Genomic DNA, 56,959 nt, shown 5'->3' on the forward strand with positions numbered 1-56,959 from the left:
AGCATTTATCAAAACCTGAACCTCTTCTAGGCTCTTCTTTCATCTGGATCAAAGCTGTTTAAATTTCACGAAAATTATTGCTCAATTTATTCACAGCCAGCAGTTGAATCATATCTTTGAATACAATTTTGTAAAAAAAAAGAAAAAAAAGATATTTATTAAAAACTTCAAAAATGACATCAACAAAGTGAAACACATTCTGTCTTTGGTTATAAACCAATTTTAGTCACGACATGTTAAACATTTTTTTTTTTTTATTCAAATCAAAAAGAAAAAAAATATTCAGTGTGGGTGGTTGGTTGAAGACAAAGGTAAACATGTTCCTTTATTAGATTATAAACTGAAGGTAAACTAAAGGTGGGTGGATTTATTTTTTCAGAAGTAATGCTGGTGACATTTCAATGATTGGAACACAATCATAAGCATTCGAGAAATCCATACTTCCCACCATTGCATACTACTCATTAATTAACTTTCTTATTGATCTCTGTCCTCGCCACTTCAACTTATTTCCACTTCACACTTCAGCTTACAATTCAGTCAATTTAGTTCTGGTGAAACACATTGCAAGTGGAAGTGAATTTAACGTCATTATGTTCAGAATAATGTACGTTTTGGCAGTCCTATCTCCCGTCTGGAGATTTTAAATTCTTGTTTTCATTCAAGCTGTTGTTGATAATAGATTTTTCAGAAATGTAGGCTTTAGACTGAAGCTCAAGGACCCACCCAGCAGCAGGCTCAATAGGCTGGAGGACACTATGAATTCTTTGCAGAGCCGACACTGTCGCTGTTTTTTCACTTATGATCAGAGCTCGCTTTTCAAGGAAAAATGTTGAGTTCTATTAAAGCAGAAATCTGTGAAATGCATACACCTAGATTTCCAGGTAATCCTACGTGGATACAGTATGCAGAAATCTAACACTAAGGTTTTCACTTTTAAAACAATTAAAAAATCAGCAATCATGATTATGCAGTAGCTAAAAACAAACAAAACAAGTCTAATTATAGGCTATGATATTGTGATCTTTCCATGTGCCAACGTGACGATATGAGAGATCACACGAGCCATTAAAGCTCAAAAAACAATTCCCAACGTATGTTCCAAATGTATATAACACTAGAGAATAGTGTATATAGAGCTTTTCTAGGAACTCAAGGTCACTGTCTACAGCGCAGAATAAAAGCTCACGAATATATATATATATGAATAAGATAGTTAGGAGCCTGGGCTAGCTGGCTGGGCTGTGAAAAGCCAGTGAAAATAGGTGAGATTTAGATTGCTTGTTTCAACCATCTATCCATTACTTTTAGCTAATTATTTAAACCAGGGGTCTTCAACGTTTTTTAAGCCAAGGACCCCTTAACTGAAAGAGAGATGGAGCAGAGACACCCTATTACATACATTGTATAAAACAAAGTTGCATATTAAACTGGGCCTACAATAACTTGTAGGACAGCCTCAAGCCTTTATACATACGTTTTTTTTGCATAGAATACTAAGCTATTCAAATTGCCTAACAATTGTTGGCATGATTTTATGAATCATGTTTTAATGTTAAAACATACATGTGGCACACATCTGTGGATGGCCTTAGTCACTACCTTACCTATAGGCCAGTAAACAGTGGGGATTTATATTTGCTAATAATATGTTGGATTTATGTTAAGACTTTTTAAAATTTGAAAAAACTTACAATAATTTGGAGGGCCCCCCTGCATTAACTATGAGGATCCCTACTGTTTAGTCAGTAGGCCTACTTTTAGCTAACCACTTCAGCTACTCATGCAATACTTCAACTTAATTATTTCAACCGTTTAGCCATAACTTTTAGCTAATTACTTAAACGTCCATGCTCGCTTGCTAACTAGTGTTACAGCACTCTTACATAACCTCAACATGTAGTGTTCAGGTGTTAGAGCTGACATATTATGTTAATCAAATCATCATTTCTATTTATTTTTTCAAATTAGTTGAGTTGCTCCACAACCTTTCCACGTAACCCCTGCAAACAGCAGAAGTAGGCTAGCCCCTGGGGTACCTCTGGATGGCAATCACTGGCTTATAGCAGCAGAGCTCCCTTTACTGGCGATTGAGAGCACTGGTGTCAGTTAAAACCATGACACATAGTACTTTACCTCCATGTTAAAGGGTAAATCCTAAATCGGATCTGCTAGAATGGTCGACGTAGTTAGGTTTCGGCATGGGGAGAGGGGATTGGTTAGGGTTGGGTAAGAATACCAGGGTAAGCCAATCAGAGGCAGAATAAGGAACATCCTGTGACGTCGACGTAGCTAGCGCATCCGATCCAAGGGGGTAAGCAAGCCTCCACAAAGCGTACCTCCCATGGAGCCATTTTGATGCTAATAAGCCATCAGGTGCCGTTAGCATTCCATTGATTGCCATTCATTTTGGCGCCACTTTGACAGCGAATAACTTTACATCTGAAGCGTTTAAAGACTCTATTTGTCCATTGTTTATTTCTAAAGAAACATGACAATGTATAAAAGGCTCCATTACCTTGTATCTCACGTTATGGCTCCATCGCAGGCGTTTTTGTAAAAATAGGGTAACTTTTGTGTCATAACCACGCGACTTACTGTTGCACAATAGATAAATTACCGTACAGTACAGGAGAAGCTTGCAGGCAGTTTCGACTTACATTAGCTGTTTAAATTTAATTACTAATGTTAACTAGCATTTTAGTTAGCAATAATTAGCCTGTGCCTATGTTATCTCCTTACATATACCTACGCTCTCTGTCTCTGCAAGATTCGGAATGATTGAGATTTCTCTTGGCACAGCTACCAGAAGACTTTCAGACAACTTTCAGACACGTTGGTCACATCACATCTACGTTGGCAAGCTCAGTTTGCAACTGCGCAGTAACGCTCAGCCATCACCGGAAAAGTGCTTCTAATAGACTTCACTGGTCTCCTTGGGTCACATTGTCCATTTCTTTTAATATCTATGATCCGATCTAGCATCTACCATATCAAAGCCACAGAAAAAATTATGATGTTCCACAGTTACTCAGTTACACAGTTACTCAAATAGTTGAATTGGTCGGTGCAACACATGAAACCGACCAACTGTCCTTTAGACATTGTTCCTGCCAGGATAGTGAAGGAGGCTTTTAATAGCACCATTGGGTCAAGTCTTCTTACTTTTTTTAATTCCTGTCTTAGTTTAGGTTCTGTCCCAGGTGCTTTTAACATGCTGTGGTCAGGCCCCTACTTAAAAAGCCTCAGCTTGACCCCACAGTATTGTCCAATTTTAGACCAGTATCACATCTGCCTTTTCTGTCAAAGGTTTTGGAAAAAGTTGTTTTTATACAGTTACAAGCCTTTTTGCAACTGAACTGTGTGTTTGAAAAATTTCAATCTGGTTTTAGATCACGTCATAGCACTGAGTCTGCACTGCTTAGAGTGCACAATGATATTGCCTTGACTGTGGATGCCGGGAATCCGGCTGTTTTAGTGCTGTTGGACCTCACAGCGGCATTTGATACAATGGATCATGCAGTCCTCCTCTCTCGTCTTGATCAGTGTGTAGGCATCCGAGGCTCAGTACTTACATGGTTTAGATCCTATTTGACAAATAGAAGCTTCTCTGTCATGATTGGTGACTTATCCTCGTCAACTGCTCCTGTGGGGTACCCCAGGGTTCTATTCTTGGCCCCATCCTGTTTTCTTTACATATGTTGCCTTTAGGGCCTATTATAAGAAAACATAACTTTAGTCTTTTCATTGTTATGCAGATGATTTACAAATTTATTTGCCTATGAAACCGAATGACAGTGTTGCACTAGACTCCCTGCTTAGCTGTATTAATGATATTAAGTTGTGGCTTTCACAAAACTTTCTTCATTTGAATGAAGCTAAAACTGAGTGTATCGTCTTTAGCACTTCAGGTATGCCTAACAGTCCAGCTGTGAGTTTGGGAGCCCTGGCTTCATACCTTAAGCCAGCTGTCAAAAATCTGGGGGTTACTTTTGATTGCAACATGAAATTTGATAAGCAAATCAGCAATGTTGTTAGAATGAGCTTTTTCCAGCTTTGTCTCCTGGCTAAAGTTAAACCCTTCCTTAACAGGCATGATCTAGAAAAGGCTATTCATGCTTTCATAAGTTCAAGGTTGGATTATTGTAATGCTCTCTATGTTGGTCTGACCCAGACCTCCATCTCACGACTTCAACTTGTACAAAATGCTGCTGCTCGCTTTTTAACAAATACATCTAGATGCGCACACATCACTCCCGTTCTCTACACCCTACATTGGCTCCCTGTGCGTTATAGAATCGATTTTAAGATTTTATTGTTTGTTTTCAAGGCCTTAAATGGCCTGGCCCCGGAGTATCTGTCCGAGATCTTAACCTTGCGTGAGCACAACCGGTCCTTGCGGTCCTCAAATCAGCTGGTTTTAGAAGTCCCAAGGTCAAAGTACAAATGGTGGGGTGATCAGACTTTTGCAGTTGCTGCCCCGACACTCCGGAACAAGTTACCCCCTGAAATTCGGACGACTACAGATGTAGCGCTTTTTAGGTCTAAACTCAAAACTTATCTGTTTAGAAAGGCTTTTAATACATAGTAGTGGTGTGACAATTTCCCTCTCCTATTTATATGTAACCTTTTCAGATTTTATTGTTTCTATGTGTCATTCTTTTTATTGTATGATATGTTATATGATGTGTGTTTTAGTCTTGGTTTCTGATGTGAAGCACTTTGGATACCTTTTGGTTACTGTAAAGTGCTATATAAATAAATGTTGATTGATTGATTTGATTGTTGACCTATACAGGCCTAGTATTGTACTGAACTGAACGTAACAGCTTAAACTAGCAACAGACTGAACGTGCTACTCAACTGATGACAGTCCGAATCAGCGCTGGACGTTGTGGCCTGAATGCTGATTCTTTCACTTTTTTTTTCTTCCTGTTTTAACCTGTTCATAACCTGCTTTAATTTGGTCAGTTAATGCAGGCCTCTACAGTTCCATGAAATACATTCAATTAAAATAGATGTCATCTTTTACAGCGGGAAACAAAAACAAAGCTGAAATAACCAAAATAATAAAATCAATTTTCTTTTCTCTGCATTTTGGTAACCCCAATTGTTTCATTGTGTTTTGAGACTGCCATGGAGGATAAAGCAAGAAGACATTAAGGTTTATGATAAAGTTGGTACCATAATAAACAGAGAGAGAACATAGCAGCCCTAAACCCTTCTATATCTTCCTTCTACTGCTTGAAACATGTCCACACCGGAATGAGGAACCGCTCTCTTGCATTTTCTTAAAACATCTGTTCATGTTGCTTGCTAAATTAAAACGGATTCTTTCACTTTCTGATGTACGTACTCAGGGGTTAAAGTGGGCCAGAACGATCCAGAACAGCAACTCAAATTCAGCCGGCTGAGCACAAACCCAATACTGGGGGCCGGTGTTCGAACTATACCTTGGCCTTTGGGGGAGCCCACTTTTTTTTGCGACTTACAATGACTTACAAAGATACATTAACAGCTACAAGTGCATGCACTATACAGGATTTACCCTATTATACTTTATCGACAGGAATAGATAGGTAAAACAGCAAACAGCCACCCACAAATAGTCTATAAACAAAGCATCAGGCTGTCTTTGAGATTTCACATGAACAACGGTTAAAGACAAGTTACTCAGGCATAATTCCTCCGTTCAATTAGGCCTAAGCGATGCACCCCAAGCTTCCATCCTTAACAAACAGCCATGTATATGGGCTCTTCCAGTATCGCCACTGCTGGCTGTTCCAATTTAACGGGTAAGAGGAGCAAGAGGGGTTAGGATGGTGACCACCCTCTGACGAGCTGTTATCACCACCATCTTCAGCCAGAGAGGACATTATTTCTTCAGCTTTTTCTTGCGTTGTCACCCCGGCGGGAGGTGTGCTAACAGGGCTTGCAGCAGGTGAGTTGGTCGTGATATTAACATCACTGCTTTTACTTAGTAAAACCAAAATTAATTAAACTTCCTTGTTTTCTTTTTGCCATGGCTGTATGATGCTTACTGTAGAATGGATTTCAAGGACTTTGCATGCCGATTAATGACCGCCAACGTTTATATTTTTTTACGACTCTTTGCGTTAACATGTACTAAACATCACTTGAATTTGCACCGTAGCGCCGCCACGCATTGATGCTCATGACAAGAATAGCATGTATATATATCTTTATTGAAGTGAATTAGGTTTAAATCACCATCATTTTTGCAATTTTACACATAGTAATCCACGATGATCACATTACACAAAACTGAAATTGCACGTCAAAATGACACATTGTCAATATTTTTAGAGACCCCCCAAAATTTCACAAATCACGTTTTCAGGGGAGCCCATGTCTTATTAAGGGGAGCCGAACTCCCCCTAGCTCCCTCGTAGTTCGTACCCTGCTGGGGGGCGAAAGCAGGCTGGTAGCCGGCAGCAGCGCTGGGCATAACCAGAGCTGGCGCCACTGGCTGAATTTGAGTTGCTATAGTGGCTGAGGTCTGTGGGTCCCCACCGGTCTGATTCTGTGGGACACACTGTTTGACTTTCATGTAGCCTTTGTCATTATTTATTCGCTGAATCTGTTTCCATTGCACTTTGTCCCATTTTGCTTCTATCGAGGAGGCAACTTTTCCACCTCAAAAAAAACCTTTTTGCGATATTTCAGGACTTGGTCAACATTACGGTGTTTCCACTCAGGTTTTTTGTGTGCAAATTAAAAAATGCACTTTGTAGCTGGTCTCCAAACTACATTTTTCGTCACAATCATTTTGTTGTCACTTATAGACATTTATAATGACAATCTGGGCATGTCAGTGAAAAAAAAGCACTTTTAGTGGACGTACATTGATGTTCCTTCAGGGTTATATTGCAGCTTGGTTCACTGTTGCCAGTTACAGCGTTCTTGCTCAATACTGGTCCTATTTCCAAGATTCTTGTTGACATTAGTCGCTTAGACACATGGGGAAATAGGGTCCAGGTTAAAGAAATACCCCCTTTAATCCTCAAATCCCCCTTTAATATGGTTGTTGTTGACTGCTCTGCCAATAATAGAATGGTGACATTACTGCTTTATACAAGATTTGATTGGCTGTATCCATCTACGTAGACATAACTATGTAATGCAAAACTAGGGGGCGCCATGGTGAAACCAAAAATTTCTTTTCCTACTTATTTCAGATTCTTTTCTCAAAGAAGAACACAGGAAAAGTCATCTACAGAGCAGATATGTATGCTGTAGAAGACAAAAAAAGCTATTTATACTCAAAATCTGGAAATAGGGTTGATAAGAGCGATGAGTGAACCAAAACAGTAACTTCATGGTCCACTACGAGTGAACACTTTAACATAACACATATTCACTCAATACTGAATATACATAAGTAAATACTGAAATACTCAATAAGATGCTAGTTTTACTTTTCTAGCACATTTTAAAATGAGGGCAGCTTGTGGATGTTTTGTAGAAATTCTTTGAATGCCAAAAAGGTGATAAAGCTGCTTGCTGTAAAGTCCCAAACTTTACTGTGGATACTGTGGCAGCATGTGCAATTTCCTGTATTTAGGATGGAGTTAGCTCAGGCTTACATAAAGTCGTAGCCTCAGAGCCTTTAATCTGGATTTGTTCACACCTTAAAGTCAAACATCTTTGTTGAGTAGATTGCAGGCAGCATAGTTGGAAGCATACTCTGTAGGAGCACAAAAACTAGTTTTGTCCAGTGTTTCCCTTCTCAGGTATTGATAATATGTAAGTTAAGAGTGTCCCAACTATAGTGACAGTCATACTGCATGGAGGAAACACCATTATAAACTCAACAACTCCTCAACATTTTGGACCATCTCCATGCGGCATTCTTTTTGGCTCCTGAGCCTCCAGCCACCTGCACAACTTATAATAAAACTGTCACAAATGAATGAAAGTCGGGAGAAGGAGAGAGTGGGGGGAAGGGGGGTGGTGAGGGGGTTAACACAGATGTCCAAATAAAGTGTGAATGATTCATTTTGCCAAGATTAGTGGCATTCTCCAGCAGAAACTTTCCCATGGCAAAGGAACTCCGCTGCTTTCATTACTGACCCGTGGATTGTCATCATAAATTGATTTTCTCTCTGAGAGACAAATTTAATTGCATATGAAATACAACAGAAAGAACAAGAACGTGTCTGTTTCTCCATTTTCTTCCACAGCTCCCATTCCCTCCCTTCTCTTTGTTGTCCCCTTTTTGTCAATTTCCCATGTCTCTCACATCTAAGTGATCCAGAGTGTTCAAACTTAAATTAAGATCTCTGGCAAGATAAACAGTTAAAACCAGTTCCCATAGTTACGGCTCACACAGCGTGGTGATTGCATTATAATCCGACAGCAATCAACTCTAAATGAAACAGGGATGATAAGGGTGCTATTTTCTCTCTCTCTCTATGTGTGTGTGTCTGTGTGTGTGTGTGTGTGTGTGTGTGTGTGTGTGTGTGTCTGTGTGTGTGCGCACATTCATGCATACATGCGTGAATGTAGCTTATTTCTTTCCTTTGTTCGACTTAGATTTTTATTACCTTCCAATCAGGTCAGCTCCAAAGCAGAGGCTTTTTGGACAAACATGTGGCCATGATGTGAGTAGAATGAGATTAGAGACACTAAAGCAAAGGCCTCAGTGAAGGTCCTGCTGCTGTTGTGGAAAATTCAGTGTCCCCTGATAACTCGGAAAATGCTTCATTTGACACAAAGTATGAAAGTGAGTTTGCCCTTCAGCTGTAAGCAGTGTCTTATCCCACAACCCATTTGCTTAACACAATTTAAAAAAATATATATCCACATGATGTCAAAATAGACCTGCTAACATTACTGTTTCACGAAAACCCAATAACTAGACATGCCCGGATTATCCATAAGGGCACTTAGGCCAGTGCCCAGGGGCACCAGCCATTCACAAACTGTGGGGGGGCACCATATGACACAAGCTTTAACAATATTTTCCGTAAATTGTTATATTATTCACTTGAAATTGTTGAAAGACCATACATTACTCGTTAATGAACACTAATTTCACAATAATAATAATAATAAATTATAAATAAATCAATATTACATGACCACTATCACTCCCCTCCCCAATCTGTCAGAGTTGAGTTGGTCAACAAGTACGTGCAAATGTATCATTTGGAGGGGGGGGGGGGCTAACAATAATCAAAAGTGGCCAGTTTAACCCACCAAAATTTTTATCATAATGATGAATGTAAAATATTACGTATTATAAAAAAGTGATAAGTGGTTGGCTTTCTTGATTCAATGTAATTGGCAAGCAAAGAAAAAACTTTTCACACAAACCCCCCCACCTCTGGGTGAGACTTGGTTGCGCCCAACCCTTCTCGTGTTTTTCAAGCCCACAGTTTTATTCAGTATGTAGCGAAGTGTAAAAGACCGGTCCACAGTCTGCGCTTGTTTTCCTAGAACTCGTATTTCTTTCAGAGGACTTTGTGCAATAAATCCATATTCTTAGATCTAATATTGATAGTCTTTTGTCCATATCTTATTCATTTTCGGTCCTTTTATTGTCGTTAGCTGTGATGCTAAAGCAGTTTTAGCTTTCCCATGATGCTTTTGAAAGTTTTTGACCAATCAGTTGAGTTGCTTTCAGGGCACGTGAAATAAAGTTGGAAAAATACATATTTGACCGACCCACAAGGGGGCCTTTGAGGAATAGTGCCCGGGGGCACCACATTGTCTTAATATGGGCCTGTAACTAGATGTCCAAAATACAGCCCCCTTATTCATTTAAATGGCCACTTCATTGTTGCAGCGGCAGTACCAACGCACGGGGCCTCAGCAAAATAATACAGGGTCGTCTGGCAAAAAGTAGAACCTGGGTCAATGAAATGCAACATTATCCAGCAAGGCATCCCCAACATGTAGACCTGTAAGGAAAAATAACATTGTTTTATACTAGTTATACTTACAGCCATAGGCGTAAATTGCAGGGGGGTCGGGGGGTCAGGACCTACCCCATCTGGGGTTGCCCCCCCTCAAAATATCATTAAAGCCACGCTGTGTATTGTAAATAATATATACTTAAAATAATTGTGTAAGTCGTAGAACATTACAAACGCAAACAGGACAAAAAAATGCATTGCCTCACAGTGGTTTGGTCCCCTGCCTGCTTTCTCCCTTTACATTAATGTACACAAAAGTCCGGTGGGACTGTCGGAGAGAACAAATTGCGTCAGTAAGTAGGCTGGCAAGGCTGTTATTCACTTTAAACATCGGATGAAGTTATTATTTTCTCTAATACAGATGATGCTGAGTAATTAATAAATTAGTCATGACAAAAAATCATATATTTTTCCACAACTCTGCAAGCTATGTTAGTAATTATAATGTTTCTTAGCTTGGTAGCTTGTTGGATAGTTAGCTAGTTAGCTAGCTTGCTATTTCCACCCACTTGCTTTCATGCTACACTGGTTATAGAAAATGAGCCAAACAAAGTTGTCACTCATCTGGCAAAAGCGCAGTGCTTTTCTATGCTGTAACAAGAGCTTGCCAGCCTACTTACTGAGTTCCATAACTACACATATCCTGTACAAGTACAGCTTTAGCTGTATTATTTGTGTCCCCTTCAATAATTGCGCTTAGCAAATTTTATGTTAGAAGAAATTTAGGCCCCTGCCTACAGTACAAGAATATACTTCTGATGTCACAAATGCAGGAAATGTTATACTTACATTTCCTTTGTATATAGTACCTGTAAAAACTAATACTGTTAATGTTTGTCTATGGTTACAAATAGCTATTCAAGTCTTTTAGTGTTTACCGCAACCAGGGCTTTAAATTGACACCCACCAACCCCCCAAATGCAGATAAAAATGTACTTTGGCAGGTTACATTGTAAACTTACTAGCCAATTTGGCTGGTGATGAATGAAGCGAACAACACTGCGTTTGTTTGAACGGCAGGCTGCAGAAAACAAGTCAGTGTTTCCAGATTGGTCTGTTTTCTGCCATGAAATTTGGTGTGTGTGTTTGGCTTGGAAAACATAATCTTTATCTGGCAACAGTGGTTGTAGTACTAATCCTACATTTCCCATGAACACTATGTCCTGGCATTTCATATTACCGTTGGCTAGGTGATTGCGTGCGCAGAATCAATTACGCTGTAACAGCGTAGATGAATGGAACGGCACGAAACAAAGCAGAGGAGCTGAAATTAAAGTAAAGTTAGGAAAAACTAAATTTGGCTCTTCACTCCACACCTTGGTGCAAGCAGGCATGTATGACGATGTGGAAATAGCAAACAAGTGCAAATAAATTGCCAACTGCCTGCTGGAGGTTGCGCTGCGAACACGTGTTTGCTGCTGCTATTTTTGCACCAATTTTTTTTTATTCTTTATCGTTTGTTAGGTTGAGGGTGAAAACATAATGGTTAAGTTTAGTGAATGAATGTGTTGGGCTCACAGTCATAATCTTTGTAAGGTGAACATAGGTTGTTCTATAGGCGTTTCAGGCATTTGAACAAACAATCAATTCTGTAATTGTTCTAAAGAAAAATAAGGCCCGTTATGTCATTGCTCACAAACCAAGACTTCTGAAGAGGCATCTAAAATATTTTCCAAAAACTGTTTAAGGAAAATAGGAGCAATACTTTGTTTATAAATGTTCATGCATGCAGTAGAGACAGCAGCAATTTATTGTAAATTAATAGTTTTCAAATTGTTGTGCGGTAAGCCCGAGCACAACACTTTGACTGCTACTAGTTTGCATTCGTTCTTGGTCCGTAATCTTCACAAATCCTGAACTCAACCAACTCGTGAACCACCATCCTGTGCCACTCACCACCATCAGTTTCTCACGGCCTCGCACTAAACAGAGAGGCTTTCCTGTTCATTCTTCCACGTCTGAGACTTGGTGTCTCGGTGGGAAGAATGCTGCTCATCTGAGATGTCTGCAGGTTGTCAGAGCAAGAGGGAGAGGAGCGAGGGTAAGGCGAACCCCGAGTCAGCCCCAAGACAAACAAGAAAGGCATCTGTGAGTAGAAGCCATCATCAGTCATCCTAAAGAAATTATCCCCTCTGCCGTGTGCCACTGATCAACAAGGAGCGGTGTGCTCAGACCATGGCCTCCTCGCAAAAAGACAAAACCCTCTTTCATTATTGGCTTGTTTCAATCTACATTAAAGGTAGCAGATATCGCTTCTTACCACTTCTTTCATTTGAAGTTTTAGATGAATCAATAAGGATGGACCAGGTTGATTTGGCACAGTGCCTCACTCACTGAAAGAAAAATGAGTAAGAAGGTGAAGTTGAAGGAATGAAGGAACAACAACATCTCCCACACTATCGTATTGTTTAACAGCCGCTGTATGCACACTGTAAATAAAAAAAGGGAAAGAGCAGTCATTCAGTAAAGTGGGGTTAGAGCCAAATGAAATATGCTCCCAATTATGGCAATGGGTGTAAGGAGCTAATAAAGTGAATGTCCCTACAAGACACTGAACCCTAATGGATCCCAACTAATTTGCTTTGACTGATGAATTTCCCTCTCCAGTTGTGTGGGGTTGAATAATTATGAAATTTATCACAAGACACTGGAACTCATTAAGGATTCACGACATTTCATTAAAGCAATGTTGTTAGAGGCAGCACATGGTGTTCTGTTTGTGTTTGTATGTGTGCGCATGCAGAGAGTCTGAGATAGTGTGTAGAAGTAATTATCCAACGATTAAAGCACTTAAAGGAAGGGCTGTGTTTTGCTTCTCTGTCGTTTAGTTTCTGAATTCCATCATTCCACCATCGCTGAGATGTTTTCTGGCACTGTTGTGCACATTAATTACTGTCAAGAACTGTTGAAAATGTGCACCATGATCCGGCAAAAATCTACAAAATCCATTACATTTATTTGAAAATGTCACAACTTTATGGATTCATTATATAGCTTTAAAGGAAAAGTTGGCTTTTGGAGCCCATATCCTGTACAGACATGAGCTTAAAGTACAGTTCATTTGGGGGGGAGAAAAGTCCATTCTTGTTTAGAATGGTATCAAATGAGAAAAGCTGTGTGCGTTTTTAAACAAGTGTAAAGCTGTGACAGTGAATTCTAAGGCTACATCTACACTACCAAGTTGTGGTTCAAAAACTATACGTTTTTGAACCACAACGTCCAAGTTTCCGAGACCCTAAAATGGAGACGTTTGGAAACACTGCTGCCCCCGTTTTGGTTTGAAAACTCTGGGGTTTCTTTACAGTCTGAAACGGCACAAACGGAGACCTATGGAAACACGATGCTTACAATGTCAGTTTTATCGGTTAGTTAGGCTTACATACCTTTCAGTAACAGTTCCACATGATCGTCGGTCCAAGCAAATAATTACTTTTCGCCATTGTTGTTCTTTCACCAAAGTATTTTCTGTTTTTTTCAATCGCAGAGCAACGTTAGACAATCTGCTTCCTGTTTACACTGGCACGCGCATGCCCAGTGTATGCAAATGTGATCACGTGATATCTGTTGTCAGACGTGTTAATATGGACGGAGATTAGTTCTGCTACTGGAGCTATAACTCTTGTGTGGACAGAGATCATTTTTGTCTCAAAATGCTGCTTAAAAAATTAAAACGTAGTAGTGTAGATGTAGCCTAAAAATGCCACCCAATATACTCCATGTATAGCATTAATGACCAGTCTTTTCAAAGGCATTGTTATGCCCATTGGATACTACAAATCTTGTATTTTGCTTCACTATCTACTTACATCTTTCTTGGCAAAGTACAGCCTTCCAGCTCAGTCTTGTTGCACCAATGGACATGTCCGAAAATCACCCCCAAAAGCAGTCCTGTTCCATACTGCAATGACGTGCTATATAAAGACATGTGGTAAAGGAATATTTCAACATTTTAGGAAATACACTCATTTGCTTTTTTTCAGAGAGTGAGTAATGAAGATAATGTCAATATCATATCTGTGTGTTAAGTATGGAGTGGAGATGGGACATGGATAACCATGCATATAAAGATGAGGCAGATATGAGTGACAGCTTTTATGTTACACTTATTTAATCCATTTTAATATAAAACATATTGATTATAGTAGCTTTACAAATACATATATTGCTTGTCAAGAAATATCTGCAGCCCGTAACTCCCCTAAAATCACAAATTCTAATTGTTACATTTATATTCATGTGCAGGTTTAACGACTGAAATACAGTGTTTAAGTAACACAGCTTTGGAGATGTTTTGAGGTATATATTTGAACTTTGGACATAGCCAGGCAAGCTGTTTCCCCCTGTTTCCAGTCTTTATACTAAACTGGGTTAAATATGTTCTTACTTCAGTTCTGTATTCAACACGCAGATAAGAACTTAATATCAATCATCTCATCTCACGCTCTATGCATATTTCCCCAAATGTTAAACAATACCTTTAAGGCAAATACATGTTACTTACTTGCTCTGTGCTGACTCATTTGTCTTGTGTGCATGTGACTTGTGTCTCAAATACAGGGAACCATACGCTGTTCTATCAAAACGACTTCATCTCTTGATCTTCAGACCACCGTATTGGTCCTGACACATTTTTTCAGTATTGCCTGGAGCTTGTCAAATCATCAGCACAGGCTTTAAAGAAAGCCACTGCCATACAGGTTGTATGTATTGAGTTGTTGATTTCTATTTACTGAAGCTTACTTGTTCTCCGTTTAATTACAAACGATAAATGAACAAGATCAATACCACCAAATAAATGAAGTGGGACATATTTTGAGAGGGGAGTATTGAGCAAAACAATGATGGCTTCATTGTTTTGTGACCCAAGTCGAGGTGGAACCACATGGGGAAAGTGGAAGGAGTACAGAGAACATACCACAAGAGAAAGCAACACAGCCATGAGCTCAGATTGAAGGGTTTGATGTGCTTATATTCATGCCATTTTAACAACACATCACATCACACTGGAGTGTACTGATTGACTATGTAATTAACTGAATGTGGTCTTACAGCATCCCACAAATGCACCAGAAACTTTCTTTTTTGATTGTTTGCAAACTTACCACAAGACTTTCATATAACAACTGACATATTTAAGGAGATGAATTGATGCCTAATCCCAATGTTGCAGAATGATTTCAATAGTTTGACATTTTGGGGAATTTGCTTGTACGCTTTATGACCAAGTGGCCAAGAGTTAGATGAGAAGATTGATATTACTCTTCATGTCTGTACGGTAAAATTCAAGCTACGGACAGCAGATAGCCAGCTTAGTTTAGCATAAACACTGGAAACAGGAATGTTCCTCTCTTTATGCTAAGATAAGCTAACTGCCAGTTAGTTTTAGCTTCTAACACGTCCTCATACCTAAATGACAGAATAGGTCGATTGCCAATGACTCCCAAACAGGGCATGAAGTTAACTTTTTTGATTTTTAAATCCACCTGCCACAGTGACTTTTTACAAGCCAGTCTTTTTTTTTTTGCCTCATGAAAGGTGAAAAACAGGAATTACTGTGTCTCTATGATCCTATCCTGTCCTATTGATAGTAGCCTACTCGTGGACATTGCGCCGTCATCACGTGCTGCAGTAGGGGGGCCCGCCTTGATAATCCTGCATAGGGGCACGGTGTTGGCTCATTACGCTACTGCATATAAGAGATGAGATGACTGACAAATCAGGAGTAGCCTACGCGCACCACAACAACAATAAAACACTGGTGAATGCGCACCATAACACATGAGTTGTTGCAAAAAAGTTGCAATTTTTTTATATAGTTCTTAAAAATAAAAAAATAAATAAAAAGGAAACTTGTTTTGGGTAGAATAATAATTATTACTATTAATAAATTACTCTGGGCTGAGATTTCCTAGGAACTTTACCAAAAAGGCTCAGGATGCTGCAAATGTTGGTATAATATGAAAACGGCTGGTGGATTTAAGACACAAAAAAATAATTTATTGAATGAATCAAATATGAACATATGTGTCATTGTCAGTGGCTTGTTGATCTTTACATTGTTAGTTAATTTCCTATCCTGGCCTGGGACACACATTCATACGGTTTAATAAAGTACTTATTGGACTTTAACTTATCATTGCACTTACAATAACGAGCGTAGCTGTCCTCAATTTAGGTCATCCTGTACATCTCATCTGCGTTTTTTCCTGCATCCACCGTGTGTGATTGTCCCGCCCGCTGCAGACAGCCGACAGTTTAAAACAGCAGCCGCTGTCTTTAGAGTTAAAAATTGTTACAGCATACATTGATGTTAAAATGTATACAGGTTGGCAGGATGGTCTGAAATGTCTTTCGCTGTATGTTTTGTTGGTAAATGTGAGATGTTCGAGTCACACACACGTCTCGTCTTCATATCAGAAACTAGGAAATTAATTTTACCCGTTCTCACTCCCGCTTGGTCAGTGGCTGCACGTGGGACTGCTGGGATTGTGTCAGTAATGAAAATGCGATAGGGGGGCCCCGGCTGTCAATCAATGTCTTCCAGTGATGCGGGCCCCTGATTGGACCAGGCCCGTAAGCAAACGTGTACCCTGCCTACCAATAGTTACGCGTCTGAATCACTCAGTTCTCATTGGCTACCTGCCAATGTGGCAGGTAGATTGACAGTGTTACCCGCCAATTGCAAAATTCACCCGCATTTGGCGGGTGGTCGGGTGTTAATTCCATGCCCTGCTCCCAAAACAACATAGGCCTATTATATGACAGATGTATTTAATGCAGTGATAAGTGACCGTAACACGTGACCACACAGACAGTTTTAATCACATGAGCATTGTATAGCGGTCACAGTTTTAAACACGTAGTTAACACTGTGAAACGGAACTTGTCCAATCTGAGTTTTCTGAGAGTTTCTGAGAGTTTTTCTCTCTCTTTCTGTCAACTTTTGAATGTACACGTTCCACCAAAACAAGTTCCTTCCTCAGGCTATTTTGCAGCGGCACCGTGGCTCTGTCCGGTGCTTAGTGCCGTCCAAGACGATTGTGATTGGTTTAAAAAAAATGCCAATTAACCAGAGCACGTTTTTCTCCCAACCCGGAATGCTGTGTGGACTAGCCAGACCCTCCGCCGCAGCGCTGTGGAGGAAGGTCTGGCAATGGGAGACTAGGGTTAGGAAAACATCAGGGATTGGCTTAAAATGAGTTTCATAAAAACCACTAAAATGAGGACATAACTACGTCACAGACTTAGGTCCATAAATTTAAAAAGGTACCCATTGACTTTTGGTTTCACACAGGACACGAACCCCAGTCTCCTGAGTGAAGGTCCTGTGTTTTATTGACACATCCACCACCAGAGTTTGGTGCTCTTATACTTTGTCACCTTACTTCCTTGTTTTCTTCCGCGATAATTACTACGCCCACTAGAGCTTGCAGCCTAACAACAAACATAAATATGGGTTGTTATAAGCTGCTTGCACAATTGACCTGTATGGTCGTTTTCTGGGTGTTAACGGTCAGTTAGCTTCATATTTAGCATACAGACATGAGAGTGGTATTGAACTTCTCATCTAAAGAAGTGTATTTTCCAAAAATGTCGAACTATTCCTAATGTATTTTCAGGGAAGTAGCCAGTTACTCATTTAGAAGATTTCATTTGGGTATCTTTCTGCCGAGTCCGCCATCCTCCATTCCGTCATGGAATGGGCCCTGTCTATCTGTAGATAATCTGAACTCTAATCTTCCGTCATCAGTTGGCTCAGCTAACTGAATATCATTCTCTCTAAAAGATAGCACACACACTCTTGCAGTAAAGCGAGTGCGATGCTATTTCACAAACTAGGAGACAAGGCCACAGTAACTGTGGTAAACAATGCAATGTGATCGTACGCAATGAGTGTGAGAGAAAGTTATGGTGACCTGCCTGTTGTTTAGTTAGAAGATTGCCCGTGGTGTGTAAACTTGCAGATTGAAACCGGCCCTCTTTGTGGCTCAGTGTCATGTTAATAGAATATAACACAGAGTGAATCCCAATCTGAAGTCACCATGTTGAATGTGGCTTTCTTGCTTTTTCCCACAGGGCAAGCAGCTTCATTATGAAGCACTGTGGTCTTTTCATCTCGGTGAGATCACCCCTGTGGGGAGTATCAACACAGCCAGCCACGTCTGATGCTCTCTTGTCCTTGTTTAAACACTGAAATAGTATTGAGCCACATTGTTGTGTGCGGCTGTTTTTTTTTAATCTAGTGTGCTTCATAATGCAGCTGCTTGGAAACTGCCACAGGACTGAAAGATCTCAGCGGAGAAAGGAGATGATCAATTTCTGAGGGACCCTCCCCCCCCCCCTTTTTTTCTCCTCATCTCCAAACCCTCTCCCGCACACAGCTCCCTGACCCCTCCTCCTCCTCCTCCTCCTTCTCCTCCTCCTCTCTTCAACTAGCCATAATTATTTTGCAAAAGAGCTCCAGAAAAAGAACACACAGAGTAATTTCTCTTGCCCAGTTATGAAAAGCTCATTAATATAGGCCCTGGAACAAACAAAGCTTTTCCTGTGAGGCCCCCTTTTCAAATCCATTTCATATTTTCCCTCTGTTTTAATCATTTATATCAATTAATCATTCCTTGGTGGAAAAGATATTCTTCGCCCATCTTCTGTGGTTTTTTGTTCTAGCAAGTGAGAGGCTTGATGAGGATGTCAAGAGAATGTGGCTCAAACCAAGGTGGAGTAGCATTGGCTTTGCCAAAGGGAAATCAGCTTGATGCAGCACACTCTCTTTGGAGCTGCAGGAATAATTAAACAATTAAAGTAAAGAAAAAGATCATCCTTATACATCTGCCAGGGGCATCTTATAATGAAGCTGTTTTGTCATGTAAAACCGGTCAACCCGGTGAATCTCAAATGACTTTCCTCTGAGGCAACTTTTCTCCAATAGCAACACTTTTTTTTAGTTAAACTGCAAGACAACGCTTGTTTTTACAGAACAATTTACGGTTGCTACACTGCAGAACTTCAGCTTTTCTTTTGGTAAAAGCTGAGTAAAAAAGAGGAGGAATTACCTTCTCTTTCGACATCATGTTAGCAAACATGTCAGCACCACATTATTTGTATTAGGTATTGCAATTGCTTCCAGTTTATCTTGTCTTTGAAACTTGAACTGTTGAATTAAGGATCTCAGCCAAATCGAGGTCTTGCAGATTAGCCTTAATAGGTGTTGAAACCAATGACCTGAGGCTTAATGGGGTTGTAAACGACAGCAGGCCTTGCGATTATTTTCAGTGACAGACGATGGCGCCACTACGCAGCTATTAGGCCTTGCTATTTCCCAGAGGTTGGAGTCACCCTCAGTAAACTAAGTAGTTATTGAATGTCAACTAATTAAACTCAGACGTGAGATGAATGCAGCTTACTGGATGCTGCCATTGAAGCTAGTATTTAGAAAAATGTTAAGTCTATATGAAACCAGTCAAAAAGGAGATCCATAAGTTTTATTATAAATATTCAGCTATCACAGCCCATTACTCCATTTATGAACATGTATACGATTAGAGAAGAAGAGAATTACCTAATTTATTGTTGAAACTAATTAAACTGAACACACGCTCCTATTTCCGGTTTTATTGGTGTATTGAAGTCTCTTCTCTCCCTGTCATTGTTTTCAAGCGTGTACATTTGACACTCGTCTCTTCGCCGTTTCTTTCGCACCTCTCCGGTTCATCTCTACCATTCACCTCTACTTCGTTTCCATCCATCTCTGCGTGTCCAAGTCAATCTCACCTCCCCCTGATTGGCTGGATTTGTTATTCCTGCTAAATGAACTGCGCGCCGATTGGCTGCGGCGGCGCCTTCGTCACGCGGCCGAAAGGGTTTTTTACTGGAGGTTTCTTCCTGTCAGCGACACATGTAGAACAAGCAGCTAACGGGACCCAGAGAGCAGACCGGAGGACAGTCAATCATAGCCTCTGTACCAGCCTCGTTATTTCTTTTCCCTTTCTTTTGCCAAAACACGCACTTCTCGGTCTGAGGACATCACAGCACGCATAGACCTGTAATTACGCCTTGCAATGGACTCCTTTTGTTCCAGCGAAAAAAAGAACATTAAAGCAGCAACAGCAAAACGGGAACCATCCAGTGGAAATACTATCTGATAACTCCATTTGCTCGGCACTCCGCTTGTTGCCAGTGAACATCCGAGCTCAAGTCCTCATTGAGGTTCGCTGTCGCGCGGAGCTGGAGGCCGACCGCGCGCGATAGTGTATCGCTTTTTACCTGTACTTTTTGGGACTGTTATAGCCTGCCTGTTTACCTGCATACCCTGCAAGTCATTAACTTTACAACCATTACTCTTAAACGAGACAAACGAGGTGGGTGTTCGTTGATATTACAGCTGTGTTGCATGGCTAAAATTTCTGTTTTATTATTTGTATTTATAGCTAACGGTACGCTTTACACTGGAAACTAGCCCCTCGTCGGTTCTACTCGTGTCTTTCTGTCATGAATGCTAGCGGTGATATTTGATAGCCTGTGTTATTCTTGCGGCATTATCCTCCTCTTTAGCCCCTATTCACGCATTTACCCCGCAATGTGATGCTACATTTTTTTTATTTTCCATTAAAAAGCTGCAGCCTTTTAGCACATGGCTGCCTGATATGTTTTTCCTCTCCCTCTCGCTCTCGCTCTCTCTCTCTCTCTCTCTCTCTCTCTCTCTCTCTCTCTCTCTCTCTCTATCTCTCTCTCTCTATCTATCTCTCTCTCTCGCTCTCTCTCTTTCCATGACTTGGTCTCTGCGCCCAAATTGCCTGCCCGTGTAATTACTTGAGTTAGCCCATTTAAGTTAAAAGCCACCCCCCTCCTCTTCACCTTCCCCTCCTGCCCCCTCCATCTCTCAGCGGAAAAAAAGAAACTCCTCTCTGAATGAAACTTGACGATGGTCCGTCTTGTTTATCCAGGGAGTCACTTTCAGGTCGGCTTTTTGATTCATCCCCATTTAGATTTAATCAGCACTAAGGTACGCTGCGGTTTGTCCCTAAGAGCCATCGCTAATGGGCTTACTGAATGCTTTTCTGTGTGCACCCCCCCACTCCCCTCTCCCCAACTCTAATTAGCCTACCTGCCTTTCAACAAAGATTTGGCTTTATCCAGGCATGTAGTCTGCCTGACCAAATTGGAGAGGATTACATTTGAAAGAACCCACATTCATTTTGTGGGTGAAACAAATGCCTGCGTTGCATTCGATTAGAACACTTAGAATCATTGCTGGTGGATTGTGGTATATCCGGGCTATGTGTCCTATTAAGGTGCTGTTAAATATTGGTTTTTAGTTGCAGGACAGATCATCTTCAGCCCTCAGGTCAAAGGCCTGCAAGCATCAAGTGTTGGTAAACACAGAGCCAGCAAGGCAAAGTGTTTCACATGTCAGTTTGAAGCCAATTCTGATTCAGCCTATTCATACAGTATCCTTTTGTGTTTTGCCATAAACACCACCTCCCAGCTATTCACTGCAATAGAGTGAGAGAAATTGTGTGGTGAAGTATTGTGCTGTTTAGAATTCAGCTCAACAAAAGCCCATGCTGCATAATTGTTCCTTTTGTCTCCTGGGGTTAACAGTTAACAGACATTTATCATGAGAGGTCCAATGAAGCAACAGCACGGGGATGAGACAGATCAAGGGCAGATTAGTTCACTAAATGACCCGTAGCTCTGTTGTAGCAGAACAGGACTCTGAACGGTTGCCTTTATGAGATCCGCTATTGTGTTTTGATACGATTTTGACGTTCAAAGACCACGCTGATGGAACAAGATGTTAAAAGGGCTGGAATTTTCAATGTGATAATTGATAAATTGACATGTGGCCTGTGGCATACATGATCCAATACCCTGTTGTATGGTATAGGGATCCAACATAGCCCTGTGTGTGACCCATCCCAGGTCCTGACCCAGTTGTATACAAAATAATACTTGCCTGGTAAAAGTGTGAACAGCAACTTTTCTGGGTGTGACAACAAGCAGACTGTTAATATCATCTCTTCTCTGTGTTTTGTTTGTTTTCAGGGACAATGGTGAATCCCGGAGGCAGCAGCCAGCCACCACCCGTGGGCGCAGGTTCTCTGTCCTGGAAGCGGTGTGCAGGGTGCGGGGGCAAAATCGCAGACCGTTTCCTCCTTTACACCATGGACAGCTACTGGCACAGCCGATGCCTCAAGTGCTCCTGCTGCCAGGCCCAGCTGGGCGAAATCGGCACGTCGTGCTACACAAAAAGCGGCATGATTCTCTGTAGAAACGACTATATCAGGTGAGAAAATACATGCATTATTTTAGATTAGCACTCATTTTCAGGAGATTATCATCGGCCGTCATTACCACAGATTATCTGAAGCAATTGCTGTTACAGTTGGGTATAAGTAAGATAATAAATGTCACGTCTTATGTGATTTTTTATTTTTATTTTTTTCCCCAAGAGACTTGTGTTTCTCAGAAACCAGATAAAATCACTTTTTAAAAGTCCTGGAAGATATTAAGAAACACTATTAAATCAAGTTATAAACAAACAAAAATGGGGCTAGTCACGCAATGATCAGCAAGCTTGGGTGTGTTTCTTCAGAGCATGTGTCTCAAATTGTACTAACGTCATCAGTGTTCATTAAAGTGTCCTGGTTGAAGTCTCCCTGGTTTACCCTGAAAGCGGTCAAACACGCTGGCATGTTGACTAAGCAACAAAGCAAAAGAGTTGCTCTGCAGACCATCTGCATGTCTGTCCTGTTTGCTGTTCATGGTTAACTGAAGGACAGAAAATTGGTCTTGTCAGATTTATGTTTGCTCTGCGAGACATATGTACAGTGTTCGTGTTGGGCACAGATTATCGTTTTATTTGTAGGTCTTTTTTTTTTATTTATTTATTTTTTTAATATGTATAACAGAAAAGCCCCATTTAATTAGCAAAGAGAGCCTTTTTAAATATTCTAGTAGGTGTGCCAGACACCCAAGCAGAGCTTATTGATGACACTCTCATTCTGGTAATGTAGAGCAGTCTGATGTGACAGCACAAGGCACAGTTTACTGGAAGTTCACATACTTTCTGGAATCACCCTGGGGCTCAAGAATGGTATTGATTTTTAACCCAATAATTAATTGTTTTGACTATTATTCTTAACACTTCAGGTCATTTTTATATCAATGCAAAACATGTTTTTTTTTTTTTTTTTTTTTTTTTTTATTAGAGTCTTTCTGTTTTCATCTGTTAAAACACATGGAAATCCATGCATCCGAGTTTGTTTCTTTTGCATTAATAATCTAAAAGATGGAATTGCACTACAGTCAACATTGAACATGCAACACTGCTGTTGAATCGGCACGGATAATTCAAAATCTAAAGCGTGCCTGTGCGCTCTCACACCCACCTCATAAAAAGGATGAGGAAGTCAATGGGGTACTTCATTCATAATGGGACTATAACGTAATTAAAATTGGAACGGGGGGGAAAACGTGGATACACCTTTCCCACTTGTAATGAGAGCATGCTTGGTGGAAGAGCTAAACACGCATATTATGGAACCACGAGATCTCTGTGGAGATGAAGATAGGAGCGGCAGAGGAAAAAAAAAAACATCTGACAGTGAGTCTACACAATTAAATGCTTTAATTATAGTCCCCCTCCATTTCCTTTAGTCCTGATGGGTTTTATCTAATGAGATCTGGTCCCTGGCTTGTATCCGCTCACAATGACGTGTCCGAAATGAATGAGAGCCACACGGCAAACAAAACATTTAATTAACCAAATTGGCTTTTGAGAGAGAGCAAGAGAGAAAGACAGATAGAGAAGAGGGATTATTACGAAGGCCATTTGCCGCTGTTCTCTCCCCCCCCCCCCCCACACTCATCTTAAAGGGGCAGACTCATTTTTTTGTGATAGACTGCCATGCTGCCCATATCGCATAAGTTTATAGCTCCAAACTTATATTAATACAGCTAATAAGAAAATGCTCATCTGATTGATCAGGATTCGAAACGCATGGCATCACAGCCATAATGGGATGTATGCCTGGCCTGGGATGATATCCATCTCCCATCAATCAAGTAGGAATATTCACAAACGCATCACAAGACAGGCACCATCTCTCCTTTTTCATGCAAGCGGTGCCACCGAAAAGCTTTAATGTCAAACTTTTAAGCCAAAGTTGCGTTTGCTGCGGGGATAATGTTGTTTTAAGCTGGAGGTGATATTATTTCTGTGGGCTGCTAGTAGAGGGAGAATTAATTTACTTGTGGCTGCTGGATTCAGGGAGAATGCTGTCCCCTTTAATTGAATAAGCCTAGGTAATTAAATGGCACTTTTCCAATAGAACGTGTGAGGTAAATCTAATAGTTGGTTATTTAATATCACTTTGAAGTCTGCCCACTCAAGCACTATGACAGCACAAGAGAATGTGAACTATTAGGCCAGGAAAAAAACCCGGGATCTCAGAAATTAATTAAATCGCATGCAATTTAGGGGAAACGTTTATCTTGATTTGTCATAACAGAATTAATTCAAGGCCTTCAATTCACTTGGGGCCAGATCTGTTACTCTGAATTAACCAAGTGTAATTTGGCTGATCCACTACCACCACCACCCACCCTCCACCCCCCCCCACACACACACACACACACACACACACACACACACACACACACACACACACACACGCACATGCTCACACGTCCCCATCCCCCTGTTCCCAAAACACATGCACATACACAACACAGATCCACACACACCCTCTCTCATCCTAGCAATCTTCCCATCCCACCCCACCCCACCCCCGGCCCCTCCACCCTTTTCTCTAATGCAGCTCTTGCCATTATGCAAAGCCCCGCTTCTGTATCAATATGGCCTAGTGCTTTTAAGGTGCTTTGGCTGCTGATGTAGAGAGGCATTTTTAATGGACTGTGTTGCAGAAATCATTGTTGTGGGGGTAATTTTACCCTACTCAAAGGCCTTGGTGAATGAGGTCTGCATTTACCAGACAGCCTAGCTGCACGCCATGCTATATTTCACCTGGCAGTCAGTGCTGAAATGAAATCCAATAGTCATTGCCTATATAGATAGACAACAGACAGCTCAGAATGTGTTTTATTTTGTTTTGTATGTTATTTAATTTAATCAAATACGTTGGTCGTAGCAAAGCCAGATCCATGGAGGAAGAAAACAGATAAATCAAGATTAAGCCATCTGCCAAAAAAACATAGTAAGAGCCACCGATCTTTTTATTTAGCAAGGGAAAAAGCTGAAACCAGATGTGTCACTGCAATTAAACAGTCCCTTGGCCTTAATTATACTGACCTGGGCTGTCTACTTCACCTCAGCGCTGTAGGTCACTGGCAGAGGAGGCCATTAGAGCCCAAGTTCAAACCGATATAGCAGCTTAATTTAGCACCTAAAGGCTCTGGCTCCTTAAATCAAATACTATCAAAAGCTATCCCCTGATAAATTAATTATCCTGCTATGAGTTCCACACTGTGGTGAAATATAAAAAGGCTGTGTTGAAAGCGTCCTGTGGTCTTTGTTTTTCGACACCCCTCAAAAGCTTTCTCATGGACGAAACTCCTTGAGGAATAAATGCAACATGAACACGGAAGAACATATTTTTCCGTTTGAGCAAAGTTTGAATTTTTGAGCGGGCTTTGAAATGCGCGAAAGTGTGGTTTTTGCTTTTCCACAGATTGCCTGAGCACAAGAGTCTTAAAGCAACACGCCTATATGTTCATTTCCACTATCATGTTTGTCCCAGTGAAAGCAGAGAATTGGCAGTGTTGGGACGACAGTCTCCAGTTAATTAGTTTCTGAAATTGAGTTTTGATGGAGCCTTTCCAAACGATGCTAAGACAAAATTTGCTTCTGCCTAGGCTGTCTTATTGAAAGCCATTTCTGTGTCCCTTTGCAGAGAGCTCTGGCTTGTTTGTTCGTCAACATATCTAACAACTGCTTAGGTTATTGTTGGGATGGTAGAAGCATTTATTCCCTCGCTCCGTCTCGGCGTGAATTTGTTAAATACTTTTCGGAAAATTGTCCTCAAGAATGTCTGAACAGAAAAAAAGAAAGGAAAAAATAATGTTACTCTTACAACGCTTTTTTTTTTTTAAAGCCAAACAACTTTATCTGATGCACACATGCACACCAATGTTAACCACTCCCCCGTATCCCTTTCTCTTTCCATCCCTCTCTCCCCTTCTCTCCGGAGCATGTCAGATGCCGTGGTCTTATTTGATTGCTTAGGAAAAGTGCAGTGATAGAGCAAACACCCGGTGAGATATGATGACAAATGGGTCCAGATCCCAGTAAATTACTTTCTGCTCAAATCGAAATTTCATTCAGTTTGCTGCTCACCGAGATGAAGTAATCTAAATTGTGGACTCAGAAGGAAGATAGAAGGGAAGCTGGAGCAAGCATTTCATTATCAAAAGGCAGAGGGAGAGAGAGAGAGAGAGAGAGAGGGAGAGAGAGAGAAGGTTAGGGACGAAAGAGATGAGCAGAAGCAAATCTAAGTGTTGACACCATGATTGAAAAGGTTAACCCATGCACATTATATATCAACCCGAGTAGCTACTGGTTTCTAATGGAAACACGGCACTGACAGAGCATTCACAGGAGTCCTGATGGCAAAAGCAGTACGTCTCCACCTGCCTGTACAATCAAATCCTCTTAGGTCCTGATTGCTTATGTTCCAGGTTATTATTAGGTTGCAAAAAAAAAAAAAAGTGCACCAGAAGTAATATGCAGTTTCAGTGCTAGATAGATGCTTGTGGAGAGTGTACAGAGTGCTCGAGGATTCATTTCTCCGTCAATGTTGTGATGATATTCTATTTATTCATTCTGTTACTCTCCTCCTCTCTATTTTTCCTCCTACATGCTTTCCCTTTTTAAGTCAGAAATGGACCGGGGGGGAGTATAGTGAACTTTGCACTGAACAACTTCATTCAGTCACATCCTCAGTAGACACAAGTGGGGCGGGGCTAGAAGGGGGGGTGCCCCCCCCCTCCCCCCCGAAATATGATTGCTGTCAATCTGACAATTGTGATTTCCATTGGATCAGAGTACTGTCTAGTTGGCTGCCTGTTCTGCCAATCTTCCCAGCCCTTGTCACATGACCAATTCATGTTTCCATGATGACTATCCAAAATTCTGATACCATGGAACTAGCACTGGAATTGGTTTTTAATAAAAGTGGCAGACTGATATATAGATATAGGGAATATGTACTGTATTCAGATATACATTTTAATTTCAAATGAAAACAAGTGAAATGAATAATGAAAGTGATGTTTATTTAGCATAGTTACATTGTGCTGTTCTATCCTATTCAATATTTCCAAGCAGATTTTCTATGCTGTATTCTGATAAAATGCCCTCCCCCCACCACCACCACCCCATTCCACCCTGACTGATTATTGGTCCCACTCTGTGCCACCCCACTTAAAAAATCCTGGAATCGCCCCTGAAGTGTGGATGCCACAGTCCATTATACGAGGCTAAAGCTATGAAGATTCCTACAGGGGTTCCATAGTAACACTTGCTCTTGTCCTTCTTCTTCCTCCCTTTTTCTCAGATTATTTGGAAACAGTGGAGCTTGCAGCGCTTGTGGTCAGTCCATTCCAGCCAGTGAACTGGTGATGAGGGCACAGGGCAATGTGTACCACCTCAAGGTAAACTCCTGTTTCCTCTATGAAAGCTTTGAACTTGATAACGTAAGAATGCTACGCACTAAGATTAAAGTAGAGCTGGGCCATATGGAGAAAATTAAATATTTTTGACCAAATGCACCGATGTCGATATTGGGGCGATATTGTAGGGTTGACTATCGGTGCTTTCTCAAAATATAAACACAATATGAAATTTGATAAATAATCAATGTGCATATAGTGGATAAAGGCAAATAATAGAACAGCTACAACAGTCTGGTAAGCTCAAAAAAAGTACATCACTTTGTGATGCAGCCTTTAAAACAAGTAAAAGATATCATGATATCCAAAATGAAAGCCGACATCTAGCCTCATATATCGATATATTGCCCAGCCTTAGATTAAGGCAGTTGTACTGAATTGAATATATCACACAATCATTTTCTAGCGTGTTTGTATCAATATGTCTTTTGTGGTCAGTAAATGTTGACAAGCTTGTTGTCTTGGAATTTGAAGATAGTAGCACAAAAAAAAAAAAAAAAGAAATATAATAATAATAACTTGTATTAATATAGAGCCTTTCAAGAAACCCAAGGACACTGTTGTAGGCTGTGGTAAACAGGTGGTGTTTCAGGAGTTTTTTAAACATGTCCAGGGATGTAGCATTTTGGATTTCTGCAGGGAGGGTGTTCCAGAGGGATGGGGCTGCAACACTAAAGACTCCAAATGTACAGAGTCTAGTATACATAGAGGTGCTGTCTATGGAGAGCAGTGCTGATGATAGTTTAAAGCAATTATTAATGACAAAAAAAATTCCCAGTCCCAGTGTTTAAAATAAGGACCGAAAAGTTTAGTTTCTAAACCGTAATCATTGTACTTGTACTAATCATTTATTTGCTGAAGGGCTAAAACAATTAGTTGATTAACCAGTCGACAGAACGTCAACAGAAATGTAATCGCCGTCTACTGTATTTTGATATTTGATTCATAGTTAAAGTCCCCTTCTTTTTTTTTTTAAGCAGAAATACCAAACATTCTTTCGCTCCAGCTTCTCGATTGTAAAAGCTGCTCTTCTTTGTCTTCTATGTGATCGTAAATGAAATAGCTTTGGTTTGGGACTGTGGGTCGGACAAAACAAGACATCCGATAACATTAACTTGGTCTTAAGGCAATTGTGATTGGCATTTTATTTAATTATTTTTCTGACAGTTTATAGACCAAACCATTAATCAATTAGTCAAAGCAATTAGGAAAGCCCTACATTGCTGTTCATTAGTCATACCCCGATTTTCACTGCTAACCGCCGCTGACACCTGCGCACACAGTTGTGCAGAAGTGCACATATGTCTGCGTTCACAAGCTCCGAGGTGTTATTCATAATAGGATGGAGCACTGCCTCGTAGTCCTCGGGCCTGGTTGTGAACGGTAGCGCTGCACCATATAAAATATGCGATAAGGTTGTTGGATATCGCGATAACGATATCACGATAACAATATCACGATAACAATATCACGATAACGATATCACGATAACGATATCACTCGCAATAAATGAACAGATGTTAAAGTGGACTCAGTTCTGCTGCTTTCAGTATTCTGCTAAAATGCAACGAATTGCTTGTGGAATTTAAAACAAATTTCCAACATTTTGTTTAACATTGAATTGAATATAAAAAGCGGCACAAAAACAGAACAGTCAGTTTTTTCTATTTCATCGAAACACAAGAAATATCGGAGTGTCCTTTCGCGATAGGGTTATTGCGCCAGTTCATTTCGCGAATTCGCGCTGCACGATAAGAGAAAAATATGCGATAACGTTGTTGAATATCGCGATATTTTGCGATAAATAAACCGATTTTATTAAAATGTTCTCAGTTCTGCATCGCTGCTGCTTTCAGTATTCTGCTAAAATATGACAAATTGTTTGTTGAATTTTTGAAAACAAATGAAAGGAAATCATTTGCCAGCTTTCTTTCAGTGAACAAACTGAACACTGAATATAAAAGTGCCAGTTAAAAAAAAAAGTGACAGTTATATTTTGAAGTGCAGTTTTCTGCTCTTTTTCTCTCAACTAACACAAAAAACACTGAGTGTGTATTCCCATATGTCGCAGCCTTTCGCGGTGTGTGTATATTGCGTCTGTTGATATCGCGCTGGCGATTAAAGAAACGATAAATTGTGTAGCCCTAGTTAACGGCCGTCTGTGTGTCTCTTCCCCCCCCCCGCAGTGTTTCACTTGTTCCACCTGCCGGAACCGGCTCGTCCCCGGGGATCGGTTTCACTACATCAACGGCAGCCTGTTCTGCGAACACGACAGACCCACAGCACTCATCAACGGCCATTTGAGTTCACTGCAGACGAACCCACTACTGCCCGACCAGAAGGTAAGATCCCTCTCTCTGCACCAGTGACGCATGGCGGGGGCTGTCTGTCGGTTGATGATGACGGAGAGCGCTCCGGACTTCTTTGTGGTCTCATTTTCCAAGCATTAAAAAACGGAGAGAAGGCTGACCGCTTTCAAAGTACGAGTCCGTAACAGCTTGTCATCAGTCAGCTGGAGTCATTAGCAGGAGAAAGGAAAACATCTGTAATTTTCCCGGCGACATTTGTCACTCCGTTTACATTCGCGCCGTCGATTCGACTTCACCGCGAGGCACGCAGCAGATACTAAATCTTACAGAGCAGAGATGAATTTTATTTGTAGACAGCAGATGGATTTTTTTCCCCATCATTCTTGTTGGAAGGACACGCACTCAGAAAATCTGTATTAACCGCCGGCACAAAACGTGAATTCTTTTGTACTGCTGTCCTCCATACTCTTGTTTGTTATGAGCCGATACATATTTGACTCATCTTGAATTTATTTGCTGTCCCAAGCCAGACTTCCAACCGTGCTGAAAATGTGACGCACGCTGCCTTTAATACCGAGTGTTTTAAACCCCCCCCCAAAAAAAAAACAAAAAAAACAGCATTTGACTACTGCATCAACAAGACTGGGATTACCTGGACTAAGTTATTACTCCCAAGGCCAAAAATATGTATCCAAGGGCCCGAGGGCTGAACACAGACAGCAAGCTGCAGCAGCCAGTACATCATGGAAGCTGTCATCATGGCTCCCCCCCCGATTTGATCTTGATGCCTCCAGTGAAAGCAAAACAGAGGGCCTAATCATATACGAAGGATAACTTCATTCTTCAGGATAGCTTCATTCTGCCCCCGCAGGAGATATAATCATTTTTGCCTCACAACAAGGAGCTTTATTGATACCTTGTCTGCGCACACAGCACACCGAGAGATATGGGGTGCGGGGGGTGTTTGGAGTGTGTCAGAGTCTGACTGAAAGAGGAATTATATTGTTGGGAGCATGCATTTCACCTTGAGTGGTTTTGTGAGTAGAGAAGAGAGGTAGAACTCCATTAAGCCCCCCCCCTCGCCTGCCTCCACGTCACAGGCCTTTTAAGGGCTTGTCACTTCTACAAATCAGCTCTTAGAGCTCTTAGAGCTCCTCACATTTGAATTGAAAGCCGTTGCATTATCTAGCTTAATTTTAAATGTCTGTTTAAGTCCTTACACACCCACCCCTCCCCCCAATGTCTCTTGTAGCATGCCCGGTGTAGTAAATATAAGGCCTCATTGTTTATTTATGCGCTAACATCAATTGTAGTGAAAAACTGCTGAATTATTGATGCTAAAATGCAATCTGAATATTGGTCCCGGTGCTTTAATTATAGCAGAGAGAGAGAATTATTAAATAAACAAGAGACGCATCGCTCAGCGGGAACGGTTTCAGGATGCTTTTGTTATCTCGGTGGGTGAAATAAAGGAGAATTAGCCCGCCGCTGAAAGCACGCTATCACACACACACATAGAGCTGCAAAGATGAATCGATTAATCGATTAGTTGCCAACTCTCAAATTAATCCCCAACTATTTTGATAATCGATTAGTCGGTTTGAGTAATTTTTTAAGACAAAAGTAAGAATTGATTTCAGCTTCTTAAATGTGAATAATTTTTTTCTCTCCTCTGTGACAGTAAACTGAATATCTTTGAGTTGTGGACAAAACAAGACATTTGAGGACGTCATCTTGGGCTTTTGAGAAACACTGATCCACATTTTTCACAATTTTCGGACATTTTACAACTAATTGATTAATCGCGAAAAAAAAATCAACAGATTAATCGACTATGAGAATAATCGTTAGTTGCAGCCCTACACACACATTCTCCTTTCTTTTTTTAGTGTAGACAGCCCTCAAATGACAGACGTACAGTAGAATTTACAGCTCTAAAAATCAATATAGCGCATGTATCCCTAACAGCAGCACACAGATTGAATATGAAAACACAGGCTGGTTGGAAAATGAAGCAGTTACCGTTCATACGGAAAACACAGGGGTTATCTGCTGACCGTTGTTTTGATGACGTGCCACGTGTTGTTGTTTTTTTGCCGTGACATAATTGGTGTTGTCGGCGTTCAGCGGCGTAGGACATTTGATGCTCATTTATTAAGCTTTTCTTCCTAGCTCCTTTCCTAATCTCTTTGTTCAGAACAGACAAATTACCTCTTTCATACGGAGCTGCTTTGACCCAGGGGAGCGAGACCCTCCCAGCGTCAGTCACTTTAATTAGCCCCCAAGTAGGAGTTTGCAATTACTAATAGACTGAAGCCCTCCTAGTGATTTGAGGGATGAAGGGAAAAGTAAATCGCCCCTCAGAATCAAAAAGAAGAAAAAGGAAAGAAGAAAAGATTATTTATTTATTTTTTTCTGTTTCACAGGACTGAACACCTCCTGCAGTTATGTTGGAGCGTGGTTCTAATTATACCAAAGAGAATCGCTTCATGGATGCACTTTTAAGTTAATGCAAAGTAAATGGGACAGCAGATGTTTTTCAAAGCCTGGCTGATCAATAAATCAAACCGTAGAGCTGGTGGAAAGTTGATTTATCAGGATGGCAATTTGTGAAGTGATATTGTCAATGATGGCCCAAAGTTTTTAAAAATCTTTTTTTGTATCTCTCACTATTCAGGTGTGTTAGACGGGGAGCCATGCAGGAAGCAGGATGTGTGCCTTCATTTTAGCCCTTACTCATTGTCACCCAAGACAGCGTGGATCAGCAGCACCCCAGGCCCTTTGCCCCCAAAGGAACCCTCTACCCATCTTACCAGTTACCTGACCTTTATTTCTGCTAACCCATACCCAGAAACGCTCAGCCTTTAACCTTGGCTTTTCCCCAAATATGGGCGGATACTTGCACTTAATGCACCTGTTACGGGATGCTGAGGACTCCATTAACCCTTGGAATAGAGAAAAGGGACCGATCACAATCCAAGGGGACTCTTGAGGAAGACAAAATTAAGTAACACACAAGAGGATGTTGTGACTGAAGTGAGGGGAAGAGAAAAAAAGACTAATGATGTTAAAGAGATGCAGGCTTTTCAACTGCATATTTGGTTTCAAGACATTTTTAGGGGGAAAAACCTGGGACTTTTAGATTTTTTTCCTCTCTTCCTTTTCTATCCTCATTTCCCAACAACATGGTGTTTCCACTTTATATATTTTAAGTGTTGTCGAAGGGGAATGTTTTTCTTTTTCTTTTCTTTGATGGTATATATATAGAAAAAGATGGAGTTTAAAAAAAGAAAAAAAAAGAAATCTGTGGCTTTTTGTGGAAAAGAACTCATGAACACTCTCTTGGTGTATTTGTAAAACTACCATGTATGTACAGTATGCATGTAAATGTCGTTGTCGAGGCGTGGCTACAGTACATCTGAATCCTCCGCCCTCCAGTCCTCACTCCTCCCCTCTCCAAACCTAAACCCATGGCAAACGGAAAGAAACTTGCTCATATTTAGTAATGTAGAGACCATCATCAACATATAAATGCTGAATGAAAGAGAAATTTATTTGTGATATTTTCCGAGACATTTGCTCCAGTATGGTGTATTTAATTAATAAAAATATTGAAGATTTAAAAAAAAAGAAGAAAAAAAAGAAAGCCTCCTTAAATTCATTGTAAAGCCTCAGAATATGTTCTCCATTACAATTTACCAAACTTAGGTTTTATAGATTGAGAACTCTACTTCACACACGTAGCACTGTGACGTAATGTTGCGAGTCCCTTGTTTTTACCAATGAAGCATCATTATATCATCAGTGTTTATATCTGAATTACATGATTACTACAAGTTCAATTCCTCAAGTGCTCAGGAATTTCTCTTACTTGCAAAAGCCCGACATCAACGCCTGACTTGTCTGCTTTACCATTGATAATCCTCTATTGAAGATCCTGCAGCGTTGCCATTCGATTTCCAGCCTAGCAATCATCAAGGTGCATAATGAGCATCTATCGGAAAATGGATAAACATGTATCCTCTCTTTCTGTTCAAATGACCGTTTGCTATTCATCACTCTAATACCTGACAGAAATGGAGGAAAATGTCCCTTTTGAAGATTCAATTACTGCAGAGAGGGAGAGCGGTGTTTCTCTTTGGCAGGCACAAATTGAATGGGCTATTTGCAGAACAAATTGGTGTTTGAAGTCCTTGCAAGACCTAATAGGTCTGAAGGAGGAACCCGGTAATGGCTGATGCGCTTATCTGTGGAGTCTGGGCCCCTCATGAGCCCGCCACTGTGGCTGAAACAATGCTGCTGTATCGGATAAGACTTGCATGCAAAAATCAGCTCCAATAGAAGAGGAAATAGACCTAAAGAGTTAACAGACCTTTGTGTTTTAAAAATGGGATTTAAATGCTAGGAAACCATCTCCTGAATTAGAACCCTTAACACGGTGATTCCTAACTGTTTGAACATGAGTCGTGTTTTCACGGTTTGTCAGTGTTGGAGGATGCTGAAGTTGTGTTATGAATTACTGTGGAACATATGAGTCAACATACAACAGGTCCCAGGCAGGCCTTTTTCATTGAAGGCATTTCAAAAAAGCACAGGTGTAAATAAGAAAATGAATGATGGCTGAATCCCATTTAGCTGCTTCAGTTTTCAGAGTCCTGGTATTGTTCATGCTGGCTCACTGCCACACTGCCATGGCTAACTGGGACACTTGAATACAACAGAGCCATAGTTACAGAGCCATAGTTAATGTTATTAGTAGTCTCGCTTTGCCAGACCTTCCTCCACAGTGCTGCGGAGGAGGGTCTGGCTAGTCCGCACAGCATTCCGGGATGGAAGAAAAACATGCTCTGGTTTATTGATATTCCTTTAAACCAATCACTGTCGTCATGGGCGGTGCTAAGCTCCGAACGGAGCCGCTGCAAAATAGTTTGTTACCGCCTTTGACTCTTTTCCTGCTTCCAACGTTAGCTACATGATTGCTGGATATAAGCCAGACACTATCGTATTAAGTTGCTGTGAGCTGTAGTCTACAGTCACCACTTCTAAACAGAGGCAGAACGTAACGTAATCTCAGAGCTGAACCGCGCAGAGGCAGCACTTTTCATCAGACTCGCCCTGGGTCGGGTTAATTAAGTCTACTGCTAACTTACAACACTAATAACGTTACCGTCGCCAAAATACCCCGGCGAAACAAATCCATACTTTACCGTTGACCGTCAAGCCACTAAACCAGTATGGAAATTAACACCTCTGCTGAAGTGTTTAATTCGTACACACACACCAACAAACAAACAAACAGTCCAGTTCTGGTGGTTGGTTAACGCAGATATGTGCTGATTAGCTCTCATAACGGGCCAAGTGGGTTAGCGCACTGCCATGAGTCCATGACGCTAATGTCTGAATACTCCACATTTAAATTGTGATATTTTGTGATTAATTTCTGAATCTGCCCCGTTCTCTGTCAGGTAAATACAGTAGTACAATGTCTTCCTCTGATGTAGAGGTACACTGTAGGTCAGTAGTAAGCTATACAGTGGATTTGCATTTTAAGTGGTTTGGGGGCCATCTGTAAGTCATTTTGGGGTACAATTTGGTTTTGGAGAATTCTACAAGCAGCAATACCACAGGCCAAGCAATCGGCCCATTCCAAACAGGCCCATTTTCAACGGGCGCTGCACTAGTACATTAAGCGAAAGACCCTTAAAGGTGCAGTAGGTAAGACTTATAAAACTAACTTTCTGTCATATTTGCTGAAACTGACCCTACGTTCGAGTAGAATTACATGAAGCAGGTAATAAAAAAAAAAGTCCTGGATCTTTGCAATCCTTCCTACAGCACCTTTAACAGTGTGTCCGGGGCCCCTAGGGGGTCCTAACAGTTACTGCTTTTTCAGTATAGAAAAATACTTTGCACATCTACATGAAACAGGTGCGTCGGAGGGGGATAAGTAAGTCAAAAGCTGCAAAGAAACTCCTGCACACTGTCTAACTGGCAAAAAATAAGTTTATTGGTAGGCAGCGTTTCGGTACTAGACCATTATCAGGCAAAATGAATGAAGGGAGTTTCTTTGCAACTTTTGAAAGTTTTTTTCAAAAATGTAAATGTCAACATGAATCAAACATATTATTAGCAAATATAAATCAGCCTTTTTTGTGAAATAAAAACACACATTGTTCATAGGCTTACTGGCCTACAGGTAAGGAATTCACTAAGTTAACTTCATTTTATAGAATATGTAGTAGGGGGTCCCTGCTCCGTCTCTTTCTCAGATAAGGGGTCCTTGGCTTAAAAAATGTTGAAGAACCCTGCATTAAGCTATTCAAATAAGATCAATAAATAGTAAAACAGGGACCAGAGGAATAGTACAAGACCTCAGTGTTCTAAATCAGAAGGGGGGGTTCATCTTCAACAGGGGGTCCAGGACCCCTAGGGGGTCCTCAGAGTTACTGCAGGGGGGCTACCAAATTCTTGTTTATTTTTCAAAGACTAAAGTGTCATAACATGAATCCAACATATTATTAGAAAATTTAAATCAGCCTATTAGTGAAAAAACAATAAAAAGAAATTTAGGCTTACTGTCCCATAGGTAAGATTGTCTCTAGTCTATGTGCTCGACGTTCCACTTCCGGGATTTTTCCGTTGCAGACGGAAATATTGCAGGATTTCACTCTTTTAGGCCGGATATCTGTTGCCTTGGGCTTTCTTTGTGTTGGCATTTTAAACTCCGGTGGATTTCTGAGGACTATGGTTAACTGCTCCTCAGATCTCTGCAGGGTAAATCCAGACAGCTAGCTAGACTATCTGTCTGTCTGAGTTTTCTGTTGCACGACCAAAACAAGTTTTGAATGTACACACATTCCACCAAAACTAGTTCCTTCCTGAGGCTATTTTCCTTATGACGACTGTGATTGGTTTAAAGAAATGCCAATAAACCAGAGCACGTTTTTCTCCCATCCCGGAATGATGTGTGGACTAGCCAGACCCTCCTCCGCAGCGCTGTGGAGGAAGGTCTGGCAAAGCAAGACTAGGTTGTCTCTAAGAGTCTATGGTATCCACAGGTACAGTTCACCTTAATAATTGACAGTGCCACATGTATGTTTAGTATCAAAACGTGATTTATAAAATCATGCCAACAACTATTATTTTATTAGCTTAGTATTCTATGCACTAAAATGTTATGTATAAAAGCTTTAGGAGGCCCACACGTTATTGTTGCCCAGTTTAATATACATCCTAATTTTATACAATATATGTAATATGGGGTCCCTGATCCATCTCTCTCAGTTAAAGGGTCTTTGCCTTAAAAAAAAACCATTGAAGAACCCTGTTCTAAAGGGTTCATACAGTACAAAGAAAGCATTTTGGACATGTTGCCAAAGAGCTTTCTAACTTGTTGGATTAACTTTTCAAGCTCATGTTTGGACAAGAGTCTCCCTACTAGCAATGTTTTTAGATGATAAAAGGCTGATGCTGGAACTGATTGAAATAACTACTGATATTTAGATCTGAGTCCAAGACAACACCTGGCCCCACTCACAGTCATTACAGATGAAGCGTTAAAGGTTAACTACCATTTTTTTCATCCTGGACCCTATTTTCCTATGTTTTTGTGTCTAAGTGGCTGATGGGAAGAACAATGTTTGAAATTGGTCCAGTATTAAGCAAGATCGCTGCACTCAACAGCAGCGAAACAAGCTACAATGTAAGTTAATAGGGCAATTGTCCAGCTTGTATTTACCTTCACAAAAGTGCTCGTTTTGCCACTGACAGGCTTAGATTAATATTCTAAGTGTCTGAAAACATTATGGAAAGGATTTCTAAGGAGGTCGACCTTTCTGTTAAACATAAAAACATCCACGAACTTGCGTTCGCTTAACCCACCAGACTCCATGTAAATAAAAAAACAGTCATTTTAGCATCGTAAAATACACTTCATTCAAAGTCGACAGAAACAAAATAAAACAATGAAAAGCCATTTTGGGTCGTCTTTCCACTTTTCCAACCATCACGACTCTAGTTTTGGTTGAAATAAACACATAGTTTACTGATTTACATGTGAAAATATGTTGGCTCAATACACGCTAAAAGTATTGCTTTTTTTAAATGGAGTCTGGTGGGTTTAGGGCTAGCGACTTCAGATCTGTTTCTGGTAACAGAAAGGTCTCAAAGAGGTTTTAAAGCTATATCTCTGAAGGGATCCTGTCCATAATGTTGTCAGACACTTAGAATAATAATCTGAGCATGTTAGTGGCAAAACAAGCACTTTTGTGAAGGTAAATACAAGCTGGACAATTGCCCTATTAACATTTCAGCTTGTTTCGCCACTGCCGACTGCAGCGATCTTGCTTAATACTGGACCAATGTCAAAGATTGTTCCCATCAGTCACTTAGACACAAATACATAGTAAAATAGGGTCCAGGTTGAAAAAAACAGTAGCTACCCTTTAAGGTGTGCAGAAAGGCCAAATTTAGCACCTCAGCAAACAGTGGTACCAACATAAAGAAAACAAGTTTAGGATAGGAGTTTGAATCATAAATGCACCCTACATGTATACCTAAATACCCTACATGTGGTTGGGAAACAGTGTTAAAGTGAACTTCAAAACATCTCTCTTGGAACTGAATGTCATTGGAAATGCACAAAAGCCATATTGTCAGATTTACAAAAAAAAAAAAAAAAATCAAACAATCTCAAGGGATAATTCTGCTGACATTTAAATGGAGCTTTGGCTGGAGATTCTATAAACCACTTAAAACAGGAATTTTGGTGGCAATAGCTATGTAAACATCATCAAAATGTAGTCAGCATTAATACTTAGAGGACTGTGAAATGCTTCAAAACATCATCCTCATTTAGCTTAACTGCTGATTTGATTTAAGGTCTTTTAGGATGATTTGAGTATGAATTATGAAACATGTTACAGTTGTCATGATGCTTGGGAGGCGATGACCAGAGAACCAGACCAATGCATTCCACTTTCACCTGCTTATTAAATGACTCTCAGGCCAAAGAAGGCCTTTGAGTATCAGATTTAAAAATAAATAAATTATCCTTTAAGTTGATTTTGGGTTTGATTTTGCTTTTAAGTGTAATCCACATCATAACGACACTATTTCGTGCTACGCTAACGTTGGCCTTTTCCATTATGAAATCCGCTTGGTTCCATTAAGCTGTTTACTCACACACACACACACACACACACACACACACGTACGCACACACACGCACACACACACACACGTACACACACACACACACACACACACACATATCCATGCACACATAAACACACAGACGCATACGCAGATAAATATACGTAAGCTCTACACATGTGACGCACACACATTTCATACGTCTCCCTTTTCAACTTACTGAACAAGTCAAATAGGTCAGTTCCAGACTCACTGAAATTATTAAAAAACACAATTTAAATATAATCCATATGTGAGAGTTTGCTTTGATGTGGCAAACCACAGTGAGGACTAATGGATCTCACCCACAACAATGATGCACACTTAAATGGCATGTCTGCCTGAGGGAAATCACTTTGCCTCAACTCCAGCTCCTTCTTGCTCTCACTGGGGAGTCTGTTGATGCACCACAACTGGGTTACTTATGATTAGTCATCTTGTGTTGATTTCTAATTAGTTTATGTCTTCATTCTGCCGCATGTTTTTTTTATTTATCTCAGTGTGATTGGGAGATTTTTTTATGGAAGGCTCTGCAATGCAAGGAATTTTATTAAGAAATTTGCCAAATTTGTTTTCTCTGGGTTTTTTTGTATCAGAAATCATATGCATAACACCTTGCCGATGCTTTGTGATAATCACTTCAACACATTTTAATACATTTATTCATTGGACAACGTAAAGGGTTCAATAGTCTCGCACTGCCAGACTGGCTAGGGTCTGGCTAGTCCACACATCATTCCGGGATGGGAGAAAAACGTGCTCTGGTTTATTGGCATTTCTTTAAACCAATCACATCGTCTTGGGTTTTTCCAAAATAGCCTTGGGAAGGAACTTGTTTTGGTGGAACGTGTACGTTTAAAAGTTGTTTTAGTTGTGCAACAGACAACTCAGATTGGACAGATAGTCTAGCTAACTGTCTGGATTTACCATGCAGAGATCTGAGGAGCAGTTAACCATAGTCCTCAGAAATCCACCAGAGTTTAGAATGCCAACACAAAGAAAGCCCAAGGTAACGGACATCCAGCCTAAAAGCGTGACATCCGGCGGAATTTCCGGCAGCAACGAAGTGGAACATCGTGGATATAGACTAGGCTACACCACACATACATTCTGGGATAGGAGAAAAAAGGCTCTGTGTTGTTTGCATTTCTTTAAACCAATCACAATCGTCTTGTGCGATACTAAGCTCCGGACGCAGCGACGGTGGCTCTGCAAAATCGTCTCAGGAAGGAACTTGTTTTGGTGGAACATTTGCACCCTGCAAAAGAAAACACCACATAAAATGTTAAATAAAGTTAACTGTTCACACAATACAGTAACATTAGCTATTTAAATTAGCTGAATACATGGTTAAACATCATTTGCTCTTTCCAGTGTATCGTCATGTGTACCTCGTCCATAGCAAATCCCTACCAATCAGTCCCAAAATGCCCCAGTTAGAGAATAAATGCGGTAAACATATTCTTTGTCAATCTTTATAATCATTCCCCGAAAGAACCAAGCAGGCCTGCCTTGTTGCATGGTCCAAACTTTCTTTAAAACTTCAGCGTGTAGCTTGCTAGCTCGAAGTTTGTTGTTGTTTCCCGAAGCGAACAGAGTTTGAGAACGGCAAAACACAGAGAGCAGAAGGTCATGGACATCCGCCGTTTGAGTCACGTGTGAGATGACAGGAAAATATTCTGGAAATGTACTTCCGTTGATCCAGACTAGGGTTTAATGACCTTGGAACAGGCTGTGTTTTTTTTAATCTAAAACTCCTTTCTTTATTCGTGTAACACAGGCCGCAGTGCTTCAAACTTCACAAGCTGAACCAAAATCCTCTATTAAATATTCAGCCATTACATACTATCATAAGCCCCCTCCGTTCAAAAACTATTTACATACAGAAACAAATCTCATAGTGGAACAGCAGCTTGGCTGTGATGTGTGAAATGTGATGGTGAAATACAAAAATATTACAAATAATTCCAAAAGACTATAATTATTAATCAGTAATGTTATACACTTTGTGATACTCTGGACACTATCTAGCTATGAATTGCATGAAACAACATGAAGGTAAATCTGTATGAAAGAACTGTGCTGAATACTTCAGAGAAAACACATCAAATGTTGTTTGCTTCAATGGCCAGTTTTGAATGAAAAGAACAGGGGCACAGATATTGATAGTTTCCATCCACAAGGGAGTAACATTTGTAAGTAATGACAAAATAATGTTGGGCTCGGGGCGTTAATACAGAGGTTTGTGACGGGAATAAGATTGATATTCTTTGAGTCTTCAACAAAATTTAGAACATGCATAAAAAAGGTGACATAAAGCAAAAAGGCTGCTGACTGTGATTAAGATGAATGTTAATATGCTGTTTAAAAAATGTTAGTTGGCATTCAAGTGAGCTTGGTTGTACGTGTGAGTCGTAGCTAACGTAGGAACATAGTTTCTATGTAACGTTAGCTTAGACCTCACAATGCCATGTGTTTCTCACTCCCGCTAACTTATTGTTCATAAGACGTGACATGAGTGACACATGCGGGTAGGCCAAGGCGAGAAGAGTGTGATTAGCTAGCGTTAGCCAACATATTTATAAAAAAAAGTCACATTCGAATAGTAATTTCAGCATTCGAATAGTATTGATTACAATGCTGCAGCCTTACAGGGTTAACTGTTCATTTAATTTCATGGTTCCTAAGCTAAAATAAATACATGCTGTTTTAGGCATTTCCTGTCATTCTTAAATAGAACTTCCTCTATACCATTAGTCAAGTTTCACTTCTTAATTTGTTCCATAATTTGCTCCTTCATCCATCTGTTTTCTTGGCCAGTCTTGATCAGATTTTGCCAAAACCTGTGAAAATTATGCATCTCACCCTTGCGTTCCAGCATTTCTGTAATTACACTGATTAGGTCCAAGGGGTTTTGTCTGTTCCTTTGTTCGTTTGTTTCTCATAAACCATTTATCAGATTTTGACAAAACCTGGGCAAGTGATGCATCTCATCACCACACTCCACAGTTTTCCCAGATTATAACGAGTGTAGGTCAAAATATAACGATACAAAGATATTTACTACCGATTGGCCAGAGTCAGGAAGTTCTCATTTTCACTGTTTCCATGTTCAGTAATTTAAATAGTTGACGACTTCTTTCTCTAAAATATCAAACATGTAGTTTTTTTTTTTTTTGAAGTCATGTCTAGATCATCTGTAGATGTTGGTACATGAGCATGGTATTCAGTAGCCAGAGTCCAAGCTTTCAATGAAACCTGAAGCCCCTTTAAAACACCATAATGGTGTGAAATGTGGTTCATAATTGTCTCGTTTCAGCCCACCGTGGAATCAGCAAACAACTTAAAATAGTGCCTGGGCCGGGGTGCTCAGTTACTTAGCAGGGTGTTCAATAACACAAAGAGGGACATGCAAATATTGGTAAGGCAATTATTGGCAGTCATGTTTGGCCTAAAGTAGCAGGTAACTCTATCCTCTCCATTATGTATGCTGTGAACTGTGGTGCAAGGAGCACTGTTAAAGCTTTGCTTTTTACTGTTAAAAGGCCTACCTTCTGAAGAAAAAGAGGCTCACTTTACGCTCAGATGTCCTTCGCAGTGGAAATGCACTCTTAATGCAACGAGAGAAACAAAGCACCTCCTGCTCTCAGGATTCTTATCTTCTTAAAGCCACATTTACTCAAAGTGGAAGTTGTTAACATGCAGTGCCGTTTTTTGAAAAAAAAAAAAAAAAAACAGCAAATAAATGAATCTTTCCACATTTTCACATAGGAAACTATGTCTCCGATTTCCTAAACAATGTCCAAAATATCAGTTTTCCTTTTTTCTTAAACAAAACTTTCATACCATAATGAAATCAGGAACAGCTATTATAAGATAAAGAAATGTAATTGTTTTTATAATTAAGTAACTCTATCATCTTTTTCACTGAATAAATAAATACACAAAAAAGAATGGGAGCCACTTTTTCTCCATTGACATTAATGTTTATTTCACTAGAGAATATTACAAACATGCCATCTGGGCTCAGACAGCTTTTATGGGACGCTTTTGAAAAAAAATGAGCATAAATACAAAAAGAATGAGATACTCAACAATCAAGCCTAACCAGCCATGCGCACGCGTGCACACGCACACACACACGCACACACACACACACACACACACACACACACACACACACACACACACACACACACACACACACACACACACACACACACACACACACACACACACTCTCTCTCCTCCCCTTTAACTGGTTTGACTCTTGAAAAGCATTCCTTGTTCCATTTTCCCCCATTCTCCTCAAGAATGTAGTAACAATAATAATGCATTAAGTGGGCTGAGTACTCTAAACACTCAGAGCTTCCTCTCACAGTAAGTGCAGAACCAGTTTGTCTGCTGTTGAAAGCATACATGCATACACAAGCTTACACAGTCCTACAGAGAACGGAGAATTTGCCTCCACTCCCCCACCCGTCTTTCTGTCTCGACACACACAAACACTCAATTGACTCCTATACACTGTCTGTGACTCTGGATGATGAGCCGAAAACACCACCAGGCTCAGGTTTCTCGCACTGTCCGGTGAATCAGAGGAACTCAACATGTCATATCATTGTTTTTTTCGAGGTGTCCTGTGATGCCTGTAGAAGAAGACCCATCTGAGTTCCAGTGCACGTCATGCTCCTGTCTGCTGGAGCCACCAGCATGGTGCAGCTCTGAGCAGGGGGTTAAATCCCCCATAAGAACACCAAAAGGTCACCAAATGGCGTTGTTTATCAGCCATCCTAAAATGAAGCGCTGAGCGGGTACCCTGTGGATTGATTTTAGCCCCTCTGTGCCTGCAGCATCGCAACCATACCATAACGATGATCTCAGTTTTTTACTCCTTTTTTGAACGTATCATTACGTGGTTAGTTGTTAACTCAAAATCTGTGGCAGTTTCACGGAATCGCACGGAATGGGCCCACAGAAGAATTCCGTGAAATGAACACGGATCGTCGAAAATTCTGTGATGGGCAGAAAAAAGTCGTGGGTGGGCTTACGTTTCCATGACACGTGGGACAACACGGGACGGTTGGGTTTAGGAAAAACAGAATGGGATGGTTGGGTTTAGGAAAACAATAAACAGTTGGATTTAGGAAAACAATAATGGGATGCGGGACAACAACAGGACGGTTGGGTTTAGGAAAAGAAGAACGGGACGGTTACGGTTGGGTTTAGGAAATGTGACACACGGGATACGATTCCCGGTTTCCTGGGTGAAAGTCCTGTGTTTGACCCATCCACCACCCTAACCAACCTCCCTACCCGGATTTTCGGGTTTTCATACTACTCACTACCGTAGTCGCTCCTAATGCTATGTCATCTTCTCATTGACTTTATATTGGCATTGTTTTCCGTGGTGGTGGCACGGAATGTGTGAAAATTCCGTGTGTAATTCGGTATTAACAGTTTTGTTCACTTGGAAACCAATCCAATCCAACTTTATTTGTAAAGCACATTTAAAACAACCAGGTTGACCAAAGTGCTGGACATTGACATGATTATAAACATGCGAGTAACAAAACAAACATTTAAAACAAATAACAGACTAGAAAAATAAAATGCAGAATACAAAATACAACTCTCAAGCAGATTTGAAGGCCAATGAATAAAAGTGAGTTTTGAGTCGTGATTTAAAAATGTGAAGGCTGGGGACCAATCTGACATTCAGAGGCAATTCATTCCACAGCCTTGGGGCCACGACTGAGAACGCTCGATCTCCCCTATTTTTGAGCCGCGTTCTAGGGACAACAAGGAGTAGCTGGTCAGCAGACCTCAGAGGAGCGTGCAGCTTTAATAGTTCAACGATATACGCTGGGGCTTGACCATAAAGAGATTTAAAAACAAACAACAGAATCTTAAAATGTATTCTAAAGCAAACCGGTAACTAGTGAAGGGACGCAAGAACAGGTGTAATGTGATCTCGTTTCTGAGTTCCGGTAAGGAGCCGAGCGGCAGCAACCACACACCGTTCATCTACACACGCTGCCCACACTGCCATGACACAGAGCTGTATCAGCAAAATAACTCGTAATAGTAATATTAATAATATCTAGTAATTTTAAATATAATTAAACTGGATTTACATCCATTTGGGCATTGATGGAAATCACCATATCAGCATCGGTGCTCTCGGCTGTCTGACTATGCTCCCCAGCCTGCAGTAATTAAGTAGCTATTAGCTTGCCATGTTGAAGGTGGTCGTCTGGGGTTAGCATTAGCCTCTGGATAGTTAGCTAAACTAGATAGCTGCTAGACCAGAGGTTTTCAAAGTGGGAGCAGGGCCTCCCCAGGGGGGCTTCAAACTGTTTCAGTGGAGGCTCAGTGAATGGAAGTAAAATAATAATGTAATATAATGGTTATTACATTAGTTAGGGGATCACATATAATAGCCCAAATGTGTGTGATGTGGTTAATAGTTCAGAGATACAGTAGTTTGGGGGAATTTTACTTTTTTCCCACTTTCCCAGAGTCAGAAACTAATAAATGCCTTAGAACAGATTTTTTTTTTTTATGTATTTGGTGTAGTCTGAAGTTATGTCAAACAGCAATATTAGAGTTTCTTGGCTCATTTGTAGAGCGTGTGGCAGAGATGTCAAACTCAACTTTACTAAGGGCCAGACTGGAAAATGAGAATCACATCAAGAGCCCGACATGTATAGTTCATTGACATGCTTTTATTTAAGAGAAAAAGTCAAATTTTGTGACATTTTTTTTTAATATTGCATGTCTCATTTAGCTTTCTCACTTACAGTTTCTCACTTTCTCACTTTTTCCAGGCTTTGTCTGAGAGAAGACACGTGGCCTCACAGACTTTGAAAACCCCTGTGCTAGACATATATGACTCCTGCAACTTTTTGTTGATAATAAATATGAAGTGAAGGGAAAATCTGCTTGCACTCAGGTCTTTTCTAAAGGAAAGCATAAAACACATCCTTTTGCAGCTGTTTCCAGTCCAGACGAGAAGCTCCAGAGCACAAGTAGAAACCAGGGATTTTTCAGTCTTCAAAGTTGGAGCCATTAAAGAGCACTAAATCAAGTTGCCAGTTGTCTCAGCAAAGGACTGTGTGATTTGGCATTATCTTTGCAATTACAAGGGAAGGGAGTAGGATCTGCATAAGATCTCTCTATGCCCTTTACATACATGCACACACACACACACACACACACACACACACACACACACACACACACAAAAAAAGAGTGAGAGAGACAGGCCCTCCAGGGACAGAAAATATACCTGAAGGATATCCTCTGCCTTACATTTCATAGCTCTGCACTGCCCTAAATTAACTTCAATATCAGTAATATAAAAAAGAGGGTTTGGGTTTTAGTGTGGGGGCATTTTGTGTTCATCTTGTGTGTTGAATTATGTCCGATAATACTGCTATTCTTGCCCAAAGTGTCATTTATTTTTTGCTGCAGTTGTCATATTATATTAAAGGAAGTACATTATGAATGTAAAGAACAGCAAATTTTCCCGAAGACAAAAAAGCAAAGCACAAGACCTGAAAGTGAATTTCTATCATCCCCTGGTCAATGACCTATTCATGTAATTATGGGACCAGTTCAAGCAGCTTCAAATATATCCTAAAGAATGTCCTGAACCATCACTCCATTGCCTCACAACTGAATTTTTTTCTTTTTTTCCTTTTCTTTTTTTTAAGGCATTACGGTTCCCTGTTTCTTCATATGTCACAAAGATTCAGAATCTGTGACCTGAAACAGCCCGAAGAGAGCGACTTCACAGGCAGTTTCCTCGGGGACTAATGTGTGTTCAGAACGGCGACCATCTTTTTTGCTGTTTAATGAGCTCAGTCATAAATAAATGCATGGCCTTAATTAGCCTGCGTGTGGCGGGGGCACTGGAATTAGTGTGGAGCTGTGGAGATGGAGGCTCCATGCCCGAGTTCTTCTGGAGATGGTGATCCGGGCGTGGGGAGGTGGCCTTTGAGCAGATGCTCTCGCTCTCTGCTGATTGAGGCCTCCAAGACTTCCTCCCTTAATCTAAATCTATTAAGCTGCTTCTCACCGAGCTCTCCTTGGTCGGCGGAGGGGGCTTATATTGGACAGTGGGCCATACCTAGGCCAAACTAATCTGTTTTTTTTCAAGATGATGAGATCAGAATGATGAAACTAAGCCAGAGTTTAAAGGAAAATTCCACTATAACAGTAATGTGACACTGTAGTACGTGATGCTGCAAAATGAGGACGATGCGTGATTGCTATATAAAGCCTATGGTAGTTGGGACTTGCCATGCCATTGGGAAAAACCACATTGTTATTCTAAATCTGAGACATTGTGAATTTCTGACAACTACGATGCTGCCTCCTGACTTAAAAAAACAGAAGAAAAAGTTACAACAAGCCTTAGGCAAAATGGCTGCAATATTAACTCTTAACTCCGTTGATTGAGCTTATTACAAAGTAATTATCTGGTTTAACCAACCACTATACTTATACACACTATAAAAGGCTATTTATATGGTGTAGCTAAGCAATGGAGGCAGCGTGCATTTTTTATTGTAAAGCTGTGTGTATGGTCATTTTCCTGTCTTAACAATAAGCTGGTTAAATAAAATGGCAAAATATATAGACCTCTGTAAGCTGGATGTTTGATGTCACATACAGCACACACAGCTCATGACATTTGCCGATAAATACATCCAAATTAGCTTCCTGGGTTGTGCTTCAAATACAATTCATTTTGCTGACTTCAGTGTCAAAACACTGGGAGCTATTAGGAAAATCTGTTTCTTTTCAAAACCGATGAATCAAATGAGTCACACTCTCCTTCCTAAAAAAAAGTCCATAATGTTGGGGAGATTCCTAAATATAAATTATTTACTGAGGGATTGATTGTCTCCAACCAAAGGTCCAGAAGTGAGAGAGATACCCTTAGTATCTTTCTACCAGCAGATCAGGTGGGCAGCTGCAGTGAGAGACAGCACCATTTACAATACGCAGGTGGTGACAGAAACATTACTAAAGTGGGCGAATGCCTGTTGGGGACACGGTGACTAATTCCCCTCTCATATTGCATTCTAAGTTACAATGCAACTATGAGAAGGCTAGGGGCTCCTCTACTCCGGCACAAGCTAACACACACACACACACACACACACACACACACACACACACACACACACACACACACACACACACACACACACACACACACACACACACACACACACACACACACACACACACACACACACACACTATCTTTGTGGGGACCTGTAATTCACATAATGCATTCCCTAGCCCCTTACCCTAACCTTAACCATCACAACTAAATGCCTAACCTTAACCCTTACCCTAACCCTAAACATAACCTAATTCTAACCCTAATCCTAAAACCAAGTCTTAAAGCGTAACTCTCGCCAAAATGCAACCTAGGGTCTTTTTGTGAATGTACCCGAGTCAAACTTTCGTTTAAAAGCATATTTAGGACGGAATCGCCACTTTTAAGATTTACCGTATTTTCGTTTTTCGGTCAAATGGCCTTTTGAATGGGAGTGCTAGAGGCACTTTTATGCTAGCCTCAAAATAGCTATTTTTAAAACACTGAGGCACCGACTGACGTGAAACTTTGCTCTAAGTATCACCAGGGGCTCTACACATACTTGGCATTGACAACATTGTTTGTACCCAGAGTTTACTAAAGAAAATTTTGAGCAACTCACGTTAGCAGTTGTTTACGCTATCCGCCATTTTCCCAGTCAAAAATAGGCGGTCTCCGAATGCGAATGAACGGACTCCATAGGAGGAAATGTCATTCTTATATGAGGCTCCTTTTTCAACTACAAGGTCGACAAAACAACGAATTAAAAAGTGGCGATTCCATCCTAAATATGCTTTTAAACGAAAGTTTGACTCGGGTACATTCACAAAAAGACCCTAGGTTGCATTTTGGCGAGAGTTACGCTTTAACCCTCAAACAGCACTTTAAAGTTGTGGGGTCCAGCATTTTGGCCCCACAAAGCTGTCCAGACCCCACAAGTATACTGTATTCCTGGTTTTTAGACCCCACGAATATAGTTAAACAAGAACACACACACACACACACACACACACACACACACACACACACGCTGATGACTAACCAGTCTCGCTCTGATAAAAGCAGAGAGTGGCCTATCGTCTATCTTGACCAGTGCACTCGTTGTCCACGACATCACTACACCTGACCATGGAAACAGGCTGAGCATAGTATCACCACACATCAACATTTGTCCAAAACAATTTGCGGAGAGTGGTCCTGGATCAGGATTGTAAAAATACATTTGGAACAGACATTAGTAATATTGCTGGGCCATATGTGTGGCAGACCAGTGAGGTCACCTGCTACCGAAGGTCACCTTTTTCAGTTCAAATTATTAAGTGCTTCCCCTCTAATCAGATGAGACGTCCCACGTACTGCCCATTCTCATAGCAACCAGTTTATTTATAGGCTCCAAACTGAAATGACCAGTTGGTTTAATTTAATAGTGAGCAATAGGATTATACATGGAAACAAATTACCTAAGTGGGGGTACATGCTACCAAAAATCTTTTAACAATGATGGAAACCACGGACATGATGTCTCCCAGTATTATTTCATTATTGGGTTTAGCCTCTGCATCTGTCAGCTAGGCCTGGCTTCTGGATGGGCCCAGCTTGTGTCCAGACTGACGCACAGCTGCTAGCAGTTTACATAGACCCCTGCCCCAGCCATCCAACACTCGAGGGTCATGAAGGGGAAGGTGAGCATTCTATCCCACCAGTCTATCACCCAATTACAATTCAATTCCATAGCCTGCTGTGGTCAGAAGAAACAAATCAGATATGATTTTATTTCAAATGTTTTCTACCCAGCTGGATATCAGGAGAGATGTTTGTCCAACCAACTATGACTTTATCTGCAGATCATGGGATCTGTTATTGTGTCTCCCGCACGCTCCTGGTAGTGAACAGAGCATCTGTTCTGACGTTGAACCTCTTTAAACGTGAGTAAGCGCAGACATTACTTAATCTGATGGAGTACAAGGGGGCCAGCATACGAGCGGAAAGCTTAAAGACGTAGTAAAACCATTTCTCCTCTAAAAGAAATGTGCTCGTGACAAGATTATTATTATTATTATTTTTTTTTTATCAAGGAATGCAATTAGACTTCAGCCTTAATATCTCAGAGGCTGTCTCATTCTCAAACCACTCTGCTATGCTTGCCAACTGCAATCAGAAATAACTCTGTCCCTTCAACTTAATGAAAAACAAGTACTTGGCTATAAACTTGTAGTCATCCTCTATCCAATCACATTGTCTTGAGTAATTAAAATGATTAGCTTAATTAGCTTAATTAACTAAATTTGACTACAGGACATGGCCATATGGTGAAGAAAAACAAAGATGGGAGCTAATTAAAGTTAAAATAATGCAGGTTTTAATTAACTCAACCCTTAGGCATCAACATTTTCAAATTTATCCAAGCTGATAATTAAAAAGTCCTCTTGCCCAAGCAACATTTCTTCTCTGAGCTAATTAAATCTGGAAATAAATTAGCAACATGACGCTCCAAATATTAATTCCTGCTAGAAGATGACTTCACTTTCTAATGAAATTAATTAGCTGCACTGGACCCTCAATCAGATGCCAGGCGCTGTCCGTGAGCATAGACCTCATGTAATCTAGCGCCAGGCTAAGGGCCCGGGGGCAGAAATTTACAATTGTAATGAACACTCTTTAACTGTGTGTCTCTCTTAATATACCAAATGAACATGTAGATCTATTTATGCCAAAGGCTTCCTCATTTATAAAAGGAGCGGTAAGACCAGCTAGTAAAAACTTTCTTTTTTTCAGAAAGAGTGTGTAGTACCAGAGAGCACATAGCTGCCAAAAGCAATGCCAAGACCAGCTTCAGCAGCCTGTAAGGTTCCACAGGCTGTGCCTGTGTGTGTGCCAGCCTATTACAGAAGACCCTCATGAATTCACCCTCCTACACTCCCTTGGCAGCTTAAGGGGATGACACTATGAACGAGGAAGATGCAGTAAAATTGTATCCGTCTGCAATTTCAAGTCTGTACTGTCTCCATTGCCATGCATATAATATACTATGTATACTGGGGCAGTAATGTAAAACAAACATTATTATGGACCATTAGGGCTCTGTTTAAACAGAAGTCTGGTGTGTGAGACATGTTAAAAAGAAAGCAATGGCATGATGTTACCTTATATTCTTAAATATTTTAGACTGGAGACTGTGAGAGCTAGCAATGAGCATAAAAAAGACACTGTTTACTGCGTCAGTGATAAAGCAGGTTACGATATTTAAACAGATTTTAAGATTATGATTAAGTAGATAAGATCAAGATGAAATTTTAATGATACCCAAAGGGAAAGTGCATACAAATTAAATAATTACAGCTAAATCCAAAAAGTTCCAGTATGCAGTTCTGCAACAACGAGTCAGGTATGAGACTTTATCACAAGTTCATAATGTATCACTCTGCAGTAAAACTACTGCAGTAAAACAGCAATTTAGGTTGGCTTGATAATATAGATGTAATAATTTAAATTCACACAGCTATTTCATAAATATGTCTCACACTGCAAACTCGAATGGATGTCTTATGTTAATCACACAGGTGAAATAATGCCATATTTATGTTAATGGGATAATATGCAATAAAGAAACTGTACTACACTGAATGAATTTGCACAACAATCCAAAGTGCTGTTTCCACTTCCTTGTTAGCACACTGCTTTACTTTCATTAATTAAGTCAGTACAAGTCTCAGGCTCAATGTCACTGATCAATATGATGCACTTTCTATTATTCAGAGCCTGCTAACCACATCAGCTGCCTGGCACACGAACAAAGATGCAGACTTACATTTAGTAGGTGGCTCTCCAGAGGCTGCACCACGTCCTCTCCAACAAGGCCTCCGAACCATACGCCGATATCAGTCGTTTATTCCTACCCTCTAATACAGAGGTCTTCAACTTTTTTGAAGCCAAGGCCCTCTGAGCAGGGACCCCCCTACTACATATATAGTATAAAATGAAGTTGCATATTAAACACCACCTACAGTAAAGTGTGGGCAGCCTAAAGCCTAAATACATATATTTTTAATGCATGGAATATAAGTTATTAAAATGATAATTGTTGGCATGATTTTATGAATGATGTTTTAATGTTAAACATACATGTTGCACAGTGAATCCTAAGGATAAACTGTATCTGTGGATGGCTAACTTAGTGACTACCTTACCTATAGGCCTAATGTATGTATGATAGTATGTAAAAAGTATGATAGGCTTAATAGCCTATCATACTTTTTTTCCACAAAAAGGCTGATTTATATTTGCCAATAATATGTTGGATTCATGTTAAGACATTTACATTTTTTGATAAAACATTTCAAACATACCCGATTTGAAGATTGTGGTTTGGTTTTAAATCAGATGCTACTTCACTTCCTGTTACGCACGTGAAGCGGAACGTGACATAGCTCCGTTTGTTCTGTAAAGTAAAAAAACGGACTCGAATCCTGGTCTCCTTGGTGAAAGTCCTGTTTTTTTAACCCATCTACCACCCAAACATGCCTCGCTCTCATAATTCGTCATACGTCCTGCTTTGCTACCGTCATAACAACTACGGCCACTAGGGGGCGCCATCACTATAAACGTAAATCTAGGTTGTAGTTGCTCATTTGGGTGTGTTGCGGGGGGGACAGTCTCATCCTCTCTCAGATGCTTGTTACAGCCTGTTGGGGAAGTGCGGCATGAAGGGCAAACCTCCATTTGGCTATGGTGAGAGAAGATGCTGTGGCCTTTGTGTTGAGCATGTTCTCTTTAAAAAAAGCCTGCAATGTCTTTAAAATTGAGATAATTGTGTTTACTGGGCATAGAGTGGCTTTCAGTCTGTGCAGACAACAAACTATGGAGAGGAAAAAGCTGCTCTTTTGATTCTGTCAGTTTTTCAATAATTAATGCTCTCCTCTGGTAATTTTGATCTGATATGTAAATAGTATCTCATCCTATTATGCAGAGCATTGATGAATATGACAAATTTCCAAGAGATGACAGTCCGGCTCGCACAGTTGTGGGAAAACATTCCATACACTACACAATACACTAATGACCCGGGCCTTTAATATCATCCCATCTGAGACATTAGAGAATTTGAAATTAAAGGTACAGTTGGCTCACACGACAGAGTGGCCCTCTAAGTGGTGTACCCACATCAGTCAAGATACAGCCATGATGTGCCCGAGCTGAGCTTAAAGCTAGTTATAGCTCACATCAAAGGAACGCCATCTTGCCCAACAGCTACCCTTGCCATTTGGATCCCACTGAATCCGATCCTTTAGTTACTTTTTTCAAGCTATCGTTCCTCCAGCTTCCACGCTTAAAACACCATTAAAATGGAAAACATAGTATTTTCTGCATCAGCCCCGGCCTTCGTTATTTCACAGACTTATCCTTGTTATCTTGATCGCAGTAAACAACTGGCATACTCTTCTGAATTCTCAGCAGTCTAGTGTGGAGTTGTCTGACAAAGTGGTCAAGAATGTAGACACAATTAGTACTCTAAAGAAACCTCGAGATATCAACAAGGCAGTGCAATGGCCTTTAAAACAAAGGACTGTAATGTAGTCCAACTCATTTATTTCAGGTGTTTTTTAGATGTTGTGCTTTGAAGCATAATAAAACGCAATGCTCTGATCATACTGCTCAGGGCTGTGATATTTCTCTCAGATATTTATAACAGAAAGTGTGCAGAAGCATCAGAGATTGGGTCAAATGCATACACAGCTTTTAGACAAAGACAAAGCTACAGATGGCGATTTGATGTTCAAAGAGCTCCTTTCGTAATTATACTGCTGTGTAGTTTTATAGTACTCAAGATCTGTCTTGGTCTCGAGACTAGTCTTAAGATGACTTTTTTAAGGTCTCAGTCTCGTTTCGGAATCACCTGCATCAACTGCAGTTTCTCAGATGAAGAGACCAAGACCAGTTAGACCTTCTTTCAGATCAGTCTGAGGAATGCCTATGGTTAGCATTTTCCACAATCGTGTCATGCAGTGTGTAGTCTATATCCACGATGTTCCACTTCCGGGATTGCTCCGTTGCCGCCGGAAATTCCACCTAATGTCACACTTTTCGGCCGGATGTCCGTTACCTTCCTCCTCAGATCTCTGCAGGGTAAATCCAGACAGCTAGCTAGACTATCTGTCCAATCTGAGTTTTCTGTTCGGCTCCGTCCGGTGCTTTGCACTGCCCTGATTGTGATTGGTTTAAAGAAATGCCAATAAAACAGAGTAAGTTTTTCTCCCATCCCGGAATGCTGTGTGGACTAGCCAGACCCCAAGGTCTAAAGTGTGGGACTCTCCCTGCCTTGGTCTTGGTCTTGACTTGGTCTCGATACACTCTGGTCTTGGTGATGAATTGGTCTTGGTTTAGGTCGTCTTGACTACAACACTGACAGAAATTGTACAGAAGCATCAGCGATTGGGTCAAATGCATACACATCTTTTTGACAAAGATGGCGATTTGATGTTCAGAGAGCTACTTTCCTAATTATACTGCTGTGGGTTATATTATAAAAGATTGTTATCTTGTTTCCTTTTTTGATTGTCTTTAAACTGAACAGAGCATGACCGTGATTCCCTTTTAAAAGTTAATTTAAAATAGCTCTCAGTAACCATGAGATGAAACCTGGTTGAATGTTTCCAAATGATGTACTCGGAGATGAAGACACCACACCAGCCTTGCTCAGCGACCCCAAAAATACACTTTATGCTTTAATAACCCCTGACAGCATACAGAAGTCCTTTCCAGACCTCCTGGCACATGTACCTGAAGAAAAAACATGCCTTATCGAACAGTAATACATGAAGATTCCCTTAAATGAGTCTTAACATGTCTCCGACTGCACCTTTTGTGACCTACCTCACACATGAAAGGTTAATCCATGACAGGGTTAAAAATGTATGTGGTCACATAACATCCCAATTACTTTAACAATCTCACAGTGAATGGGGGGGTGAGAGAGAAAGAGAGAGAGAGAGAACGAAAGAGATGGGAGAGAAGAAAAATACATTAGATAAAAGTCTGTCTCGGAGTAAAAGATAAGTTCTTATCTTAATCTAATGACTCCCTGGCCTTTATTTGTCAGACCTGGCTTGCCTGGAAGGGAGAAAAAAAAGAGAGTTAGTTGTACACAGTGTTAATAAGGGACATCTCTCAAGTCCCGGTGTCTGCGAGCGGAGGAGAAAGGATCATCGGCGGAACACTCAGTGGCAACAGCGAGATGTGCTTAATTCTGCACATGTACGTGTTTTTTTGTACTTCTGCTAACGGTTCCTAATTAGCACCTTATCACCCTCCAAGTAGCTCCATACTGTGGAGACGCCGAGCACAGAGTATTTACGCCAGTGACTAAGGAGATAAACAGCTCGGTGAGGCCAATGGCCACATCAAACATTTTGCTTGTGTTGTGAAACTATTTTGCGGAGTTATTGTAGATGAAGAATGTGCGATTCATAAAGAAAACATTGCCTTTTAGATTAATTTCAAGTGAACTCACTGCTCCAAAGGGCACTCTTACTTAAGCAAGTTACTTAACTCAAGCTACAACAGCACAAATTAAATGTAATTAATAACGCTGAGAGCAGGGGTTCTCAACTGGTCTCACCCTGTGACCCACATTTTCCCATGGTCATTAAGTCGCGACCCACTTTTTAAAGAATTCAAACCAAGCAAATTTATTTTTTCAAAAATAGCCTTCGAAAACACACGTACATCATCTTTCTAAATGGTGCTTCAGTTTGGATGGTTGGATGCTCTCATGTGCGAACACATGAGAGTCAGATATGCACTCCAGTGTGCATCACACACTGGAGATTCTGTCCCTTTTTTGTCCTCAATGTACGTAAAAATCCACATTTTAAATACTCCGGGTCATATTTGTGCTTCGCCATCTTGGACATCAACACAAACTTAAAGTGAACGTTAATCAAATGATGGTTACCATTGCTACGGCGATAGACTGCTGCACATCTCGCATAGAAATATTTTTTTTCTAAATAAAAGACAAGTCCAAAATCAGATGCGCATTAAATATTATTTATTTATTTATTGACCAGCTGTCCGTGTGGCACCCAGAACGGGTCTGCGACCCAAAAGTGGGTCGCGGACCCGTTCTGGGTGCCAGTACCAGTTGAGAATAACTGGTTTAGAGTATTCATACTTTCATAATTAGATGCTTTTTTAGCCCAAAACTCCTGTGTTAGCCCCCTGCTAATGCAAGTTTATGCAAGTATATTCATGTATTGCATGGTTGGATCCCTTTGCAATCAAAGCGTTGACCCTGGCAGTGTTGGCGACATGCTTTGCTAGCGGAGCTACACAGGACCAGACTGATGCAAATGACACACAAAAAAAAACAAAAAAAAAACATGCCTCTCGAGCGGCAATTTCTTCGATGAGACAAAGGAAATAGAATGCGAGCATTGTGTGAGAGCAAATCTCAAAAGATTAATTTGAAGTGTTCACTGAATTGTGATTCCTTTTAATTAATGATAGAATTAACTGCTTTGTTAATGCGTTCCTGGAGGAAATGAGCTGCTGGCAAATTCTGCAGCGAACAAAAGGAGGAGACATCTCAACATTTACACCAGTCTAAGTTTGCTGGTGTCAGGGTGCAACAGCTCATATTGGATTCAATTTATCTTGCACTATCTGCACTGTTAGGAGACAGTGATTCGAAACGACGACTTGGTTTGAAA

General features: G+C 40.6%; 1 protein-coding gene across 1 annotated transcript; it reads left to right on the plus strand.

Annotated features, from left to right (window-relative positions):
- Positions 1–19,839: 19,839 nt before the first annotated feature.
- On the plus strand, positions 19,840–32,902 carry lmo4b (LIM domain only 4b). The gene is made up of 5 exons (XM_078259408.1): positions 19,840–20,299; positions 21,987–22,227; positions 27,518–27,614; positions 29,819–29,974; positions 32,619–32,902. Exons 2-5 carry the CDS (start codon positions 21,992–21,994, stop codon positions 32,625–32,627), a joined length of 498 nt encoding a protein of 165 aa, XP_078115534.1. The 5' UTR covers positions 19,840–20,299; positions 21,987–21,991; the 3' UTR covers positions 32,628–32,902.
- The last annotated feature ends 24,057 nt before the right edge of the window (positions 32,903–56,959 follow it).

This window comes from Sander vitreus, chromosome 9, assembly GCF_031162955.1.
Source record: "Sander vitreus isolate 19-12246 chromosome 9, sanVit1, whole genome shotgun sequence".
Taxonomy (NCBI): Eukaryota; Metazoa; Chordata; class Actinopteri; order Perciformes; family Percidae; genus Sander; species Sander vitreus.

Excerpts from the sequence above, each read along its gene's own strand:
- lmo4b (XM_078259408.1), top strand. The coding sequence starts at position 21,992 with ATGGTGAATCCCGGAGGCAGCAGCCAGCCACCACCCGTGGGCGCAGGT. Across the intron at positions 22,228-27,517 it reads TGTAGAAACGACTATATCAG|ATTATTTGGAAACAGTGGAG; the intron begins GTGAGAAAATAC and ends CCTTTTTCTCAG. Across the intron at positions 27,615-29,818 it reads GCAATGTGTACCACCTCAAG|TGTTTCACTTGTTCCACCTG; the intron begins GTAAACTCCTGT and ends CCCCCCCCGCAG.